The sequence below is a fragment of the Gymnoscopelus microlampas genome (assembly GCF_963454915.1).
Source record: "Gymnoscopelus microlampas genome assembly, chromosome: 21".
Classification (NCBI taxonomy): Eukaryota; Metazoa; Chordata; class Actinopteri; order Myctophiformes; family Myctophidae; genus Gymnoscopelus; species Gymnoscopelus microlampas.
Genome location: NC_139958.1, coordinates 33145470 through 33217558, shown reverse-complemented (window position 1 = coordinate 33217558; position 72089 = coordinate 33145470). Strand labels below are relative to the sequence as shown.

The 72089-nt window shown below is 42.0% G+C and overlaps 3 protein-coding genes and 1 long non-coding RNA gene across 6 annotated transcripts in view; 1 reads left to right on the top strand and 3 right to left on the bottom strand.

Moving 5' to 3' along the window:
- The window catches only part of LOC311037911 (GTPase IMAP family member 8-like), a 24016-nt gene extending 17143 nt beyond the window's left edge, over positions 1-6873 (top strand). The window contains exons 7-9 of the mRNA XM_084047207.1: positions 382-777; positions 1933-2743; positions 3252-6873. Of these exons, the coding sequence (XP_083903333.1) occupies positions 382-777; positions 1933-2743; positions 3252-3343 (1299 nt within the window). The 3' untranslated portion in view covers positions 3344-6873. The remainder of the gene's footprint in view (positions 1-381; positions 778-1932; positions 2744-3251) is intronic.
- Positions 6874-17869: 10996 nt separating this feature from the next.
- On the bottom strand, positions 17870-42680 carry akna (AT-hook transcription factor). 3 transcript variants are annotated; one of them, XM_084046577.1, is made up of 22 exons: positions 42164-42680; positions 40732-41587; positions 39745-40033; positions 38522-38596; positions 36851-36980; positions 36409-36533; positions 34840-34899; positions 34319-34437; positions 33876-34047; positions 33265-33467; positions 32256-32402; positions 30704-30947; positions 29529-29635; positions 28877-29184; positions 27586-27700; positions 26067-26210; positions 24971-25116; positions 24276-24401; positions 23901-24008; positions 23615-23719; positions 22269-22413; positions 17870-20188 (listed from the first exon to the last, which is right to left on the bottom strand). In XM_084046577.1, exons 1-22 carry the CDS (start codon positions 42582-42584, stop codon positions 19909-19911), a joined length of 4425 nt encoding a protein of 1474 aa, XP_083902703.1. In that variant the 5' UTR covers positions 42585-42680; the 3' UTR covers positions 17870-19908. The 3 variants fall into 3 exon arrangements, with proteins under 3 accessions (XP_083902703.1, XP_083902705.1, XP_083902704.1); XM_084046579.1 differs by having other exon boundaries at positions 28904-29184; XM_084046578.1 differs by having other exon boundaries at positions 36409-36530.
- Positions 42681-42794: 114 nt separating this feature from the next.
- Positions 42795-50936, bottom strand: LOC311037424. Its single transcript, XR_014599962.1, has 3 exons — positions 50744-50936; positions 49878-49989; positions 42795-43084 (listed from the first exon to the last, which is right to left on the bottom strand). It is a non-coding gene; the product is annotated as an uncharacterized lncRNA (long non-coding RNA).
- A 13233-nt stretch (positions 50937-64169) lies between these two features.
- The window catches only part of whrna (whirlin a), a gene marked incomplete at its 5' end in the record, with an annotated part of 218535 nt that continues 210615 nt past the window's right edge, over positions 64170-72089 (bottom strand). The window contains one exon of the mRNA XM_084046074.1: positions 64170-64364. Coding sequence (XP_083902200.1) covers positions 64182-64364 — 183 coding nt within the window. The 3' untranslated portion in view covers positions 64170-64181. The remainder of the gene's footprint in view (positions 64365-72089) is intronic.

The window sequence follows — 72089 nt, the reverse complement described above, 5'->3', positions numbered from 1 at the left end:
TATTATAGACCTGGGATGCATAGTGTTAGTGTTACCAAAAAAACAAATCTTAGCCCATATCCCCTCCCAACACAACAGTGGTCCCCAGGTTGAGTCTTAGTCAGGGTGGTGGTCCCTGGTTCACAATCAGTTGAAAGCCCCTGCCCTAGTTAGACACCTCACAAGTTAATTTTAGACTTTTATTTATTTCCATATTTTTAAACCCAAGCCCTCTGGGCTCCTTAACTTTGATTGGCTCTCCAGGATTTTCCACAAGGATTTGGGTTCGCATTAATTGAGAGGTGATTCTAGACACCTATAAGAACACATTGGTGAAGAAAGCTATTGGTAGTAATTTTTTTCACAGATGGTCCAAACATCTTGCTAAAATTCCCTAACTAGGAGTTTAAAACCCAGACTCAACTGACAGAATGTGTCAGACAACAAAGCCAAGGTACCGGAAGAAATGTGAGTGTGGTGAACTGTCCAGACTGGTCGACTACACCTCCAACACAGAAGATCAAAGACATCCTTCTACACGGGGTGACTCTGTGTTCTCCTGGACCTCATGCTGTCCTTCTGACTGTTTCTGTAAAATCCAGTTTCTCTGAAGATGACAGGAGATCAGTGGAGAAACACATGGAGCTGCTGGGGGACAGAGTCTGGAGACACACTCAGGTTCTGTTCACATGGGGATGGTGGCTGGGAGAGAGATGTGTTGAGGAGTACATCGAGTCTGAGGGAGAACCTCTGAGGTGGCTCCTAGAGAAATGTGGCGAGGAGTGGAGCAAGACTGGGGTCGGGCTTTGGGCTTTGCTCCCACGACACTGTCCCATCGCGGAGCGGGGACAGTGTCGTCCAGGACAGCCGCTACTTGTGATGGCACGGCGGGGCCCACGATCACCTCGGGATCAGTCCATTTCAAGGGCTGGGGAGACGGCATCGGGACACAGGGAGTCGAAGAGAAGCTCGTCATCTTTGATTTGGTGTAGAATTGTGATCCTGCCCTCCAGTTCTTCTATTCTTTGGGAAAGGGGTTATGAGGATCCCTGCGACGCTTTGCTGGATGGCTGACGCCTGTAGGCTAGGTGTCAAACTGGCCCGGCGTGGCTAACGCCGGTAGCCTTAGGCCGTGAAAAAATGAAAGAAATTGTAATCTGCACATCCGACCGCATAGGTCATTTATACTACTAAAATAAGTGCGTATTATAGCAGTAAACTAACATGACATCAAAAAATAAGGGTAAAAGATGTTTAAAAGGTGGTCGGTTTTGGAGGAGCAGCTGTCGAGGGCTTGTTGCAAGGAGTTGCGACTATAATTGCATTGGCGCGTTTTGGCTTTTAGATGCACAGTAACGTGATTTGGGGGAGGATTTATGGTACGGTTTGTGTTTCACACCCAAACCGTTGCGCTCACATTGAAAACATTGAAAACATTGGCTACACTGTGCCGTATTCGGTAATTTTCAAATATATGCACATACATACATGCATGCTTTCCGTATCTGCTCTAGACCCAGACCTGATCTGCAACCTGCAAATCGACGTGATCCCAGTCTAAGATATTATTTTAACCCCAATGAGGGTACACATTTAAGTTACTTTGGTAACTAACAAGTTACTTTTGGCAGAGAGTAATAACTAAATATTACTTTGAAAAGAGTAACGTATATGTAATATATATATATATATATATATATATATATATATATATATATATATATATATATATATATATATATACACACACACACACACACACACACACACACACACACACACACACACACACACACACACACACACACACACACATATATATATATTACTCGTTACTCTTTTCAAAGTAATATTTAGTTATTACTATGTATATATATTTTTTAAGTAACAAGCCCAACACTGGTCACATGTATTTATTATTATGACTAACATACGGTAAAACTAATTTTCCAGGAGTTTAAAACCCAGACTCAACTGACAGAATGTGTCAGACAACAGAGCCAAGGTACCGGAAGAAATGTGAGTGTGGTGAACTGTCCAGACTGGTCGACTACACCTCCAACACAGAAGATCAAAGACATCCTTCTACACGGGGTGACTCTGTGTTCTCCTGGACCTCATGCTGTCCTTCTGACTGTTTCTGTAAAATCCAGTTTCTCTGAAGATGACAGGAGATCAGTGGAGAAACACATGGAGCTGCTGGGGGACAGAGTCTGGAGACACACTCAGGTTCTGTTCACATGGGGATGGTGGCTGGGAGAGAGATGTGTTGAGGAGTACATCGAGTCTGAGGGAGAACCTCTGAGGTGGCTCCTAGAGAAATGTGGCTACAGGTACCATGTTCTAGACTCCATTTCAGAAGTAACACAACTGATGGAGAAAATAGAAGACATGGTGACGAGGAACAGAGGACACTTTGATCCTTTAGACTCAAGAGACGACAGATCTGTCAGAGACAAAGGGCACTTCTGCGTGGTAGGTAGGGCAAGACGAGTAGTGGGACCGTTTGAAAGACTGACAGGAAGGCGAATAATTAAGGCTGAAGAATTGAATAATCTAGAAGTAGAATGGAAGCAGAGAGAGGAAGAATGGAAGCAGAGAGAGGAGGAATGGGAGAGGAGAGAGGAGGAATGGGTGAGGAGAGAGGAGGAATGGAGGAGGAGAGAGGAGGAGATGGTAGGGAGGGTGGTGAAGTTTGCACGGACGGAGCCAATTACCCTGCCAGTCAGGAGAAGGAGGAGCATGGACATCAGGAATCCAAGCAGTAAGTATATCAATATAATTAATCTTTGTTCTTACAGTGACTTTTAACATTTCTTCATCAGATAAACTCAGTGACAAAAGATAATATATTCCTCTTTCAGCAATATTAATATTAATATTACTGCCATGGACGCGTTAATGCGTTCGTTGGTACTTGGTCCACAGTGCTATGGACACGTTTTTGAGTCAAAAAATCAAAAAATAATTTGTTTTAATTTTTTATTCCTCGCTCAGAACCAGGAGATAACGTGATCCAAAGATTTACTGCTCCATTCACTTCCAGGTTAAAGTATTTGGGAAATATTCTGTATCTCGGCTCCTGTGTTTTACTCTGTATTTTTGGTGAGACATGCCTTTTTTATTTCAACGGCGTATAACAAGCGAATGGGAGGTCGCGATGACATTTTTTCTTTCTTTCGCGGAAGCACAGTGAAACCCTCTGTGATTAGCAACCATCAGAGGATCGCTATCTTTGTAAATGTCTTGCTGTCTGTTGTCTTCTGTTCCAGTGAGCGGTTCTGGTCCACCATCAATACCACCATGTGAGAAGGTTGCTCAGTGGCTTCGTAAAAGAGATCGTAGCCCTCCTTCATGTTGCTAACTTTATACGATGGTGGATCAACAGTGTGGGTGGACGCCACACAAGTAACATCTGGACTTGCGAGGCACACCGTTGGTCCAATCCACTACGAACTTGGCACAAACACTATTCAGGGGTCTGCCTGAACACACACCACGGGCCATGTCAGGGGCACCTGGGGGCCACAGGTGCACAGTTGCTCCAATCTGCACCACATTTGCCATAAACACTGTTCAGGGGTCTGCCATGACAATAGTAACACCCTCAAAAACTGAATTGCACACACATGGGGCACTACAGCACTACTGCAGTGTTTAACACTTCAAATGGCCATAACTCAGTGACCATTGCTCTGATCAGCACAATATAGGCGCAATATTTTCAGCCCGATATGCAACCTTAAAATCTAGTACGTTATAATAAATGATCCACCCATCTGTCAACTCATAGAAAACACACAAAATTATACATCTGGCAAATTAAGCCTCATTCACTAACTCAGTCCTTTGGATTAAAATATCTGCTGTCCTATGTTGGGATGGGGAATGGAATTATGGACACGGTTAGATTTCATCCATAGTGTATCCTCATAAGATGTAATACTTATAGGCTATTGTGTGGTGTTCATGTGATCAAGTATTATAAATTAAAAACGCAACATTGGAGGTGTGACTGTTGTTTCCTGGAACATAAGGCATGATAGTCTATTTTAATCAATAAGTGAAATTGTGGCCACACCCACTTGCAAAAACGACAAACATGCTGAGGGACCTATAATTAAATTAAACTCTAAATGTGTCAACTGAAAAATCTATAAAAATCAGTTTGCGTTATCTAGCAATAACCTATATTGTTTAACAGACATATTTTTTCTTTTGATGTGATGACAAATGTTGGCCACATAAATATTTTATTTGAGGTTTAAGCACTATGTTGATTGTAGGCATTATGGCATTCTAAAAACAGCTATGCATGGTTTGTGTCACATAAGCAGATGTGAGTTTGAGAGTATTTACGCCCTGTTCACGTTTGTGCATAAGTATAAAATCTGTGTATACTTAGTGAATCAGATAAAACAAGTTACTGCCCCTAGAGGAGGCAGCCTCCCCAAATACTGTCACAGAGAGACATTTTCTGGATATACCAACTCAACACAATGCAGCTAAAGGGCCTAAATGTTTACTTTTTATTTTAGGCCTTTTCCTTAAGTGGAAACCATTGCATTGGGGCCTTGTTTTAATGTTCTCTTACATTTTGGCATTGCTGTTGTTTTTACTGTTTTTTTTATTTTTTATCCCACGATTTTGTAACCCATTTTTTCACCCAGTGCCAATTGTCTAGGTAATCCTGGGTGCTACACTCCCTCTGCCAGCCTAGGGAGAGCCTAGAGCCGAGCTCATGCCTCTTCATTGCATGAGAGCTAACCTTGACAGGGCGAAGGTTCCTTGGTTAGACGTAGCGTGTGGAAGGAACACATTATTCCAACCAGGGGCCTATTTCACGAAAGCAGAATTAGGGGTTAAGCCTGGATGTAACAGCTATTGATAACTTAGGAAAACCAGGTTGGTACGCTTTCAAAAAGGATTACCGTAAAAAGAAGTAACACAGAGTCAGTCTCAAATAATAATCAGGTTTACTGGATTATTTGCACAGGAGAGACAAGGTGGTACAGGCATCAAAAATATTCTCTACTGGTAATACAAAATGTTCAGCATTATAACAGACAGTTTATCTCTTATTAAGCCCACCCCACAATATAATATGAACATGAACAGGGGCAAAGGCTCATTTTGGTGGCAAGGTAACCTGTTCTAAGGCATCATAGATAAACTGTAGCCACAACTTTCATGGGTAAGAAAGAGTATAGGCCAGGGAGCAAGGACATCTTATCTTAGCAGTTACAAAACTGTCCCTTCTGAGCAAATACATCATACTTTATGCAATTATCCAAAGTGATACAATACAATAATCATACAATAATTATAATCTAATAAACTATTGATTATAAAGTATCCATCAGCTATCCTGGCTTAATTTATCCAGGATTAGCCATGAATTATTTTCATGAAAGCTGAATTATCTTGCCAGATTAGTTTAGCCAGTTCACCCTGGATAAATGTATCCATGACTCGGTTTCACGAAAGAAAATTGAAGCAATCCTACCTTAGTTACCGTGGAAATTTAGCTGTGAAGTTAGCCTGGTCCGGACCAGGCTAACTTCACCGCTCTGGTTTTGGGCTCCATGATTGGTCAAGTTCAAGGATTCTGCTATCAACTTTCATGGTCTTTTACAGGAATACGTGAAGCCTGGCTTTCCCATCCTGGCTCGACAGTCTGGTTTGACAAAGTCTAGCTCGACAAAGTAGCTCCTTCTCAGCCTGGTTTGGCGTTCGTGGAACGGAATAAACCAGGCTGTACGGAAGACTTTGTCAAACCTGGATTTGGCTTAAATCCAAGTTTATTGTCTCCGCCAGGCCGAAGGCATGGCGAGAGAGTATGTTTTACCCTCCGTCCGTCCTTCCGTATGTCGGTGTGTCCGTCCTGTCCGTGTGTTACCACCAAATCTCCGGCACCGTTGGCCCGGTCGCTGCGAAACTGTGCACACACACTCCCTGGATGCCAATTCAGAACCTCTGCCTCAAATTTTTCACATGGGCCTGTTATAGCGCCACCAGGAGGCCGATTTGTGCAAAACCCATTTTTTCACATTACTCCTACAGTTTTTAACCAAACGTCATGCAAATCGGTACACAGTATCTCTATAGTCATGTGATCACTAAGGTTGGCTTCCAAAGTTTGCAGGATTGGTCCGTTTTGAACAAACTGCATCAAACCATGGCCGAGGAAGAAATGCCACCCTTTTCACATTGGCCTGTTATAGCGCCACCAGCAGGTCTAATTTATCAAAACACATTTTTGGAACAAAATGCCTCAAATCATGAATGCTGTGTCTGATTGCCGTGAAAGACCTAAGAATAAATGGCACCATTTTCACATTGGCCTATTATAGCGCCACCAGGAGGCCAGAATAACGTACCTGACCTGGTAGAGACCTGTGCACCGAGGAGCAGTAGTAATAGTGGAGCTTTTTCTAGTTTAATTCTGCTTTCGTGAAATAGGCCCCAGTTCCTTTCCCCTCCACCAGGCGCCCCGGCTGAAAGGCAGTATAGAGACCAGGATTACTGCATGTTTTTGTGAGGGTACCTCGCTAGGACACACGAGGAGAACATGCAAACTCCACACAGAGTAGGCCCTTTTGCCAACCCCTGTTTTTACTGTTGTTAAGATATCTGTGATGTTGCTTTTTCTGATATCTGCATTTTGTACAAATGGAAGGATATTGTAGGCCTACAATGATAGTGTGTAGACTTTTACACAATTGCCTAATTGTTTTATTGTCTGTGATCACACCTCCAGCTAGAACTTCCCCCTACAGGTGGGGATGATTGTATACCCTATAAAAATGTGTATGTGTATGTGTATGTATCTCAACTTGCCTGATGAAGGCCACGCGCCGAAACGAGTCAGATTAAAGAAAATGGTTAACTGAGCTCTACATGTCGAGTAACCTTTATTTTGGAGTGCCAAATATGGAGTCATACCTCATTGATTCATCATAGATGACTTATACAGTATGTAACAGAGTAGCCATGGACGACGCTCGTCATTATATGACATAAAATCGATAGATTTCATGCCATATTAACTAACTTTGCTGGGGACCCCGCTGGAACCCCATCAAGGACCCCCCTGGATCCCACTTTGAGAACCACTGGTATTCCATTAATCTAGCTGGATGTTAGTCTTCAAAATGCAGGATTCAAACCCAGGACTTTAGGAACATGTAGAGATTAGAGAAGCATCTTAACACAGTGAGACACCATTTTCACTGTATACCACATGTTGTGAGCTTGTAGATCAAGACATTTTGAAGACATTTTGAAGAATCTTGAAAAATGTGTGTAAATTAACTAATAAACACAAAACTTTCTTATGGGGACCCCTGACGCAAAGTATTTTCAGATGGGGGTCCTCGGCCAAATACATAATTAAAGGAGACTGCCGGTCATTTTAGGTTGTGTGTTTGATGTGTCGCTAATCACTCACCAACATACAAAGGAACGTTGAATTTTTCCAGATCTGTCCCTGTTGTCCATTCTACAGACCCCTTACAGCGGCATAATGGGAGACGTGTGTAAGAGTGAAAATCGTCTAGCTGGTTGCTTGTTTTTCTCACAGAACCTGGCGTCTGTGAGAGAAACAAGCAACCAGCGTCATGTCGTTCTGCACGAACGGTAGCTCGTGCGCGACATTCAGCACATGTTTGAGTATCATGAGACTCCACGATGAGCAGTAGTAGAAAAAAATAATTGCATCGGTTATAATAGACGATTTTCACTCTTACTCTCACGTCTCCCATTATGCCGCTGTAAGGGGTCTGCAGAATGGACAACAGGGGCAGATCTGGAAATATTCAACGTTCCTTTGTATGTTGGTGAGTGATTAGCGACACATCAAACATACAACCTAAAATGACCGGCACTCTCCTTTAATTTGGGGACTTGACATAAAAAAAATATTTAAGAATCATCATATTGGCTGAAAAGCAGCCATAGCTGAATGGGTAAAGGTTTGAATCCCAGCCCTGGCAATGTGTCGAGATGTCCTTGAGTAAGACACTCAACCAAGATGAAATCGGTTTAAGTATATGTTTATTATTGTTATCATCATTATCATCCTTATCTCTGGGGCAGGCACATTATTAATTATGAATTCCACTTAAAAGACCCCTTAAATAGGAAATCGCCTCTCTGTCTCTGTGTGTCTATGTCAGGAATTGTAAACCTGGGGCCTGTTCCTCAAAAGGTGAATTAGAGCTAAAGCCTGGCTTTACCACCTATCCTGGCTTAATTTAGCCAGGATTAGGGCTGAATCGGTTACACAAAAACTGAATTATCTTGAAGATTAGTTTAGCCAGTTCACCCTGGCTAAGTTTAGCCATGACCCGATTCCACAAAAGAGAATTTAAGCAAGCCTACCTTAGTTACCATGGCAATTTAGCTGTGAAGTTAGCCTGGTCAGGAGCAGGCTAACAGCCAAGCTTACTTAATCCAGTGACTTTGTTCTTCAAGTTTGTCCACAGTTAATTCAACACATGTGTTTGTATATGGACTCATTTGAATGACCCTGCATTCAAATAAAATGAAATGAATACAATAAGATATAATCAAATTAATTATATTACTGAAATAGTGTGTGACCATGAATCATAATTGTTTCACAATGACTCATGTGATATGTCATTGTCAACAGTTAACAGTTTGTTAATAGTTCATATTGTTATTAGATGTTTGATAATATATTACAGATTTGTTTTAATATTATAAAAAATGTCTGACATTATATATATATATATATATATATATATACATTTTAATTCCATGAGCTGCTGCAGTGCTGCTGTTCAGTGTTCAGCCACAGAGAAGAAGGCCGCTCTGGTTTTAGGCTCCATGATTGGTCAAGTTCAAGGATTCTGCTATCGACTTTCATGGTCTTTTATAGAAATACGTGAAGCCTGGCTTCATTATCCTGGCTCGACACAGCCTGGCTTGACAAGGTCTAGCTCGACAAAGTCGTTCATTTTCAGCCTGGCTTGGCGTTCGTGGAACCAAATAAACCAGGCTATACGGACCCGACTTTGTCAAGCCTGGATTTGACTTAAGGCCAGGCTTATTTAATTCACCTTTTGAGGAACAGGCCCCTGGTGTCAAAAAGGTACGCAGAAAACATAATCCAGGCTTTAGCTGGCAGAGATAAATAAAAAATAAAAAATTGTCTCTCAAGGAACAATAGAAACTAAAACAACTACAAAATATTCATGAACACAAACTAAGAAAATCAACCACTGTACAAAGGTAGAAAACAATCTGGTTAGAAAAAAGGCCAAAATATTAATTTTGGAAATACAAAACAAAACAACACACTCACTTGCAATGATCAACAATAAATCAAAAAGCAAATTAGAGGAAAATAAACATTAAATCCTAGATTAAATTAGGCTCCGATGACATGCTTGATTTACTAGCTTTTGCTTTATTCATGTATAACAATTTATGTTAAATCATCTTGTAATTCAGGTTATGATTTTGTCAAAATGTAATTTATATAGTGGTTACAGAGTGAACATTTCTATTCATAGTAAGTCTAAATGGCTGGCCCAGTTAAACTGGGACAACAAAGGAGTGATTTTCAGCCAATTATACATAGTGTTGTACAATAACACTGAGTAAACTCACATTTAATTAACATTTACAACTACGTTACCAATCATTTAAAGAACAAAATCATTCTGAGGCCTGTCAGCATCGCCTCATTTCCAGCACAGCATAGCAGCGATTCTCTATTCTTTCGTTGTTTTGAAAAATCAACTGTTAAATCCAAACTGATCAACAAAACACTGTTAAAAAGCTAAGGCTTAAATCATACTTTGTTGCCTGACCCTTAAGACAAGCACTGTAAGACCGAAATGATGCATTATCAATTTTAAACGGTTGATGCGTGCAGAAGGCTAGTATGCTGACTTCAGTTCTACCACTGCAATATACAGCAGTATACACAGGTGAATATGATATCTGCTACATATGTAGAATAATCCTGAGATAAAAACAAATGAACCCATACAGATGATTCTACTTCACTGCAAGGATCCACAGATAATTGATGACAGAGTAATTCATTATTGTAACAACTGCAATACAGACAAACATAAATATAAAATTGTGTATGAGTCTACAGTGGGATATTGTTTGTTCAATACGACCTCCAAACAAAGAAAGCACATCCTGATGTTAAAAGCAATTTCACTCCTGATTTATATCGTACAATGGCGTCACATGGTTAAAATAGCCAATCTACAAGCTCACAACGCTTCACATCAGTGACGCATTGTGAGCTTGTACATCTTCTATTTTCTGTGCGAAACACCTTTCCCTAGCATGGTGGCTCCATCTCCGGCTTGAAAGTCTGATGACCTTTTCATTTAGTATAAATTATGACATTATAAAACACACATTAACCACTTTAGCCCTATTTTATACCTAGGCTACACTAACCCTTTAAATATCAACAAAAGGCCATTTAAAACTGAAAGTACCAAATGTAATATTGTATGCTATACCTGCTAGAATGTGTAAAAGGTAGAGGTTTTCTCTGTTCCTTTGTTTTATATTATTGATGTGTAATTTTATTGGCATTGGGTGGAGGAGGGATGTATAGTTTGATGTAGAAAATGTATCAGTCTGACATGCAATATATTTCATCAAAGGAAGAGGAGAACCCCATTTGAAATGTTTGTTATCAGTTGCATGCTTGGACGTTGTGTGGACTGTTCCTGTGTGTACTTGGTTGTGGATGTTCCGGAAATCACAGAATCCTTTTTATGATGATCTAGCGCTGAGACAAGCTATGCCACTATGTACAAAAAAAGAAAAAAGAAAAAAAAGAAAAGATATCAAGCTACAACCATCCCTCCTCCAGCTGCTAGAGTGGAAGTATTTAACCACCACAACATTTTTCCTTTCTCTGGAGAGATTTCACGTTTTAGTGTCAAAAGGGCCATTGCTTGCAGATATTTAGGGCCAAATTGTATTTCAGTATTGTATCCTGTCAGATTAAGTCTTCTCATTGGTTAGTAACAATGTTTAATCGGTCCATGCACTGAGTAGTGTTGTGTATGCCATATGTTGCTGTTTTAGCGTCTCACTGTTGACTGGTGATATTTCTGACTGTGAAGTAGTTTCCTTTAAATGCCAACGTGGAGCCACTGTGTTTGTGATGTTTTAGCTGTAGCTGTTAGTGATCAATCTGGGGAAAACTAAAAAATAATATCTCTATTTTGTTTGTCTGGTAGATTTCTCCTCTGCAATGTAAAAATCCAACAATGGTGAATGGCTTTGCAAAGAATTTTAATCCCACTATTTGACTTTATTATTATTATTTCATCTCTAAATCCTCTCTTCTTCCCTGGCCAAACAAGTTGTATATTGCACTATGCGTTTTCTGTGATGCAAACGCTTGATTTTATTTTATTTTTTCTATTATCATTTGCTGTTGTATAGGGTCACTCTGTCAATTAAATTGATTTATATCAAAGTTATTTATCAGAGAGAAAAATAATAATAAATGAAAACATTAGTCTGTCTTAAACCTGTTTAACTTGGGATTCTATGTTTGCGAGTGTTCAAGCACAAACAAAAGTATACTTCATGTGTACCTATGTACTAAGGCTGTCTAATAAATTGGCTTCCATTATAAGGACACTGGCTTAACTCATACTTTATTCTCATGTGTTTTTTGCCGATCTAGCAAGTAGGATTTGTATGTTGCTTTAGTTTGCAGGATTTGATTATGTTTTGTTGAAATTATAGTAGGCATTTTGGCCTAATTCAGACAGACCAGACAGGAAACTAGCCTAATCCAAGGCCTTCTATGGTTCATTACTTTTCAACTTTACATACAGAAGAATGGTTCAACAATACCAAGAGACTGCTATGAGGCACTGACATATGGTGTAGTGGTCTAAAAATCAGACTCTTAGTACAGAGATTCCATGTTCAAACCCCAGTTGTGCTTGGTTAGCACCGTTGGCATTTACCTTTGAATCATACTGTTTTAATACCAGGCTCACTGCCTGCTGATGTCAGTGTAATCTATATCTATATCTATATCTATATCTATCTATATATCTATATATACAATTTGAATCCTGCGCCATGTCGGTTGTCCGTATGCGACGCCAGTGTGACGGTGTGACGTAATCTGACATCACGATGACAACGCCAGTGTGACGTAATCTCACGACAGCATGACATCACATGACATCACATCCTACCTATAAATTCTAGGATGCCGTCAGATCGCACCAGTTCGACGGCTTCCATAGTGGGTTTTGGTCATTGGAGAGGTGATGCACGTCACCTCTTTCTGAAGTGGGTACTTTCAAAGCCTGCCGTTTAGGAGAGCACAAAACTCTCTCTCACACTGTGAGGTGCCTGTAAGGTGGCACTGCAAAGTGAACGACGCGTCACGCTAGACGTTCGGGCCGCGTAGCGGCCCGAACTTCTAGTATATACACAATTTGAATCCTGCGCCATGTCGGTTGTCAGTATGTACGTACGTTGTATGTGGCCAGTGTGACGTAATCTGACATCACGCCAGTGTGACGTAATCTGACATCACGATGAGACGGTCGTCCCGAATATGGACACAACGCCAGCAGCATGACATCACGCATGACATCACATCCTACCTATAAATTCTAGGATGCCGTCAGATCGCACCAGTTCGACGGCTTCCATAGTGGGTTTTGGTCATTGGAGAGGTGATGCACGTCACCTCTTTCTGAAGTGGGTACTTTCAAAGCCTGCCGTGGATTTAGGAGAGCACAAAACTCTCTCTCACACTGTGAGGTGCCTGTAAGGTGGCACTGCAAAGTGAACGACGCGTCACGCTAGACGTTCGGGCCGCGTAGCGGCCCGAACTTCTAGTGGTTATACAATTCAGATACATTGCCTATGTATGTATGTATGTCTTGACCACGCTGGCCGGGGGTATTTTGCTGGGGACCCCCTTGAACCCCCCCCCCCCCCAAGGACCCCCAGGGGTCCCCGGGACCCCATTCTGCTTAATGCTTTTTGAAAGTCCTTAAAAACAATACATTTTACAACAATACAATACATTTTCGTATAGCAACAATTTTGCATGTACAATATAAATATAAATATATATTGTCTGGCGGAAACCTCACTATCGCGCAACAACGGCTGATAAGTCTATTGAGAATTACCGAGCCATTTCGGGTAATTCTCTGTCTAGATTGGGCATCCAGGTGTCAATCAACTCTAGTCAACATATCAGGTTCTGACAGGGGGTGGGACTAAATAAATCAGGAAGGAAGACAGTCTGAGAGTGAGAGACATAGACATAGGGAGTGAGAAACAGGTGAAAACAGAGATGTCTGTTAAAATCTGGAAAATGAAGAGCTAGGGATTAATATCAGTGTGGATATATCAGCATGTTTGTGTGTTTGGAGCTGCTCAGTATTTCTACCATAACCACCTGACAATAATAACAAGTTGGGCTGTGGCTGGTCAACTAACACATAATAGCCTGGAGGAGAAGAGATTGTGTGAGACATTTCAACACGTTTCTGAGTGAGTATGGACGCTATCTGAGAACTGTAATGACATGGACATGTAGTTAAAGTATAGGACCTTTATAGCCCTAGAAGGCCTTCAGGACAAAAATAAATGTGGTTTGTGAAGCTAACTGTTTAAAATGTTCCTTTGGACTGGATGGGTCCTTCATGTTAGAATCATTTAGAAATGAAAGCAGAGTGATCCACAGCTTCTTTCTCTTTTTCATCTGTGATTGATTGATTGATAGGCCTGTCACAATAATGATATAATCGGCGTCATCGTTTCCATGTTGCAAAATGTTCCTATATTTTCAAACGTTTTCAAAAGTAGTGGAACTAGCTGATCTATAAGCTCACAACGCATCGCAATGCGACACGTTGTGAGCTTGTAGATCGGCTATAATCACTACTTTTTAAAAAACATAATTTTTAAGATAAAATTATTAAATATGGCCTATTTTGACCATAGTATATTACTTATTTTAATTATTGTTATCATTCATTTTGTCGTATATTTAAAGGTAGGGTAAGTGATATTTTTGGGTTAAAACAAAAAGTATTTTGTTAAAAGGTTAAAATACTATATTCTGATAGTAATCATTGCTATAGAGTCTTTTTTCAGTAACAGGAGTCTCCCTGTCTCTCCAGCTCTTTAATAAACAGAAAATATATTTTTCGGTAGGTGTCAAAATCTCAGCCAATCAGGAGAAAGTACCCATTTTTAATCTTAATGTGTATAGTGTTCCAGTTCCAATTTTGTCTGCTCATTTCTTAGTGTCATCACTTCCAATTTCACTTGTTTAATCTGTATCCTGATTGAGTTCTCTGTCCTGGTTGGATAAAATTGGAAATGAAACTGAAACTGAAACAAAAATGCATTTTCTGTTTAATAAAGAGGTGGAGAGACAAGCAGACTCCTTTTACTGAAGAAACACTCATAGCAATGAGTACTATCAGAATATAGAGCTATTTAACACTTATTTTAACCTAAGCAAATCACTTACCCTACCTTTAACTATATTGAAGAAAGTTATAATTTAGCATTTCAACTTTTAATAACTCCCCCATTCTCTCTCTCTCTCTCTCTCTCTCTCTCTCTCTCTCTCTCTCTCTCTCTCTCTCTCTCTCTCGTCGTCTCCAGGTGATGACTTCACAGCGGAGTCTGGCATACCGTCATGTGGTTCTAGAACGGCGGATGGCTCCATCTTGCCCCCCTGCCCACCCATCACCCCCCACCTGCCCGCCCATCCCCCCCCACCTGCCCGCCCATCCCCCCCAGGCCTGGAGCAGAGTGTTTGCTGTCATCCTGTACGCCGAGTTCCTGAAAGAGCTGGCGGCCATCGCCCAGGAGCACAGCGTAGTGCCGGACCACTCATCGCTTCAACCCCAAATTTCACTGTTCTGGGGGGAACGTTCACCAGAAATAGCTGATGTCCAAGCTCATGACGCGTCAAAATGTGACGCGTTGTGAGCTTGGAGATCAGCTATTTCTGACAAAGAGATTTGGTGTAGTACAGTACAGTTGCTGTACAGTTGCAACTCAGATCCGTTTCACTGTGTATATCGAGGGTTTAAGTGGTTACATGAACGTGATGGGTCATTCCACCAAATTAATTAAAGCCATTTGGCTCATGCACTTTACAAGTGGGCTTATTGTCAGCAACAGCCAAGAACACAGGAGTCTATCCCTATTACAGCACTAGACCCCAGGGAGACAGACACATGCTGATTTGCCATTTCCAGGATTTGATTTCCAGGATTTGAGTCTTGAGTCCCAAGACTCAAGACCCAAAAGAGTCTTGAGTCGAACGCATTAGATCCAAGTAGACATCAAATTTCTCTTTTGGGCCTTAAGTCCCAAGACTCAAAGGCCCAAAAGAGAAATTTGATGTCTACTTGGATCTAATGCGTTCGCAGGAGTAATTGGTTCGACTCAAGACTCTATTGGGTCTTGAGTCGAACCAATTACTTAATATTTTGGACACAGCTGGTTTCTGCCCGACAGCACAGATATACAGTACTACTGTCAGGACTTGACTGTGACAAACATATTTCCCTGTGTGATTATGAATATGTAGGGGAAGAAAACTGATTATTTGTATTGATAATTTATCATTTGTATATAAACGCAATGAGATTATTCTAATGATGCTTAATCTCTAAATATATTATTTTGTGACAGTGTGAATACCAGACTGGTACATTTTTGTATTTAACTGAATAAATTGTTCAGTTCGATTGCAAATCATATTTATAGCCTTATACAGTTTCCATACTGTTAGCTGATACATAAAGATGTTCCCTTAATTGTGTCTTGTGTCTCTTTGTGATTACAGTTGGTTGATGACCAATTATTGTATTTAGTCATGTTTAATTCTTGGTTATTACTCCATCAATTGTTCTGTTTTTGTTGCTTAATCATTTTAAATAACGGTCACCTTATTTTAACTGAAGCGTTTGTTGTTCCCTTCAGATTGTTGTCTTGACATCCGTCACATCTTAAATAAACAGCTTTTAAAAAGAAGTTTCGTGTATGTGTGTTTGGGGTATGTTTGATTGAGTGTTTAACCCTCTTTTTGGACAGACTGACTAAAAAGACTAAAAACTGCTGTTTGGACGCCATCTAGTGTCCATCAGCAGACACTACATCTGTCTGAGGATATGGGTGTAAAATGTATTTCAGATCTCCCGGTGGAAAAGTGACGCATGTGCTTACTCTATTGATTTTATCCCACTGTTAGGGTTGTTTTATATATATTTGTTTAAGACTTACAGTAGGCTGCCATGTCCCACTGGAATACAGTGACTGATATGAATTAATAATATACTGGGACCATACGTAAAATGAAGAATACCTTGTGATGTCAGTGACATTTTATTACAAATGAAAATAAAAATAAGAAACAGTGCAGTAACAATACGTTTTCGTATAGCAGCAATTTTGCATGTACAATATAAATATAAATATATTGTCTGTCGGGCGGAAACCTCATTATAGCCCAAACTGTAGGGGTGTTTTTTTGGGGACGAGCGTTCCGCAAAAAAAGATAAGCAAACTCAGAAACAGGCTAATGACTAGCCTCAGTTAACAGGCTGAACCCGCTGAGGCTGCGTAATGCTATCTACAAAGATGGTTAATTTATAAAGATACGCACTCTCCAGTTAACCTAGTGGGTAACGGCGACCCGCAGCGGTAAGGGGGGTGTTTTTGGGACGAGCGTTCCGCAAAAAAAGATAAGCAAACTCAGAAACAGGCTAATGACTAGCCTCAGTTAACAGGCTGAACCCGCTGAGGCTGCGTAATGCTATCTACAAAGATGGTTAATTTATAAAGATACGCACTCTCCAGTTAACCTAGTGGGCGGCGACCGGGGGTCGCCGTTACCCGCAGCGGTAAGGGGGGTGTTTTTGGGACGAGCGTTCCGCAAAAAAAGATAAGCAAACTCAGAAACAGGCTAATGACTAGCCTCAGTTAACAGGCTGAACCCGCTGAGGCTGCGTAATGCTATCTACAAAGATGCTTAATTTATAAAGATACGCACTCTCCAGTTAACCCGGTCGCCGTTACCCGCAGCGGTAAGGGGGGTGTTTTTGGGACGAGCGTTCCGCAAAAAAAGGAGACCGGAAGCAAGTTGGAGTCCACCTACGTCACGCAGAAACGGGAGGTAAACTGGAGATGCGTATCTTGATTTATTAACCATCTTTGCTGTTAGCATTACGCAGCCCCCCTCGGGTTCAGCATGTTAACTGAGGCTAGTCATTAGCCTGTTTCTGAGTTTGCTTATCTTTTTTTGCGGAACGCTCGTCCCAAAAACACACCCCTTACCGCTGCGGGTAACGGCGAACAGGCCTTATGTAATCAAATTTATTTACATCAGTGTGTTCATGTAGTTTATCAATGTTTAATGAGCTAATGTCATAAAAATCCACCGTAGACTTGGCATATTTTTATTGATGTAGCCTAGTATAGTGTGACATTTGCTCAATTTGTGATTTTGGGGGTCCTCTGCCAAATACATATTAATTTGGGGACTTGACATGAAAATGTTTAAGAATCATCATATTGGCTGAAAGCTGAATGGGTAAAGGTTGGAATCCCAGCCCTGACAATGTGTCGAGATGTCCTTGAGCAAGACACTCAACCAAGATGAAATCGGTTTAAGTATATTCTATCATTGTTATCATCATCATCATCCTTATCTATGGGGCAGGCACATTATTAATTATGAATTCCACTTAAAATACCCCTTAATTAGGAAATCGCCTCTCTCTCTCTGTGTCTATGTCAGGAATTGTAAACCTGGTGCCAAAAAAGTACTCAGAAAACATAATCCAGGCTTTATCTGGCAGAGATAAATACATTTTTTTTTATTTGGCTCTCAAGGAACAATAGAAACTAAAACTACAAAATATTCATGAACACAAGTGTAAGAAAATCAACCATTGTACAAAGGTAGAAAATAATCTGGTTAGGAAAAAGCCCAAAATATACATTTTGGAAATACAAAACAAAACACAACACACTCTTACATGCAATGATCAACAATAAATCAAAAAGCAAATTAGAGGAAAATAAACATTAAATCCTAGATTAAATTAATCTAATATTAGTTCAGGTTCCGATGACATGCTTGATTTATTATTTTGCTGTATTCATGTATAACAATTTATGTTAAATCATCTTGTAATTCAGGTTATGATTTTGTCAAAATGTAATTTATACGGAGTGAACATTTCGAATCATAGTAAGTCTAAATGGCGTGGCCCAGTTCAACTGGGACAACAAAGGAGTGATGTTCAGCCAATTATACCTGTAGTGTTAAAAAGAATAGTGTTGTACAATAACTAACACTGAGTAAACTCACATTTAATTAACAAAAAAAAAACATTTACAACTACGTTACCAATAATTTAAAGAACAAAATCATTCTGAGGCGTGTCAGCATCGCATCATTTCCAGCACAGCATAGCAGCGATTATCTATTCTTTCATCGTTGGTTTGAAAAATCAACTGTTAAATCCAAACTGTTCAACAAAACACTGTTAAAAAGCTAAGGCTTAAATCATACTTTGTTGCCTGACCCTTAAGACAAGCACTGTATGACAGAAATGATGCATTATCAATTTAAAACGGTTGATGCGTGCAGAAGGCTAGTATGAAGAACTGACTTCAGTTCTACCACTGCAACGTGCAGCAGTATACACAGGTGAATATAACATCTGCTACGGATGTAGAATAATAATCCTGAGATAAAAACAAATGAACCCATACAGATGATTCTACTTCACTGCAAGGATCCACAAATAAATGATGACAGAGTAATTCATTATTGTAACAACTGCAATACAGACAAACATAAATATAAAATTGTGTAAGAGTCTACAGTGGGATATTGTTTGTTCAATACGCCCTCCAAATAAAGAAAGCACATCCTGAGGTTAAAAGCAATTTCACGCCTGATTTATATCGTACAATGGCGTCACATGGTTAAAATAGCCAATCTACAAGCTCACAACGCTTCACAGATCTGTGACGCATTGTGAGCTTGTACATCTTCTATTTTCTGTGCGAAACACCTTTCCCTTGCATGGTGGCTCCATCTCCGGCTTGAAATTCTGATGACCTTTTCATTTGGCCGTACAGTAAACCTTTCTTTGAAAGAGATGCAAGTAAACATCTTTCACATGAGTGACTGGTGCAGCGCTAGGTTTCTAGACACAGAATTACAATTATTCAGACAAGCAATTACTGAAGCGGATTGGATGTTTTCCTTACATGAACAATGTTTAGAAAATGGGCACATTATTATTATGGTCCCCATCTCCAGTGCTCAGCCCCCAATTCTTTTTCATCCTAAACGCTGGACATGGCAACTCTTAGTTCTGGAACTGAAAAACTTTCTCTAGTGGCTTGTTTTAGGAACTCAAGTGTAAAGTGTAGTAAAAAATATAATTTGGTCATTAGAAATCCATTTTCAAAAATATATTTTAGCTACTGACAATATATATTCTCCCACAATATATTTTTCTTCAACTCAACTTCAGCTAAAATGTCACATCACAGGTTTGCAAGTGTAAAAAAAGTAGGTGAAATTCTTTGTCGTGCAAGCTTCCATCTGTAGGATGTTTATATTTGGCTGTTTATTTTGAAACATTCAATATATATCGTCTCTGTCGGGTGGAAACCTCATATGTCCAAAACTGTTACTTTCCAAAAATAGCACAAAAAAAAAGCTCGAAACGCGACGCAAACTTTTGATACTTTTGTGTGACGCTGTAGTATGATCAAGTAGGGCATTGATTTATGAAAAAGCACAAAAGTTAGAATATAGAGAGGTTTCTGACCAACAGCGTCAGAAACTTGTATATCGTTTGAGATGGTAACATGGGACTAGTAGATGCAGGACTGGGACAGTAGCTCCTGGTAGTGCAGTCCACTAGCTAGAGAGCGAGCCATGCGTCGTGAGGTATGCTTCATGTCTCTAGCTGCTCGGATGGCCCGGTCGAGGGAGGTGCTCAGGGACCGCCGCTGGTTGGTGGTCAGGGAACTCGTATGACCCCTCGCCTCCTTGCGGCCCCTGACACCCGAGGGTGCTCCTCCACTGCTGTTCGAGGGCACACGCAGGGCCTCTGGGTAAGAGTCCATCTTGATCACAGGACTGGGGTAAAACCTGAGTGGAAAAGGGGTTCGATGTCATGACCGGATATTAACCAAATGAACCCTAGCGTCCCTATTCTGGGCCTGTCATAATGGGCTCACTGCCCTTTTCTGTGAAAAAGGTGCAAACATTTGGCGTAAATAGGCTCACATTCTGCGAAAACTGGGTGAACGTTCTGTGAAAATACCTGATATACAAGCTTGCAGATTTTTGGTTTAAGAGCTTCTTTCGTCTTCTACAGACAGTTATTCTTGGAATATTTTATTCTGTATCTGCAAGTTTATTATTCAGACAGAACAGCTGAAAAGGTGAGCTATATTATATTCGAGGAGTAGACTTTCTACATGCCATTATCAGGGGGTGAATGTACTATATATTTGTGTGAAATTAACTGACCCAATCCTACTTAATCACATGAACCCTAGCATCCCTATTCTGCGGTGAACATTTGGTGAAAATAGTCGATCTCCAAGCTCACAATGGCCCTCATTTATCAACGCGGTGCAGCCCGAATAATGAGCGTACGGCGTAATCACCGCACCTTTCGGCATTTATCAATATATCCTGACGTGGGCTGAAATCTCACGTCTGGTCGAGACCAGTTGTTGACGTTGGCTGCGCCCGTTTACTCCATTCTAGACCTGCGGAGCACCATTGTCTGACTGTCTGACAAGCATCTGGACACATAATCCACTCCTAAATGTGTATATCTACACTAATAAATAATCGCTGTGAAAATATATCATTTTATAAAGTAATTTAAACAAACTGCTTTAACAGTCATTCAGATAAGATTGTAGATCTGTCTGTATTGAAAATAGCAGATCTACAAGCTCACAACAGGTCGCATTGCAACGCGTTGTGAGCTTGTAGATCTGCCATTTTTAGCGCAGCAGTGCTTCTGCGAGAGAATTTTCGGGAGCCCCGACCATCTTTTCACTGACAGTGAGGTCTACAAACTTACAGTAGCTTGTCCTATGTTATGGAGTTATGTCATAGAGAGTTATGTAGGCTACACAACCTGGCTGGTTTAAGGATATAAACCCGACGCTCCAATATTAACGTGGCGGCACGGAATCACTGCATTCCGCCCGAGTCTCATGTACCGCTACGCTACGGACACGGACATGAAAGACAAAGTTGGGCGGGCGCGTGTGTGTGTGTGTGTGTGTGTGTGTGAGAGAGAGAGCGAGAGAGAGCGAGAGAGAGAGGCGTGTGCGTGTGCGGCGAGGCCAGCGGGGGAAACTGTTTCTTATTGGCTTTTCATGTCTTTGGTCGTATTCTGGTTCGTCTTCATGTCGTAAAATCGGGGCGTTTTGAGAATATTTAAGGGCGTGTTATTTAAATGACGCTCGGTTTCAGCCGTCACATTTATCAACGCTGGGACCAAGTGTACGCTCGGATCAGCTGTGTAGGATGCGTTGATAAATGTGACTTCGACGTTGGTGTACGGCCGAATATATGGAAAAAATATATATATACTCCGGTTTATACGCTGCGTTGATAAATGAGGGCCCATGTGTCGAGAGGCGTGTCGTCACAAGTTCACAACGCGCCGTGTACGTTGTGAGCTTGTAGAGGGAAAAAATTATGGGAGACAATAATGTTTTTGCTATTAGTCCCTGGGAGACAGCTATTTTTAGTGCTTATGGGACTTTTAATGCACAATTAGCTCACTATGAAATGGTTGACTGTTATTAGAAATGGTCAGAAACAGTGTTCATTTCATTTATTTTTAATTTAAAAAACGTCACAAGAGCAGATAAAATACTTTTGTTACGTTTTTTTTATTTGTAAAAAGTGATGACAAATTTGGCAACATGGCAACCTACAGGTCCATTTTTGGGAAATGTTGTCACTACAACTCATTGTTACTGATTTGTTATTTTCTTTTAACTGAGCAAAAAGTTGGCTCATTCATAAAACATTCTCATGCATTAAAGTTTTGCCCCATCAGCATTTCAGAGGGTGGCCTTGTTTCTGCACTGAGGGGAGATTTCTTTAAGACTGACTTCAGAGAAAGGTTGTGGATGAAATTAATTTAATGGGTACTTTATCATGTGTCTGGGGGAGTGGGTGTGTGTTTACTCACAGAACTGTCGCCGGGCACACTGGCACACACTGCACCATCGGCACACTGCCCAGCACAGGGGGCCCGGGCACATTTCTGTGCGTGGAGTGTGATGACTGGCAGCAGCTTCGGTGGGTGGGGTCCGATTCTCTCTCACTCCTGCACGCTGTGAAACATAGAGCATGTGGTTCTCAAACTTTTTCAGGTCAAGTACCCCTAAATTAATGGGTATTTGGCAGCGGACCCCCATCTGACAATATTTTCATGTGGTGATGTGGTGTTAAAAATGTAAAAAACATTTTCAAAGAATGTCAAGATTTTTTGAAAATAACTGATGTATTTAGGGCCCTGGGGGTCCCCAGACCCCCACAACCCCTGCATTAGACCACCGAACCACCATAACTCTGAGAGTGTACAAATGGAACCAAATGGACCTGGAAGGGTCCATTTGGTTCCATTTGTTCATTCTCAAGAGTTACAGCAACATAGGGGTCCATTTGGTTCCTAACTATCCAACATTTATCTGGGTACCCCCTGGAACCCGTTCAAGGACCCCTAGGGGTCCCCGGACCCCTTGAGAACCATGGACATAGAGCATGTCCCCTAATCACTGCCCGCAAAACCAACCAACATTTAACACCTAATGGTCTTTATTGATTAGAGTCCAAAATGCTTTAATCACCAAATGCAATAAATGCACAGGGTTCTGTAGAGGTGACATTGGTGCAGAGGCATTTTTGACATCTTGGCAGAGATTTATAATGGTGCATTCTGGCACACACACACACATGGTTCAATACATGCACGGGGACAAATCAAGACGTACTCTGGACAGGATGCACAACCAACCCCTGGACTCTCTGTGTACTTCATTAGAGCTCCATTTTATTTCCTTTTTCATCATTGTACATCTATGTATACATTCCTGGAACCTGTGTGTGTGTGTGTGTGTGTGTGTGTGTGTGTGTGTTTGTCTCTCTTGGCTATAACTTGGGCACTGTCCGACCGACTGACTTTAAACTTCGCTTGTGTGTCACCGATGACCCAGGGATGTATCCCATTTATGCCCATGGCATGTAGGTCATCAACTGTCAGCAGTTTCTGATGACATCAGGGATCCCTGTATCTCCATATGTGTAGATTGGTTGTATCGTACTGTTACAACAGGTAAAACGGGTACTCAAGTTCAACAAGTACAACAGGTTTTCATAAACAGGGGGGGGGCATGCATTCCCAACTTGCATCGTTCCCGACATGCATCGTCCTTGAGTACCGTAGGCACCCGTTTATAAATAACCCATTTATTGTAATATACGTAACATACAGGGTACTCTTTTTTTTTTGGCAGGGTACTTTGCTTTACATACCTGGCTCTGTGCTGGTGTTGTTGTAAGGCTCAGGCTGCCCACACAGAGGACAGCAACGAGAATGAGACGAGGTGTGTATAGGCTTTGAGTTACCCCCCAATGGACCTTATAATAAAAAAACACACTGAAATCAATCTCTCACAGAGCGAGCGAGAGAGCGAGCGAGAGAACGCGAGAGAGAGACAAAAACAAACAGACAGACAGCAATAAAGACAGAAAGCAAAACACTATCATACAGTATGCACAACTATTATACAGACAGACAATAATAATAATAATAGCTTACGTGCTGAGTGTTCATGGTGGTGTGTTGTACACTGTGGACATACACTCCCTCTTCTATCAGGTTCATCTCCTGGTTCAGTTACCCCTGCAGAAAGGCCAGGATGTTGCCCTGTAAGTCAGAGATATGCATGGATAAGAAGTTGGAAAGAAGACAAAAGCTGGGTACATTCAACCCCTTAAAATCGCATTTAATCACGTACTACACTTTATAAAGTAATTAGGTTAGCTAACAAAGTGACCCTGCCCCATCTGCTTCAAGGTTAAACATGTCCTGAAAAAGGACCCTTTGGATGAATAGGTTGTCGTCACTCCCCAATGTGCTCTGTGCTTGGCCTTCGGCCATGCTGTAGTTTGTTGGACAGATTAATATTCTTACCGCGTTGTGCTCTGCTCCTCCTGGGCGTGTTGTAATGGCTACAGGGTCCCTGTACAGCAGGGGACACAAGGAATGGTCTGGGGAACTGGGATCGTGGCGTAGAATGGTCAAGCTCGGAATATGCAGCTGTAAATAAAACAAACAAACCGTCAATATTAACTGTTTACAGCATATTGTTAAGGCCAGGCTGCACCAATGCAACTAGTCGCAACTCCTTGCAACAAAACCGTTTTAGGGCCAGTCCACACCAATGCAACTCCTTGCAACTGCCATTGGGGACAATGGTTGCAAGTCGTTGCAAGTAGTTGCATGTTGCAAGGAGTTGCTTTGGTGTGGACTGGCCTTTAAACACACCTTGAATTATAACACGCTTGAATGTGCTCTTATGTTTAGTTTAATGTATGTTGGAGTGTGCCAGCTTGCATCAACTGATGGTGGATTATATGTGAAAATTTTGTTTAGCAACGTCCTGGAGCACTTCAGAAACTATAAGCTAATATTTTCACAAATTGTCATCAGAAAAGTATAAAAAAGAGGCTTTGTGAAATTATTTTCAAAATGTCATACACTGCTCCATTCTCTGTGCTAATTTAACTCAGAGAGTGTAACCTGTAAGGGTCCATTTGGATACATTTATTTTGTACACTCTCTGAGTTATATAAAGACTGAGGATTATACTGAGCAGGTGAACTTACGGGTGTGTGGCTCTTGTCTCTGTCTGGGTACAGAAGCTGATCTCTTCTTAGAGGTTTGTCTTGTTGTTCTCTCCCCCTTCGGCTCCTCCACCATTCTTCTCCCTCTCCTTTCCTCTCCGCCACCATCCACCCAATGCTGGCCTGACCTGAACAACAATTCCCCGTGGGCAGAGATGCAGAGGCCATATTTACAATTTAGGCATTTAGCAGACACTCTTAATCCAGAGCGATTTACAGTAAGAAACACATACATCATCAATTGCACAGAGACAGTGTAGTGCCTCAGTAACCTAGGATCACAGGTAAACCAAGATCTAGCCCTAACCAAAACCTAGCATCAGTCTAAACAGTATAACATAAAAAATAAATAATCTGTACATTGAAACTACACAAACTATAGGATGCCAGGTCAACAGAGGGACCTGGCATCTGTCTAAATAACATGCTATCTAAATTTACAATTTGCATGGTCGTCTACGGGCTAAAGTGGAGTCTGAAGAGGTGAGTCTTCAGATTACGGCGAAAAATTGGGAGTAAAGGGCCATTCAAACTGAGCACTATAACTATACAAATATAGTTTTAAAAATCGTTCAGTCGAGTGGATGGCAGAGTTCACACCGACTATAAAAAACAATACAATGGTGAACAATATAGTTATCTTTATAGTTATAGTGCTCAGTGTGAATGGCACTCGAGTCTGGAGTTCTGACTGCAATGGGGACTTTGTTCCATTTTGGGAGCCAGAAGGGATATACAGTATATAAATGGTAAATGGCGCATTTATATACGTAGCACCTTTTTTCAATCGTTATAAAACGTGCATTAATCCACTCATTCACACACACCCACAGCAGAGGCAACCATGCAAGGCACAAACCTGCTCATCGGGGGCAGCTAGGGGTTGTGAGTGTATTGCTCAAGGACACTTCGACACTAACCCGGGGGGAGGCGGGGATCGAAACAGACGGCCGCTCTACCTACTGAGCCACTGCCGCCATGTTTGGAAAGTTTTGCCTATAATTAATGACTTGACCAAAATAGGGATGCCAGGTTGAAAGTGGTTAATGGTTTCACCCCTATAAACCCAGATACCAACCTGATGCGAGGTGTAGAGGTGCCATGGTGCGTGTAATGTCTTTGTGCTGGGGGAGGGGTCACTGGGGCTGTCGCCATGGTCCTCAGACTGTCAAGTCTGTCCTTCAGCTTGGTGACCTCGGTCTGCAAGTTCCTGACAGCCTCACTACACACACACACACACACACACACACACACACACACACACACACACACACACACACACACACACACACACGTATTAACAAAAGGGATGTGTGTTTGTCTGTCCTATAATACAATTCACACAGTAGTGTAATTAATCCGACACAGGCACCTATATGAAGATTAGCTACACTTACAAGGGTTTTTTATTGTCACATGCTGTCACATGCTTAGAATACGATTGTGAAATCCTCGACAGTGTGGATACAATAACAGCAATAACTAACTGAATAACTAAATAAAACATGAATGCTCGGACTGCCGCTGTGGTTCAGACTGCATTTTCATTACACACACACACACACACACACACACACACACACACACACACACACACACACACACACACACACACACACACACACACACACACTTCAATTAATGCGTGCAAACCAAACCCATGGTGTGCATACACATGCTGGACAAAATGGTGATAAATCTTATAATGCAATATAACAATGCAGGTTCCTATTCCCTTTTCCCGACAATACATACATGCTCATTTTGAACTGTTATTTCTAAAGAGGGTGGAAGACCTGGCGAGTTGGTCTCAACAAGCCATGACCTTTGACACGATCTAAAAGTCTCAATAGAAGAGCAGGGAGACAAAATACAACCACCCCCATTGTATATGTTATATTGTATAGTAGAGTATGTTACTCTACCATACAGATTGGACAAAATTAAATTTTATTCATTAAACATTCATTAAAAAAAGTTACATAGCCCTGTTTTTAAATCCAATTAGTTCGATTAACCGCTGCACCCCTAATAATAGCATAACATAACACGCAATACGTCTCAAACCAAACTCACGCCCACTGTTTGGAATGCAATCCACATCAATATTCAAATGTCATGCAGCACACCACACCATGCAGTACCTCCTGTTTGTAACTCACTAGCTGCTTGTCTCTGCAACGCATACGGGAGGAGAATGCAATTATGTAAATAAATAAACAAAGATGATAGTGCATTTCACTGGACATAGAGTCTATTTTTAACCTATCGCAGTTGGAGACCGCACTGCGAAAACGCGTCGCGATGCGACGGGTGTGAGCTTGTAGATCGGCTATTTTCAAATAAAATCTTGCGGGTAAATTATAATAAGCAGAGCTGGCAACCCTGGCTATGGACAGTTTTTCTTCTTAACTCCTTGGGTGAGCCGGTGTGTGATTGCTGGAGCATTCTTTCTACACTGTCCCCTCCCCTCTGTCAGTTGCCTCAGTATCGCCTGCTTCCCAGCCCCCACCAGCATTATCTGTATCTTAAGAAAAGGGACACATACTGTAAATGTGGACATCGCCATTGTCTTGGCAGCCGCTAGAGAAACTCACTTGCTACTCGTCAGCTGACTGGAGCCCAGCACCCTGAGATGATCGCCATGGTGATACGGTGCAGCGGGGGAGGGGGTCGGACGGTAGCTTGCGCCGTCCTCTGACACGGCGTGAGCTGGAAACACGTGCGTTGAGGTTGTAGGTTAAAGGTGGTGTGATTATTATTATTATTATTTTGTCGTTAAAATAAATGTTAAACTATACTGCCTCCCCCTGGTCAGCCGGGGCGCCTGATGGAGGAGAAGGGAACTGGTTGGAATAACGTGTTCCTTCCACGCGCTATGTCCAACCAGGGAAACTCCCCCCTGTCGGGTGATAAGAAGCGGCCTGCTTGCTCCTCATGCATTGAAGGAGGCATGAGCTTCAGCTTGGGCTCTCCCTAGGCTGGCAGAGGGTAGGTAGTGCCCAGGATTACATAGGCAATTGGCACTGGGTGAAAAAATGTGGGTTACAAAATCGTGGGATAAAAATTAAGAAATAAAAAATAAATAAAATAAAAAATAAAATAAAAAATAAAAATAAAAAAAATAAATGTTAAACATCTCTATGTTCTGATAGTACTCATTGCTAAAGAATGTTTGTTCAGTTAACAGGGGTCTCCCTGTCTTTCGAGCTCTTTAGTAAAGAGAAAATACATTTACAGGTCAGGATACTAATTTCATCCTATCAGGGGAGAGAACTCATACAGCACGAAGGATAAACAAGTGAAATTGGAAGTGATGAAACACCTGATTGGATGAAATTGGCAACATAACAGTATTTGCTTTTTATTAAAGAGCTGGAGAGACGGGGAGACCCCACAATGTTACCAGACTTCTCAGGGTTTGCCCCAGAAATGGCTGTAAATGGCTAGTGTGAAAGAGGGTTGATGCTTAAAGGAGTAGTTCACCGCAAAAATGACTTATTGTCTATAAATTACACACCCCATGAAGCCTTGAATTCATGGAGATCTTTTTTGTCGCATTCCTGGACCAATAATTTGATGACCGGGTCAATAGGAGGCTCAGTAGGAGACTCTTTGACCGGAGACTCCGCCGGCCATCAAATTATTGGATTAGGAATGCGACAAAAACAAAAAAATATCCATGAATTCAAGGCTTCATGGGGTGAGTAATTGATATAAAATAAAGTAATTATTTGGGTGAACTACTCCTTTAACTGTTGAATTGTCACTGATCAGCCTGGCCAAACGTTTATGCTAAGATCCGGGGCAACACTTAATGTGTGCGTACGGCCGGGCCTAAACCACCCCTTATCCTGGGGCATACGTACAGAAGCAAAGAACACTCACTGCTTTCACTGTCTAACCCGAACTCACTGGTCCCACTACCAGCCCTGCGCCGGCGTGTCTGCCCGGCCCAGTTCTGACGGGAGCTGGACGCCGAGGTTCCTCTTCTCTCCCTCTCTCCTCCGGCTCTCGTGGTCGCCGGACCCCGTGTCTCTCCAGCAGCGCTGAGCCGCGATCCATCACTGTGGACCGAAGACGGGGGCCTGTGTGAGGACGAAGAGGACGATGAAGGGGAGACGGCGGGTGTTTGTCCTGAGACGGGAGCTCCTCCCTGATGTTTCCCCGGGTTCCTCTCCAGGGGGACTGATGCACTGCAGCACCGGAGACAAGAGAGACAAAGACGGGAAACACATATGTGATTACAAATGGGGGGAAACCCACTCCACTATCTGAACAGACACAGGAGGAGGGTTTAGATTCATTCATGGGGTCAGAGATCAGTGTACCATGTACTGTGTGTGTGTGTGTGTGTGTGTGTGTGTGTGTGTGTGTGTGTGTGTGTGTGTGTGTGTGTGTGTGTGTGTGTGTGTGTGTGTGTGTGTGTGTGTGTGTGTGTGTGTGTGTGTGATTAGAGGGGGGATGTGATGCTCAGAGTGATTTACAGTGCAGTAAATGCGGATGGAGAAGGGAGGGGAGCTATGTTTCGGCTTCTAACCTCGCTGACCCCCTCTGGTGGAGAGGGCTGGGAACTGCAGCAGGGGTCAGCCGGCTGGCCTCAGAGCCAACGAAACCACTGTCTGTTTCTGGAGAGATGATCCCATCCTGTTAAACACAGCATGTTATACGATATATAGATTATCAAATGACTTGTGTACAGTCCTAAAGGAAAATCACCATATAGTATGTCTTACGGCATATAACATTTCAGGGCATATTTCTTTATAAACATTACGTAAATTCACACATACTCAACAACTATATGTCATAGTCACAAATAATATTTGCATATCACTGCTGACTGTCTGTGTATCTTGAAAATAATACCTGTGTAAATGTGGCCTATATCAGGAAATGTTGTCAAACTGGGGACAGAATTGGTGTCCCCAATTGGATTTGACTGAATTTCATAGGGTTAGGTTAAAGGTCGCTAAGTAAATCTGTGTGTGTGTGTGTGTGTGTGTGTGTGTGTGTGTGTGTGTGTGTGTGTGTGTGTGTGTGTGTGTGTGTGTGTGTGTGTGTGTGCACACACCAGAGGCTTTGGTGAAATCAACATCCTCCACATTTGCAAGGACAATTAACCGAAAATATATCAAAACCTCGCTCATGCAGGTTCATCTAATTATTGAGAAGCAGGTGTTGTTGTTTTTTAAAATATATTCTTTTAACTTTCTTATATAATCAATGAATCGACACAGAACAGTTCTAATAGATTTTTTCATAATAGACTAAATCAGTTATATAGTATATAGTATAGAGGATATGCGCATGCTTAAAGTGAATGGCACATCGAGTGGCAAATCGAGTGGCAAAGAAACATGCAAAATGAGTTTAACATTGTTTAATGTTGTTTAATGCAATCAGATATGACTTTTCTGTTTGGATGCATGGGCTGTCAAGGCCAGAAAGTATTTTTTTGACACTCAGTAGTCATTCCTGCATAACTTCCGGGTTTGATGATGATGTCACACGCATATCCTCTATAGTAGATTTAGTTGTACAATGGTGGCATACAAAAATAGCCGATCTGCAAGCTCCATCGCGACAGCTTGTGGATCTGCTATTTTCACTTTTCTTTTCACGATAGTTCATTAATCGTAATCAAGGCAAAAGTTTGAAATAATCACGATACTGATTTGAAGTCCAGCCCAGCCCTATAACAGAGAAACTGACCTGAGAAAGTACCCTCCTGGTGCCAGGTTGGAGCTTGGACCCCCTCCTCTCTGACAAAATGCTCTCCCCGAGACTGGTCAGACTGCTGCTGTGAGACTTCCTGACTTCTGACCTCCTCCTGCCATGATGAGCAGGAAATGCAGGTGATTGGTTGTTGGCTCTGGGAGAGGGAGGATTTGATTTGCTGGTCCTAGGTTTGGGCGATGGAACTTTACAGGAACCTTGATGACTTGACCTGGCTGGTCTGTGGATAGAGACGAGAGAAAACTTTTCAAATCTGATTGCATTGTAATTAATTCAACCAGTGGTTCCCAAACAATGGGCCAGGATCCATTTATGGGTCACACAACCGTTATTATGGCTCACAAGTTTTTGAATAAGAAACAAATGAAGAAATTACAGAAAAACAAACCAAAAACCATACAAAAAAACAGTATACTGTAGCTAATTTTCACTATATTTTAAATAAGTTATTAATTCATAGTATATTTTTGTAAGCTTGGGTCCAGGGAGAGACACATTCCCACAGACACATTCATCTTTTGGGTCTTGAGCTGAAACGTTTGGGAACCCCTGAACTATACTGTGGCAGCCTTCCACAGTTTAGTCTCTTTTTAATGCTTCATTACTGCATTCCATATCTGCAAACAGTACATTGTGTGAACAGTCTGCATGGCCACTACTTTCACAACAAATGCTAAACTGGCTCTACTGGAGTTCTGCACGTTGTAATAGGCTAGTTGGATGTCAAACAGCCACTGACATGGGTTAATATAAGAAACCGTTGATTAAACATTTAACTAGCATTCCTATTCTGGGTCCAACATTCGGCAAAGATCTGCAAGCCCATGACATGCATTTGCGACATGTTTGCGAGCTTGTAATCTCTCAAGAACAGATTCTGCACTGCGTGAGAGAATCTGTCCTGAAGCTTCGTCCTAACGTGTACACATTGGGTGGGAGTGGGCGTGCCTTCAGATCAGGAAGCAGGCTGCGCTTTACCCAATCAAATGTAGTGGGCGGTATTCACGTGTCCGTCGATCTTTCCCTACTGGAAACTACCGGAAACTAATTTAACAATAGCGTCCGCGGAGCAGACAAAACCACGGAAAGATATTCACATTTGAACTTACTCTTTCATCATAGAAACAAGTGGGCTTATAACCAAAACGATCCATGTTCTCTGGGAGAAGTGGTGTTAGTGTTCCGTGTAGAAATATTGTCAGTGGGAATGAAATCATAGTCGCACCACCCGGAAGTGGAGCGCTGAAGGCAGACTTAAACCCCGTTTCCGTGCGCACGGGTCCCACATTAGCATTGGCCCAGAGTCAACTGAGGAGGGACAAACAGAGGTCGCTGTTTTTCCTTTTTCAGTTGAATCTGGGTTCCGAGATTGGCGAGCTTGTAGATCGGCTATATGCGCTAAAGATATTTACTGGAGGGAAGATCCCTGGGAGAATCTTTAGGGTACAGGTGAGTCTTGATGCGGTTATGAAATTGAATATTTACAACTTAGCTAATATCTTGGGTTACATTGGTCCTATTGCCTAACCTCAGTGAGTGGACTTCCACATCTCCCGTTCTTTGCCGTTGTTCTTCTCTCCCTGCTCCTGTTGGCTGTACATCAGCTCCTAAACCAGGTGAGACTGTGACACCCTCCCTGAGATTCTGATCCGTGAGTTCCTTGAAGCTTTGGTTACTGGAGAGGACGAAGAGAACCGTTAGATGTGATGTGATAAATATTGTCCACAGGTGTAAACCTGCTTTTTGCTTCATACTGTCAGGTCTAGAGAAACCCAACAGTTACTATACATACACAAAATAGCTACTATAGATACTGTACACTATAAGGACAAGATAACTTCACAGAACTTCCCGTATGTACTCCAGTCTACCTACATACATCTTATTTGTAAAGTAATTATAGGCAACTGCTAGGCATTTAGCTGAACGTAACCTTTAGATCTCCTTTTACCAACAGTGGAACAAATAGTAAAACATGTATCTAAAACGTGGTTGTCATAAGGCCTCCCTGTCCAAACTTTAGCTATTGATAGTACGTTACTATGTGTGTAGTTTGTGAATTAAGCCACACATATCACAATGTGGTGTTCAGTGGTTCACTATATAGACTGACTGCTTGTCTGCAAGCCCTCGTGTGGTGATGGTACAGTATACACCTCCTTTAGGTCAATGGAAATAATGATCTTTATAAACACTTCACCAATAAGAACAAAAGTGCTTCACAAGAATGTTGGTCTCAACTATGAGCTTTTCTTCTTTTACATGCACAGTTTGTGTGTTTTGATTTCACCTGTAAACAGCTATAGAAATTATGAAAATAAAAGGAAATAATATAGTCTGTGTCTGTGTGTGTGTGTGTGTGTGTGTGTGTGTGTGTGTGTGTGTGTGTGTGTGTGTGTGTGTGTGTGTGTGTGTGTGTGTGTGTGTGTGTGTGTGTGTGTGTGTGTGTGCGTGCGTGCGTGTGTATGTATGTATGTATGTATGTATATATATAAAAACATTTGTATACGCTGCATTTAAAAAAGGAAATATCTCACTGGTCAAATAGTGTGTCAAAGTCTTGCTCAGCAAGTCTGTTCTCGCGGTCGAGCGGCCTGAGGAAGAAATGAGGCGGTGCCGCCTCCTCCTCCTCTTCCTCATCTCCCACCATTCCTCCATCCTCTCCATCACTCTCTCCGCTGGCTGAGCTCACCTCCACCCCCACCACCCCAGCCTCCCCGGGCACAGGCCACACTGGGGTCTGGAAAAACAGGAGGGAGGGAGAAAGTTCGCAGATTGGCTATTTTGTACAATACGGCACAACGCGTCGCATTGTGAGCTCATTTTCTGGGGACCCCTGAAGGACCCATCAATTTAAGGTAATAAATGCTGGCATGGGGATAAAAAAATATGTTTTAATCTCAGGCAGTCAATGTGTTAAGGCTAATTCTACAAATGCCTTCTAAATCAGTAGTTTCGAGATTTTTCAAAAGTGTTCAAAAATAGCAGGTGTACAAGCTCGCAGTGTGAGCTGTTAGCTTGTATATCTGCTATTTTTTTAATAGCCGGCGCTAAAATCTAAAATGACTCGGATGCTTTCCCGGTTTTAAGGGGTTAAACACACACCTGAAGCAGGGATGTAAGATATAATAACAATGATCCGTGGTACCTCTGGTTGTGGCATGGGTTCTCGGGCCGTGGTGGGCGTGGGCAGAGGCGTTGGCTGAGGAGGAGGAGAGGGAGGTGCCTGGGAGACGGGCTGGTCCTGTCCCACTTGCTCCAGCTGCTCCTTAAAGTCCTCCACACGCATCCCACACTGGAAGATAAAGCCCTCCAACTCCCTGAGACACACACACACACACATCGAAAGATGATGAATCCACTGAAATCAATCAAAGCATGAACTCAAATCAGCCGCATTGAAAGTGCATCCCGTGCTATAGTCTTGCGTAGCCAGGCGATCAGAGATCTCCACCTAATGAAATTCCACTGCTTTGAAAACCCTATTCATTTCATTTAAATGTCATCAGATGCATCAGTAGGCAGAGATCTCTGATTGTCTGACTGACTGTGCGAGATTACCCATCCTATGACCGTGGTAATCAGTCTCACCTATTTGGGTCAAAGGAGCCCATCTCAGCCCCTCTACACCGGAGGAGCCTGTGTTCATCTCTAGCTGCCAGGTAACCTCTCTCCAAAGAGTTGAGTCCCTCGAACAGTTGGGAGAGATGCTGGAGGGTAGAAGATAAGGTTGCTTTGGTTAGTTCACCCAACATTGATTAGTCACCCCATGGAGACTTGAATTCATGGATATTGTTTTGTTTTCGTCGCATTCCTAAGCCAATAATTTGATGACCAGCGGACCGGTAGGCATCGGTTCCGGTAGGAGACACAAAGGAGACTCATCAGATTATTGGCTTACAAAAACAAAAAAATATCCATGAATTCAAGTCTCCATGGGGTGACTAATCGATAGAAAAAAGTAATCTTGGGGGTGAACTATAATAAGGGGAGGCACCTCCTGCTCACAATAACCGAACCACAAGCTCACAACGCACCACGATGTGAGCTTGTAGATGAGCTATTTACGAAAGGATTAAAGACTTCGTCTTGAGTGACTAGGGTATCATTACCGTCATTTGTTCAAAGGGTTTGCCTTTCCCACTCTTCAGGAGGTCCTCAAATGCCTGCACCTGAACAAGAAACACAAAAAAACTTCATTCCTGGTTGCTAATCTTCAAAATAAGTGAAATCATCAAAACCAAAAGTTAAACCTTTAAAATATTTTTTGGTGTGGCTCACGAGACCAATAAGGATTTTTTTCTGTAGAAATACAGTAGTGGCCCTCATTTATCAACGCGGTGCAGCCGAATAATGAGCGTACGGCGTAATCACCGCACCTTTCGGCATTTATCAATATATCCTGACGTGGGCTTCATCCATAATAAATAATCCCTGTGAAAATATAACTTTTTATAAAGTAATTTAAACAAACTGCTTTAACAGTCATTCGGTTAAGCTTGCAGATCTGCATGGCTGCGTTGGCTATTTGAAAATAGCAGATCTACAAGCTCACAACAGGTCCCATCGCGACGCGTTGTGAGCTTGTAGATCTGCTATTTTCAGCGCAGCAGCGATTCTGCGAGATAATTTTCGGGAGCCCCGACCATCTTTTCACTGACAGTGAGGTCTACAAACTTACAGTAGCTTGTCCTATGTTATGGAGTTATGTCATAGAGAGTTATGTAGGCTACACAACCTGGCTGGTTTAAGGATATAAACCCGACGCTCCAATATTAACGTGGCGGCACGGAATCACTGCATTCCGCCCGAGTCTCATGTACCGCTACGCTACGGAAAGACGAAGTTGGGCGGGCGCGTGTGTGTGTGTGTGTGTGTGTGTGTGTGTGTGTGTGTGTGAGAGAGAGAGAGAGGGGCGTGTGTGGCGAGGCGAAGCGAAGCGATTCTTATTGGCTTTTCATGTCTTTGGTCGTATTCTGGTTCGTCTTCATGTCGTAAAATCGGGGCGTTTTGAGAATATTTAAAGGGCGTGTTATTTAAATTCAGCCGTGACATTTATCAACGCTGGGACCAAGTGTACGCTCGGATCAGCTGTGTAGGATGCGTTGATAAATGTGACTTCGACGTTGGTGTACGGCCGAATATATGGAAAAATATGCGCCGGTTTATATGCTGCGTTGATAAATGAGGGCCAATGTGCACAATACACACACATGCACAGTGGCACACACACTATTTATGTTTCTCTACCTATGTTACAGGTCGTCACTGCCCGCCAGAAACCTTTAATCTCCATGCTTCATCTTTTTACGTTTTTTAATACATTAATACGCTATTTTATACAACATATGACAAAAGTAGCGAAAACATGTACAAGCTCACAACACTGCTATTTTCGCTATTTTGTATCTATTTATTTTTTGACATGCCCAAAATAGAGGCGCCAAGTTGAAACTAAGTGGTTAAGTCTGTCTGTGGGTTTTATAAATATTTAACAAATGAAAAGTACAAACTAGAGCTTGTGACTACATAATATCTACATTGGATCCACCGGAACACAGGTTCCTTTTTTCCTGAGATTTAACCATTTTGGACATAAAAGGTTTCTGCCGCAGACCGACAGCAACAATATTCTAGTTATTATACCGTTCCAACATAGGATATTGTAAGTTACCACTTACCTTCTGGAGAAACGTGTCAGCCTGTTTGATGAGAGTCCTGGTGGGGTGCTGTCCCACCTGAGAGGCCAAGCTTCTTCTGGAGGAGGTAGAGGTTGCAGAGGAGGGGCGAGCAGGGGACAGTCCTGCTAAATGAGCAGAGAGAATGAACATGCTTAGGAAATAACAATGGTGGGCTTCATCTCAGATGTAAGATATACTGTAAAAACAAATGCATGGCTTAAAAGATAATCAAGGTCAATTCGATCCCAAGTATGTTTGATGTCATATTTGTCACAACAAAAACCCCAATGCATTTCACACAGTGTTAGTGTTATAATTATATTGTAAACTGTAATGCATTCCTGTTGAAAATAATTAACTGATTACACATGTAAATACAATTGATTACAAAGACAATGAATCCATCAAGGCCTAATGTACTTTGATGATTCCCAGAGCTTACCGAGTTGATTGGGGCCGACCTCAGCTCTCTGTGCCAGGGGGATGTTCAGCGTCATAACCTTAGACCCCTCCTGGATCAGTCCTGATTGGACCAAGTGGCTGGGTTTTGGAGGGTCAGAGTAAAGGTTCACCTAGAGGAAGCAAACAAAAGCAAACAAAAAAAAAGATCTGAATGAGACCCTGAAAACAAAAAGTGCGCTCCTCTGAGCGGCGATCTCCAAGGGCTGTGTCAGTCATGGGGTGCAGCTGTGAGTACCCGAGTTTATTAGAATTAGAAAAGTGTGCTCCGCCTCATAGCACAGATCTCCCCCAGGCTGGGTTGCCTACCCAGGGCTGTGTCAGTCATGGGGTGCAGCCATCGGGCCACGTGGATGAACTACTCTCTTATCCACTCTATCCCAGCAACCCCCCCCCGGCCACAATAAATGTTCTGTTTGTTAGTCCCACTTACTTGCCGTTTGTGCATGAGAATTTATGTTTTTGAGGAGGAATGTTAACTATTTTTCTTTTGGTTGTACTGTATAAGGGCAAAAATAAAATCTATAATACTTTCATATAAATTCTAATACACAAACATTGCAATGATTAATACAAAAATACAATGAATTCTTATGGTAATTTATTCCTAATTGAGCAGCCTCAACTTCCTTGAATCCCATACAGGTTGCATTTGCATCCAAGTACTTTTTACAAACACTGCCACAACACAAGATGAGAGTGCCTGTCATCTGCCACAACACAGACAGTCTCCCTTCAGAACCAGCTGCACGTTGACCTCAATTCTGCTATTTTTGCAGAACTGAGCTCAACGCATTGTATTGAGATGCTTTGTGAGCTTGTAAATTAGTTTTTGATTATTTTTATAAAATGTAAAAGAAAACTGATTGTCATATTATTGTCACAATATTGATTGAGGTATTTGGTCAAAACCATTTTATTTTGTCCATATTGCCCTGCCCTACTACACAAACATTACAGCTGAGTGTAATGAACTTGTTAGATTTGTATCTCCATTTGCTTTTGGAGGTTAACAAATGGAATCCATAATGTATCTTCAGGTGTGACTGCATTGCCTGGACCCCACATCACGTTTTTAGTGTTTCCATAGGATGCCTTGTTGGCTACAATCTCTCACACACACACACACACACACACACACACACACACACACACACACACACACACACACACACACACACACACACACACACACACACACACACACACACACACACACACACACACACACACACACACACACACACACACACACACACACACAGCGCATAGGGGAGAGCTGGAGATTAATGCCTGATGTATGCTCGGTTGCTCGCTGTATCGTGCACCGAACATAACAGCACGATCTACAAGCTCACAGCACGACGCGTTGTCGGCTTGTAGATCGCCTATTGTCGCTCTGACCAGCACACAACTAAGTATCTTGCTCCGGGGCTCCTAACCAGGTGACACAAAGCCTGGAGGAGGCAAGGATCGAATCGGGGAACCATCTCATTCCAGACAGCCACTCTACCTCCTGAGCTACTGCCGCCCAGTAGATGAGAACCTATTGTCTTGAAAGAATGATGCAGCAGCACCAACGATCATTTCTTTATTTATTCTTCATGGAAACCAACCCTGTAACACATCATTGATTGGCCAAATTGAATAATACCTTTGCTTCTAGCCGCAGGCGATCAATGGTGTTCTCTGCCTCCGCAAACTTAGTCAGCAGTCTGTTGTAGTCCTCCTACAAGGGGAGGAGAGAGCGGAGGGAGAGAGACAGGAACGTACAGAAGAAAGAATGGAGGGGAGAGAGTTGAATGTGTGTGTGTGTGTGTGTGTGTGTGTGTGTGTGTGTGTGTGTGACCAGAAAAGGAAAGGATCAAGGGAAGGAGGAGATACAAGAGAAAGGAAAAGTGATGAGATATGAGCGAAAGAAAAGTAAAACTCATTACGGTAGTAATGTCAAAAGGTTCATAAAATGGATCTCAATATCAACCTTTTATTAACAACTTACATCCTGGCATCCCTGTTATAGGGACCTGTCATAGGTGAAAATTGTGAAGTTTCTTGTGAAGTGTAATTGGGTATTTTCTCTATTCGTCACACGACAAGGGCTTCGGTGGTTAACTCACTGCACCAAAGCACAGTGCTGCCTGTCACAGTGTCACACAGACTAATTCATACTTTGGCTTGCCCAAAATAAGTGTAATTTATGCTTGCACACCCTTTGGATAAACACAAAGGTCATGTAATTTGGGGCTGAGCCGTGAAGGGACATTCCATGCATATTTGTAAAAACCTAATTACAGGTTTATGTCCGTATCTCCAGAACACTTTTACACTATCTGGCCAACTTTCTAATCCTGCTTTGTGAAATACCAATTATAGCCATCTCACTTCTATAAACTGCTAGTTTGTACTACGCATGAAGGCCTATCTTACGTCCTTCAACTCATGTAATGTATGCTTATATCACAAAAGTATATTGTTCCCATAACTCTACAAGCAATGTTATAAATTAACCCATTAAGACCGTGTCATTTTAGATTTGAACCACTTTGAAATATTATTTTATAATTATTTGGCTATTCAAAAATAGCAGATCTACATAGCGCGGCACCGAGAGCCGCGCTATGAGCTTGTAGATCTGCTAGAAACTTTACTCAAATCTTTGCTTCTGGGGGGTATCTGGAACACATTCCTTTTTTTTTGTTCAAAGATGTGCACATATTTTCACGATTTAAAAAAAAATAGCAGATCTACAAGCTGTGTGTGTAGCAGATCTACAAGCTCGTAGCTATTTTTGAATAGCCAAAGAAATCTAAAAATTACACCCGATTATTTCCCGGTATAAATGGGTTACGGGTGAATGATCCTTTTCTCTACTAGTACCTGTAGCTGCTGTACCAGCGTGGTGGCTTGCTGAGGGCATCTAAAGTCGTGCGGCACAGTGGAGTTGGGGGCACCGATCATATCCGGGGGTTGTGGTTCATCAGGGCTGCTAAACAGGACTTCTTTCGCAATGTCAGCAGGGGACTTGAAAACTAGGGGGCGCTCCAATGGCAGGGATCTCTTCTCGGGAGAATTCCTGCTCTTGGGGGGCGTGTAGCCACTTTTGGGGAAATGGACCTTGGGTTCCACCTTGGAGAAATCTGGTGTACGGTAATTCAAAGGCGTTCTCCTGTTGCAATGCAATGACATTTGGGTTTAGTGCATTTATAGGAAAAAAGCTAACACACTGTGACACAATGTGTGTTACATTCACCTATTCACACACAGACGACGGAGGAAACCATGCATAGCAGCGACCTGCTCATAGGTAACAGTTATGGGTTTAAGTGTCTCACTCAAGAATACCTCGACACAAGACCAGGAGGAGCTGGGGATAGAACTGGAAACATTACGATTCCAAGACGTCCGCCCCACCCTCCTGAGCCATTAAATCTAAACTAAACCGTAAAACTCCAATGTACAGTATCAAGCATGCATATCAGGACCGGACATAGACAATGTTTCGATCCTGTATCTTTACTTAACAGGATTAACTGACAACGATCCTTAACAGGATTGAAACGTTGTCTATTAACCCATTAAGGCCTGAGGTTCTGATTCTACAAAATGTCTTCTAAATCCTTTTTTTCTGAAAAACGTATGTTACTACATCAGTGGTCCTCAAACCTTTTCATCTCAAGGACCCCCAAAATTATATGTATTTGGTCACCAACCCCATCTGAAAATATTTCGTACCAGGAACCCCCAGAAGCAAAGATTTGAGTTAGAAATGTTTGCTTTAAAAATATATACATATTAATTTACATAGTGCAGTTTTCTATTTTTCCAGTCCAGCATGTGCGTGTGATCATGTGTACGCAACCTTACCTGGAATCATATAGATCAGGGGTACTGATCTGGGTCCTGATGGGAGTCGTCAGACCTCTGTCTGGGCTCGTGTGATATTTGGCCTCAGTGGAGGAGGTTACCCAGGCTTTGTTAGGGGAAGGAATCCGTGACGGCGCGGCTTCGAAAGAGCGCTGCCTCGCCTTCCTTGGCGAGGGAGTGGGCCGTTTACAATTCGTTTGGAATCCTCCCACAGGCCCTCTCCCGGCCATGTTCTGATGACGCGCCATCCCTAGTTCGGGCGAGACGGCCGCTGACCCCGCCTCCGGTCCATGTGGCCAATGGGGCTTGGGGGCGTGGCTCACGCGGCTGCTACAGGACTCGGGAAGGCTTTCGGTGAAACCTGCGTCCGGGAACAGCTCGGCTTCGATGCCCCCCGCCTCGGCTAGCTCATCGGCGGAAAAGTGCAGGAGATGGGGAAGAGTGGTTGTGCGGTTGCCAGATTGAGGCGCAATTGCGTTTCGTGATTTACTTTTACGATTTTGTTTGATGGGTCCATCATTTGCCTCCAAGTTTAACTGGTCAGAGGGAGAACTTCCTCTGGAGCTGAACCTCCAACTGTTGCCGCTGTCGAAACTGTGTTCAGTGAAGCCGTTGCTACTCTCAAGCTCAGTTGCGCTTGAGCCAGATATTCGAGTGTGTTCATCTTTCTTCCCCGTCTCCTCCTGCCTCTCATCTCCTTCATTCTCTTCCTCCGTCATATCCAGCTGTTTGTCTCTCTCCGGTAGGTGTTCCATGCTCTGTCTATGGATGAGGAATCTCCGTTCGTCTTCTTCCTGCATCTGTCGCAGCTCTTCATCTTCTGTCCACACCTCCATGCCACCTGCCACATCGTCATCTGCAACAGAAATTAATGGACGAAAATCAAGGAAAATGGCAAGTTCACATACCTGTACATTTAGCCATGTCCCATTGGCTAAAAGGTTTTTTTTTTTACCACTTTACAACATATTACTAATAAGATCTACACGGCATTTAAAAAAATCATAACAATACAATACAACAATAAAAAACCTTGTTAAGTATAACATGGGGTGCATGAACACAGAAATGTTCACAAACGACGGCCCAATCATTGAGTTTTCTCAACACTTCAAAACATGTTTGTGAGGCACGCCTGGCCCGAGCAAGCCAGTAGGAGAGTGAGTGCCCATGCAGAGTGAACTAGCTACATAATGCAGTGCTTCCCAAACTGGGGCCCAGGCCCTCCTTGGGTCATTTATATTGTCAAAAGTGGATTATTGGCAAAGACTGTGTTGGCACAGTGAAACAAATAGCCACCTCTGATCACCTGAGGGCCAAAACTGTATGATGTCAAAGGCTATCAAGAAAGACTAAAGAAACAACATAAAATAACCTACAAAAACATGGTAATAATGTTGCAAATAAAAAATATATATAATTGAAAACTCACACATTGAATGTGTTAGTGTGTCGTCCCCTAGTGGCTCAGTGTGGGACAGCGTCTCAGAGTCCTGCAGGTCATTCGGGTCATAGGTTGCCCTCTCCAGGGGCATACTGGACCCATCTTCCCCACCAGGAGAGCCTGGACTGTGGCCTCCGGCAGACCAGGGTGTCCCACATCCTCCGTTCACATCCCCTTCATCATAATCGCCGGCCAGTTCCGTGTCCTCCAATACCTCCCCGAGTCCTATGATGCCGTTCTCGTCCATCTGGCTTTGAAAGTCCTCGTCTTTCTCTGCGCTCGCCTCTTCGTCCTCCTCATCCTCCCAGTCCTCCTCCTCGGATCCGAGAGAGCTGGTGGGCGAGATGCGCCGTGGCGCAGGGGTCCAGTACACGACTCCCGCCGTAGTGTTGTTCCCTCCAGTCTCCATCTTCTCTCTCTATTGTCCTTCTCAGATTAAAACCCTTTAAGAGCTGAGTCGATTCTTAAAAATGTTTTCTAAATCCTAACAGTTTTTTGAAAAAAATCTATTTTTTCCCCCCAAGATTTTTCAAAAATAGCAGATCTACAAGCTCATAGCGCGGCACTCGGTGCCGCGCTATGAGCTTGTATATCTGCTATTTTTGAATAGCCAAAGAAATCTAAAGTGACACAGATGCGTTCCAGGTCTGAATGGGTTAATGTCACACCCCAGTCCTCGCCTGTTTTAGCCGGGTACAGACACTGTCGGCGTCTGGCCCGACTGTTTTGGCCCTCCACTTAGGCCTAACAGCAACGCCATGGCTCAAATGTTTATACGCAGCAGGGGCATGATAGCCGGCCAGTAATTGGTAAGCAATGTAGATGAGTGAATTAATGCAGAATGCATTGCTTGGTCCTCAGTCTTGGGGGAGAACCAGTCAGCTCCTCAGAGATCTCTGGATACAGTTTCTGGAATAAAAGAAAAGCCATTAGTATTAGTGCCCTACTGAACAGTGAACAGAACACTGCTATGTTATATTCACATAGGTTATTTGAATTGTAGATTTAAAATATATGCTATTTGGAAATTTACACTATACTGTAAATTAAAATGTAGGTCTGTTTTACTCCAATGTTTACAAACCAATAATAACCCTATTGCTGAAAATACATTTAAGAAATAATGTATCTGTTGGCTATAGCGTTAGTCCTATCAAAAGCAGAGTCAATCAATAAAAACATGTCTCCGGAGATGGAGGTGGAACAACAAATTGTCATAAGGCAAGACCATGCCTGATAACAATCTCATCTGATAACAAATCCTCCCCTCATACTAGGGCTGGTAAACAAATATTCCATTCCATGTTATACATATATTTATATATATATATATATTTGTTTAATGTTTATTTGACAGGAACAATACAAAAAACTATGTATCAAGTTATAAAAACAAACAAAATATATGTTTTATTGGATCCAAGCACTTGAAACATTGTTTTTTGTATTGTCCCTGTCAAATAAACATGATACAATTTAATTGAATTTATTATTATTTTTTAATAATAATAATAATCAAATATATTCAAATATCTGCCAATTTTGAAGACCAATATTATAATATCATTTCTGAGGAATGTTACCAGCCCTACCTCATACCAATAATTTAGGTATTTATACCTCAATAGATCATTTAAAAATGTACAAATGACTGAAACCATACAATACCATAGAGAAACGGCACAAAAAACACGACGAAAAACAAACGAGCATTAACAGACATTGGAGGCGGCTCTGCTGAATTAATGGAGCTGAGTGAAGCTCTAATGGTAATGGAGTAATAAATAAAGTACAAAGGAAATGATCCAGCCTGTCTCCTACGGTACTCACACACAGCTGTTCTCCTCTGCTAACGTGTGCAGCGTGCACACTAAATAAATCCTATCACAACCATGTGTCCCAAAGCACACTTAATGTCGCATTAATAATACGTTCATAAATTTCCCAACAAGAGGAATGTGAATTGAATTCCTTAACAATGTTCATCAATTTTTGTACAAGAGGTGAAAACGAGAGGAATTAGAAGTCCTTACGGAGCTCTTAGAAGGATTAATTGCTGCTGCAGGCAAGAATCAACTAATCTCCTACTAGTTATTCCAAGGCCATGCTTATCAATCAAAACGCTGAGGTAAAAACCAAGTTGCCTCCGTTTCCTGAACAGCCTTTAGTCTATCTTGTTGTTATAACAAGGGCAAAAAGAAGAGTGTACATACACACATACTATACATACGTGTGTATATGTATAACTTTGACCTTCTATGTATCCGTATTAACGGTGCTGCAAAACGTTTTTTTTTGTTTTGTTTGTTTCTTCAAGTTAAAGCTCTATATTCTGACAGTAATCATTGCTATACCTGTAGATTGTTTGTTCAGTAACAGTGTTCTCCCTGTCTCTCCAATTCGTTGGTAAACAGAAAATACATTTTCAGGTGTTTTTCCATCAACTGAGCATACATGCTCCACTTTTCACTCATTCACTCACTCACAGTTAATTAATACCTACTGTACCTAGGCTACTGGCCATTACAACACAGTCTGCAGCTGTTGGCCACAGAGCATGTCAATTTAACTTGAGCAATCGATGGTTATGTGGCTTGTTCAAGGGCAACAAAATACTAATAGTCTCTGAAAGGGGAAGGAAATGGCCTGCTGAGATTTATCTATAGCAAACCTGAGATTCAAACTGCCGATCTTCAAGTCAAAAGCTAGTTTCTCTAACCTCTGGGCTACAATACGTGGTGGAAAGTAACTTAAGTAAAACATCTATTATTCCACCACTGGCTTCAGTGGCTACCATAACAACAGTTCAACACAACATGCTCCAACCCAACCCTGGCCTGTACAATAAAACACCTCCTAGCTCAAACCAGTCACGGCTAGACTTTCTTGGTCACTGTAAATCTCCAGATTTGCCTAATTTCTACAATCCACTTAGTAATCCAGATTCCTGCTATCCCTAAAGTCAAAGCAATCACTGAATGACTCCTCATAAATTAAAAACAAGTCCATAATGCCACCAAAATGTGTGCCTAAAGTCTTAAACTACAGACAATCAACAGAGGACTGACATTATGAAACCATGGAATAACTTGTATTACCATACGTAGATTTATTGTGTGATATATTATTATTATTATTTGTAGTAGTAGCAGTAGTAGTAGTAGTGGTATACAATTATTGTTACCATAAAATCCACCTTTATTCCCTTTAGGTCCACTGAAGTCGGTCACAGAGTAGTAGAATCAATGAATTATATTCCTTGATTCATGTTCACCTTCTAATCTTAAAACAATTAGGATCAAACCTTTTAAGCAATTGGATGTGAGGGTGAAAGCGATAAGCTGTGCAGCTACAGCATGCTGGAAAAGAATATTCCCAGCAGAAAGGAGAACAGCCTTTTGTTTTGAACCAACCAGTCACAATGATGATCTGATGTGAAGTAGTAGTGAGTATTTTTTGCATTGCATATCTCTCTTGACACACACACCCACACCCACACCCACACACACACACACACACACACACACACACACACACAAAAGCGCAACTCTGCCTTGCTCATGGGCACTGTGGCAGAATTGGCGATGCACAGTAAAGCATCAGCCACCCTCCAGTCACAAGTTCACAGCTGAAATACACACTAACTAACCCGTACGATTCCAGGGATCAAACCTTTGACTTGAGCCTCCCTACATCAAGGTCAGCCTGCCACACCATTGTAATTAGTTCCATATCTGGTTAAGGACTTTGATTTGGTTCAATGGAAAAAAGGCCTTTGAATGAAAAAGACCTGTAGAGGGTCCATTTGGTTACATTTTGTACACTCTCAGAGGTTCAAACAACGCTGAGGAAAGTAACAGAGCTGGCACAGCACTGATGTTAATTAAGGAGAGTAGTTACCGGTTATCTTTGCTACTCTCATCATATATATATCCCTGATTAACACGAGGAGATTATAAGCTACGGCTTACAGTAGAGCACTGTTTTCTCACTGTAGGGTCCAAGAACCCCCAGGGATAACTTGGGGGGGATTCCAGGGGGTCCACTCCACAGCTAAATGATGTATAGTGAGGAACCAAAATTGACCCTTACTGGTCTCTAACTCCAAGAGTGTACATTACAAATGGAACCAATAACATGTAAAAGTAAATACACTCTCAGAGGTATTGGGGTCCTATAGGGATTTAAAAACAAATAGTACCAATTGGGGGTCCATGGCCTATGCATATCAAACTGGGGGGGGGTCCTTATAGGTTGAGAATGGACAGTGTAGTTCTTCCACGGCACTGCAGTTCTTTTGAAATGTAACACACACACACGTGGACGTAATAACACCCACATGCAGAGAGAGATACGGGAACAAACAGATCCCTCAGTGGTTCTCACAAGCGACACGCTCTTTCATACAAGGGAGAGAGAGAGAGAGAGAGAGAGAGAGAGAGAGAGTTTTGTAGATGTTTTGTTGTGGTTGGAACAAACAGAACCCTTAAGAGAATGGGACGAGCAACACGCTCACGCTCCCCCTGCAAAACCTTTCATAAGCAAATCTGTGTGGGTTCTCCATTAAAGCTAGGTAGACGGCAGTGGCGGAAGAAGTACTCAGATATTTTACTTTTTACTAAAGCAGCAATATCACAATATAAAAATACTCTGTTACAAGTAAAAGCCCTGAGTTCAAAATGTTACTTGAGTAAAAGTACCAAAAGTAAAAGTACTGAAATGTTTGAAAATAACAGATCTACAAGCTCACAACGCATGTGGCTAATGTATGTTCTATAACTACGTGCCCAAAATATGGATGCCAGGTTGAAAGTGACCAACTGTTGTAGCCCTATTGGACCATTTATGCCACTGTAAATGGGGGAGAAAAAAAAAAAAAAGAAAAAAAAATATTTTATTAAAATGGATTTTATATTTTATAATCGATTAAATAAATGTGTCTGATAAACTGTTGCACCCCTAGTCCTTAGGGTCAATACATGGACTGCTCAATGATGTATCAGGATTTGATTTGGTAGACTACACAACCGTGTATGTGTTTACACTACATGGTTATTGCTTTAAAGATGACTAGATCATCATCCACAAATAGAAGCCGAAACCTTCCGACCATCTGGGACTTCCCTGAACACATCTCTACTCCACTATGTTTAAGAACACATTTAAGAATAATATATATCTCACCTGTCGCTTTCATTTGTCCTGCACCTTCAAACTCTAGAGGAACTCTGAGGATTTGTCTTAGCAGAGAGATTGGGGGGGTTACGCTACCCTAAGCCCCTTTGGGAAGGGGGGCTTCACACACACACACACACACACACACACACACACACACACACACACACACTGTAAACAGACAGCGATCATTACTGTGCATCCGGTGCAGTAGGATAGTAGCAGAGCCCCATCACTACAAGAGCTCCACAGACGAGACAGCAGGCGGAGCACATAATCCTCAGGCAAGCTAGCACTGTGTCTCTGGAGCCGACAGGTGGGATGGGGTTCGGAGGGTAGAGAGAGAGAGAGAGACATAAAGACAGCTAGATAAGAAGGGTAAGACAGAGAGAAAGGATGATGAAAGGCACTGGGGGGGAGGAGTAGGCCAGTCACAATTATTACATAATCGCCTAATACCAATTATTTGAGATAATCGCAGTTATTTTTTGCATAATCGTCATAATCATTTCCATGTTAAAATTTTTCATATATTAAAAAAATATATTACAAAACTAGTGGAAATATTTCCACTATTAATGTTTGATTAATAGTGTAATTCATTCAATATGTGTTATTTGTCATATCTGCCTTGTGCAACCTTTGTTCACGAATGCTAAAAGCCAAACAGAAATGTGATTTTTATTCATAATGTTCCAATGGTGTTCAACGACAGAAACACAATTAAATCGTTTAATCGCAATTATTTGTGTGACAATTAATTGTCAACTTAAATTTGTAATCGTGACAGCCCTAGGAGGAGATGGGGGGGCATAGATGAGACAGAGAGAGTGGAAAGTTATAGTGTGTGTGTGTGTGTGTGTGTGTGTGAGAGTGATCAAACATTTCTGACAGGCTCTCCCGTCAGGTCCATATACCCTGCCACGGAATCTGTCTGTCTGAGCACACATCAGCCCTGCCATGAGGGACACTGTACTGTACCTTTTCTCACAGTCTGACACCCGTTTTGAGATCAAGCGGAGCTGAATAATCCCATGCAGGCAGCACACGCAGAGCCAGTGAGGACTGTTTTAAGATGGCCTCCCTGGCTCCCTACTAGTGGCTGAGCAATGGCAGGTAATCTTCTTAGGAGGTAAAGCATGACGATAGGTTAGGGCATGCACAGGCCGTGTCCCATGTGCTGCCTGAGAATAATGATTCAAGTGAATTGGGGGGAAAAAAAGAAATTGTAACGTAGGCTGCTGCCCATGTATTAACCCATTAAGACCTGGAACGCATCAGTGTCACTTTTTGATTTGAGCTAAAAAAAAACATTCTTTTACACTTTGGCTATGCAGAAATCATGAAAATGTGTGCAAATCTTTGAATATATTGTTTTAAAGCGAACATTTTTTTACTCAAATCTTTGCTTCTGGGGGTCCTGGAACAACATATTTGAGATGGGGGTCGGCGGCCAAATACATATAATTTTGGGGGTCCTTGACTTGAAAAAGGTTTGAGCACCACTGATATAGAAACATACGTTTTTGTTCAGAATACTGTTGGGATTTAGAAGACATTTGTAGAGTCAGCCTCAGGTCATGGCGGTTAATAAACTAATTAGGATATATTTGTTATCAATTTTGCCATTGCTGACAAGTTATTTACTCCATTCCAATGCCATGTAATTAAAATTATTTGGGGAGAAAGTCCTCTGTTCATTTTGGTATTTGCCAGCTCCTGTGGCCAGTAGACAAAGAAGCTGGTATGGAAAGTAATAGTTACTTTTGTTATCAATCAAGTCAAGTAAGCACCCACCCCCCTCCCTCTGCCTTTACTACACTGTGTCAAACAGGAATTCCAGCTTTGTTTGAAACAATGCCAAATTTGAATAGGCTGCTATTACACAACTCATGCAAAGACTTGCTTAACAACAAGGAAAGCAAGTAGAGAACTGCACTGGTGTCAGAGAACAGGGAAAATATGAGGAACAATTTACTATTAGAATTTATCAAGACGGCAGGCGTGCACACACACCACCACACACACACACACACACAGACACAGACACAGACACACACACACACACACACACACACACACACACACACACACACACACACACACACACACACACACACGCACACACACACACACACACACACACACAGTACTATTGTTTTACTTAAGTAAAAGTATCAATACTGCAATGTAGAAATATACAAAGTAACTAGAGTTTTTAAATAATTGTAGTGGAGTAAAAGTAAAATATCTGCCTCTGAGATGTAGTGGAGTAGAAGTAAAAGTACTGGAAATTAGAAATACTATAGAATAGTAAAACTACCTCTAAATTGTACTGAATAAATGTACGTAGTTACTTTACACCACTGCACGCACACACACACACACACACACACACACACACACACACACACACACACACACACACACACACACACACACACACACACACAAAATACCACTTAGGCTTTAATGTACTGCTTCCTTCCCACCACTTCTCATTTCTTAGCAATGCCAACGAACTCACCTTGTTCAGGGACATTTTCTCTAAAGCAGGATCTGTAAGGACACTGAGAGTGCAAACACGGATCATCAGACCTCAATCACTGCAGACTTCAATGGAGCAGCTCCCTGGTTGCCTTGAGAACCGCATTACAAACCATTAACCAACAGAGGACCCACCCCAAGCATTAAGTCACCAGGGCGACCCTGCCTGTCCCTGGCTGGCATGCATGCATGCATGCAACAGGAACACTATAGCAGTGGTTTTCAACCTTTTTCATGCCATGATCAAGGACCCCTAAATTAATATATATTTGGCCACGGACCCCCATCTGAAAACGTTTTGTGCCACTGCCAGGGGACCCCCATGAAGCAAAGATTTGAGTTAAAAATGTTCGCTTTAACAGATGCATACCTACATTCAAAGATATGCACACATGTTCAAGATTCTTCAAAAATAGCAGATCTACAAGCTCATAGCTCGCTATGAGCTTGTATATCTACTATTTTTGAATAGCCAAAGCTAAGTGGTTAAAATTATGGTGAACTAATTTAGCTGGGGACCCCCTGCACCCCCTCCAAGGACCACTGGTGGTCCCCGGACCGCAGTCTGGTTGAGAACCACTGTTACATCCCTCTCAAGAGTTACAAGGGGATACATTATAACACTGAGGATTTTACTGTGTGCATGATAAAACCAACATCAACAAAGGTTTGCTGAACTTTCTGACTACTGCAGAGAACTAACTAACTAACTAAATAAACTGATCTATGATGCTAGAGAATTACTGACTGTGTTCTAACTGTTCTATATTCGATCTAAACCTGGTGGAGATAATAACAGCATTGGGAGTCAAATAAATGTCAAGGAATAGTACAATCATTTCTTACATGGCAGAAGTCTCCATCACTTCAGTAGTGCAGACATCAGTTTAGCACAAAGTAAGCCAACCTTCGGCCCGTTGGTAACTATAACGTGGCAGTGGTTCATGTAGCATGTTTTTTTTACACGGATCGGGTCGGTTCTCTTCTTGATCGTAATACCGTATATAATGCTAATTAATTAGCATTCTTTCTAAAAAAAAAAGCGTGGCACAGATTTTAGCTGGCGGAGGAGTTGCCTGAAACAAAACAAATGCCCGATGACGCCGAGGGAGGACCGCCTGATGATTGGTTCATGTCAGCGGTTTGGGGGAGGGATTTAGCTCGGAGTGACACTTCTTTAAACATATTTATTTACCTATGTATGTATTTATTTATTTATTTATGTTCTGAACAGGACACTGCAATACACACGCATTTTGAACTTGTGAAAAGGGACATTATGCACATTGAGTATTTAACATTTGTATTTTAATATATATTTTGATACCAATACTTTTGTACTTTTACTCAATTAAATTTTGAATTCACTTGTAACAGAGTATTTCTACTCTGCAGTATTGATACTTTTACTTAGTGAAAAATGTGAGTACTTTTTCCACCACTGCTTGTAAATGACAACATTATTTGTACTTGGTATAAGATAAGGACTGTTAATAAACGGCCAGACAAATCACACTGGTCATGACGACATGTCCCCACGTGGGGGCAGCATGTCCACACTTTTCTTCTGTAGCCGAGTCTCTGCTCTGCTCCTTCTGTGGTAGTGTGTGTGTGTATATTATTTAACGCTGGGTGGCACTGTTTGACTAAGCAGGGCAACGAAACACACTTACTATACTGTAAAAGAAATGGAATATTCTATTGTATTCCTTTTTCTTTGAGAAGTAGAGAGGTATTATAATGAGAGAGAGAGAGAGAGAGAGAGAGAGAGAGAGAGAGAGAGAGAGAGAGAGAGAGAGAGAGAGAGATTACCTCACTCCACAGTAAAAAACAACACCTTGGTTAAGTGGGCCACATAGTGTGTTATTTGCCTCAATGAATGGCAAAAAAATAAAATTAATTAATTAAAATTTTAAAACTCATTACGTGTTCTCTTTGACAGTAACCAGACACATTGTTAAATGTTCTTCCCTCCTCCGCAAATTGGATTCATTGCCTAGAACAATATCTACTAAAGTTCTCTTATTCATCTTTTTGAAGATATAGCTATATTTTGGCAAGCACATTTTCTTTTTACTACAGTCGAGCACCCAGTTTATCTCCTGCACTTAGGAGAATATAAAAAACAATATGTTTTTTTTTTTTTACCATGAGATCCAGCAGGTTGTTTGGTGCCAAACAGACACCTATGCTGATTACCATAAAGAAGCGCCCAGACGTCTGAAGAAGTGCCCCATGAGCATTTTTTCTAAGTAAACTCCCATCTTAAACTAGATTGCATTTTGGCACCAGATAAAAAGTTCACACACACAGTGGCAATCTGTCTGGACGCTGGCGCTGATCCAGAGTATTGTCTGAACAGACTGAATGTACAGACTCAAATAAAGCTTGTCAGGAGGCTATAAACAGGCTGTCACAGGGTCCCCAGGAAGGACAGAGTAAGCCCTCTACCCTTGAGGAGTGGTAAAACATTAACCACGTTTTTTTTTTACTTAAGTAAAAGACCACAATGTAGAAATACTCTTGTTACGAGTAAAAGTCAGGTGTTCAAAATGTACTTGAGAAAGAGTACAAAAGTATTGGCATCAAAATATACCTAAAGTACCAAAGGCAAAAGTAGGTATGGTAGTATGCAGTATGTCCCATTTCACATGTTCGTCATGTATAAAAAGCTTTTGAAAATAGCAGATCTAAAAGCTCACAATGCGACGCGTTGTGAGCTTGTAGATCGTCTATTTTCAAATAGCCAAAGTTTAAATATGGCTGAAGTGGTTAATGTGTGTTTTGTAATAATAATCAAAATCTACAAAGTAACTTTTAACTAAAGTTTTCAAATAATTGTTGTGGAGTAAAAGTACAATATTTGCCTCTGAGATGTACCCCTTCTTCATCAGGATGTTCAATCCCTACCATCTGGCATGCTCTAAAGATTCCTTTCATTCAAGACAAACAGATACAAACTCTCATTCATCCATTCCCCTCATTACCATCCTCAATGCAGGGAAAAGGAGGTAGCTTGACCATCATTAGCAGGTAGGCCTATGTAGGATATGCTGGATATGGATATGCTGATTTGATTTCGGTTTATGGTTTATGTATTTGTAATTTATTAACTTTTTTATTGTCATGCTATGCTGGTCACACGTTATGTAGGGGGGATACCAGGTTGGTCATCATTGTATTGTTCTATTGTCATTCTGTTGATTTATGATTTGTCATTTTGTTGATTATGCTTGTTCATTGTTGCAGTGCTTGCTGAGTCTGGGGTACTCACTATGTTATTTCAAAGAGTTTGTCTGTTTTGTATACTGGGCTCAAGTTGCACTTCAACTTAATTTGTCCCCGAAGGGCAATTGGTTTTGCAGCATAGTGACTATCTGCTGCAAAACCAATTGTCCTTCTGGGACAAATAAAGTTGAAGTTGAAGTAGAGATACCTATCACTGTGGAAGATGCAAAGAGGTAGTGAAAATGAGATTCTTTTCCTAGCATTAATACAAAAGTTCCCATTTCATGCATCCGAGAGTCAATAAACATTCAATCTAATATGTGACACCCTACCTACAACAACCCGAAGAGCATCCAGTGGAAATATGTAACTAACAAGCCATAATATTTAATAATCAATATCATTTAAAAGCCATAGTTACAGAACCGTAATGAGTACGCCTTTTCAGCTAAACTGCAACCTCTGATTTCTTTACATAATCGTTAATTTGATTTGATTAATTATCTTGACTGATTTCTTTCTTTCTTTCTTTCTTGATACTGCAGTATATTTATTTTGGGAATGTCAGAGAATCATAACATGTCAACTTGTTGATTCAAATTAAGAGAGAAATAGAGAACAACGTGCGTGCATGTGTGTGTATGCATGTGCACCTGCGTGTGCGTGTGCGTGTGCTGCTGTGTGTATGTGTTGTTGCTGTTGTCACTAGTGTCTTTCACAGGAGTAGGCTGCATGTCTACTGTTCTATGTGTTCTACTGTGTTATGGGTCCAGGCATTTGGTTCCATTTGCACACTCCCCGTTCATTTAACACTAACACATTTTACAGTGTATATTCAGTATTTCGGTCTTGAGAAATTATGCCTCTGGGTTTGTAATCTTTCACAGCAGCCCTTGCCTATCTGGGCACAAAGGCTCTGTAATAAATGATGACAGACTGCCAGTTTTTGTGCAGTTATCTTTATTGGAAAATTAAACACCCTTTCTGTATAAATAACAAGTCATTTTACAACACTCCTCATTGAAATGTGCAGCAAGCCCGCAAAAAAACAAACAAAAGACAAGGGGGGGTGACTTAAGCCTGGTATATACTGCGCCGTACGATGAGTCACGTTCCGAAAATAGCAGATTCGATGTGATGCAACATGTGAGCTGTAGATCAGCTATTTTCGGCATAAGTCAAAAAGAAGTAAGTCAAAAAAGAGGCTGGAATAGAATGTCACAGCAGGGCAGAAAGGAACATCGACAAAATCAGCCTCCTGTGCAGCCTAATGGTGAGGGAGGCACAGTCAGTGAAATATAAATAAACATAAACGATTACCAATAGAGTGCCAACCGGTAGCAGGGTCTGCAAAACCTTCGAGAAGATAGCCAGGGAATGGATAGAGGGTGTGTGTGTGTGTGTGTGTGTGTGTGTGTGTGTGTGTGTGTGTGTGTGTGTGTGTGTGTGTGTGTGTGTGTGTGTGTGTGTGTGTGTGTGTGTGTGTGTGTGTGTGTGATGGGGGGCTTTGCGAGCAAAGCGCCATCGATGTAACAGCAATGAGTCAATTTGATCCATGTCTTATATGCCACATGCAGTCAAGGCCAACCTCTCTGTCCTGTCGTGTGATTAATGGGCTGTCACGGGACGCCACCGATTCCCTTCATCATATCCCCCCCCCCCTGGTTGGCCCCAATACTGGGTCAAATCGGAGGCTAACACATCGATCGACATGTGTCCTGCAAGGCTCGTTTATGATTCCACTTGAAGAAATAGTTTCTGAAACTTTCCCGGAGAGCTGTAATACATTTAGGGTTAAAGGTGATGATTAGAGGGAGATGATTTAAATAATTTGGTCTCCAGATGGGTGGAAACATGAAAGTGGGCTGTTTTAATGATTAGACTCTAATCATTAAAACAGCCCACTTTCAAGCTTTCTTGTTCGAACGAGATGCCATTACTGCAATGCCATCTTATGAGAACAAAACTCTCTGATCATTAGAGGGGTTTGTTCTCATAAGATGCCATTTGTCTGTTGGAGAGCTATTCGAAGTTAAAGTTCAGCACAATTATCGGATCTTTTCTCCCTCTGAGACGTGTGCATAATACAGTAGGCTATGAATGTAAGCTAAAGGCAGATAGTGGTTCAGTGCCTTGCTTAAGTACACTTCAATGGGGATAGACAGTAGATACATAGGCCAGTGTAGGGATCAAACTGGCAACAAGTAACTGTTATAGGATGTTCTTTGTGACCACGAATCCACTTTGCAAGTCAGTATAAAGTCAACTTGTCAATATAATTCTTTGAGAATCCACCCAAAAATGTCAATGTTTACACATCCAGAGTTAAATGAACACAGGATTTTACAGTGCAAATTACATATAATTTGGTCACTGTCTGACTCAGTGCCAGCTGCTTTAACTAACTACATACAGTAGAGTGAATGTAGTGTTTGATCTCTGCTTCCTCCTCTGCACTTTAAGTGACAATATGGAAGAATTGTAAAGCGATCACATACACTCTTGTTCCCCTCCCCTTTCTTTCGGTCTGTCCTTGTCTTCCACCTTTTCTGTCTGTCTTCCCTCTCTTTTTCCTTGCACTGTCAATGACACACACGCACGCACGCACGCACGCACACACGCACACACACACACACACACACACACACACACACACACACACACACACACACACACACACACACACACACACACACACACAACACGTACATACAAACACGTACAGATAACTACTCACAGCCTGAAGTATATTAAATGTCAGGAATAAGGACATCATCTTTCTCAGTTACTGCATGTAGTCTATCATGTTCTTTTGAGCGTGCGTATACTGTAGAATTGCATTTCTCCAAATCAAATTAAGGGATGCACTCAAGAACCTCACATGTAACTGAGACATATAGACAGACAGTGACACAGACAGTGAGACAGACAGACAGACAGACAGACAGACAGACAGACAGACAGACAGACAGACAGACGCTGGCTCGGAGCCATTCCCTTTTTTTTCATCAAAGAGGAGCTGGACACGTGTTTGCTCTTCAGTGTTGTGCCTCCAAGCAATAACTTTGTTGAGTGACAGGCTATTTCACATGGCTGCTGTGTGACCAAGTTTACACACAGGCTCGAAATTCATTAACAGAAATTCATTAACAGCACACACATTTATGGGGAGACCTTTGTTAATTCCGTGGGGGGGGGGGGGGGTCAGTTTCAGCTTCACCCAGCTGATGGCGGCTCAGGTGGTCACTCAGATGAGCGCTCAGGGGGGGAGCTGTTTGGGGCTAAGTGCTTTGCTCAGGGGTAACCTTGCGTGGCCAGACTATATATCACTGCGTGGATATGAGCCTGGTGCTTCTATGAGGACATTTTTTTTCCCAAGGGGCGGGATCAAAAGAATGGCTCTGCACGCAATTGGTTAGACCTACAACCAACTACAGTCTCCCATATTTGAATACTGGGCCCTGATTGGTTACCCCAGACTTCGGGAGCAGGAAATGGATTCACAACGGAGCGGTGCCAGACCCAAATCGCAGAGGGCAATTTTTTTTTGCACTGGTCGATTCGTCTGGTCTCAGGCTAGCTCAGGGACACTTTGACACAATGACCAGGACAGGGAGGTGAACTGGTGACCCTCTGCTTACCAGACAGCCTCTCTACCAAATAACCCAATAAGCTACGACTTATATACTGTACTGTATGTATTTATGTATGTACGTACGTACATACAGTACATCTAGTATCCATCTACCGTCTCCTCAGACGTAGACCAATCATATCGCAAAACAGAGTAACTCCCTGGTGAAGTGGAATTCTGAAAATAACTGCATGTAAAAACACTTTTGAGAGATAATTACGCTAACATCGTTCCAATGTAATGAGGCACTTCTATCACTAGAACGTGTGAGCCCTTGTAACTTCATTACTTGACGTATGGCATATAGTATGTTTTTAATCTCTGTTGACAGGTTACATTGTCCTTTTCGGGCTGAATAGGTTTCATTACCCTCAGGCCCATAAAACTTTGAAAGTAATGATACAGTATGGGGTCGATATTGTATTGATTAAAAAAAACAATTAACTATTAATTTTGTACATCACTTTAATATATATACAGTAAGTGGTCTTTTGAATAGAGTGTATGACAAGCAAAATCATTGGTTGTTCCCTTCAGCCAAATTTGCTGGGGGGGAAGGGGGGGGGGGGAATCCATGCCTCTGCTATTGATATCCCCTTATTTTGTCATTAATGTTTATGGCCGGTGGGGATGTCCGTTATCCCTGCTTCTAAATACATGCATTTCCTTTTGTCAAGTTCAGACGCATTGTGAGCTTGTAGATCGGCTATTTTCGTTTTTTTGTCATATCGTCTCTGTCGGGTGGAAAAAAACTGTTACTTTCCAGGATTCAAATTCAAAAGTAGCAGATCTACAAGCTCATTTAAGAAATAACACAAAAAGAGAATATGGAGATAAGAGGTTTCTGCCCCAACAGCAAAGATAAACCTGTAGGGCTTAAGTGGTTAAGAATGTCCCAACTCTTTTTTGTATAATTGTTTTTACAAATGCAGTGTTAATTTTGTCGACTAAGACTAAGACTAAAAGACTAAGGTTTTGATATTTAGACTAGACTAAGACTAAACAATTTCAGAAGACTAAAATAGGATTAAAACTAAATGGTGCGTTATTCAAAGGACTAAGACTAATTGTCTTCATCACTGAAAATAACGTACATGTAAACAGATATAAAACTGCTGACATGTGCAGTTGGGGTGAAGAAACACAACCATTTCACTCCTAATAATACCTATTTGATTTGACATCCTGCTGTGGTTGAGGCCTGAACCTGTTACCTGCGGCTCAATAGTCAGTGACTCTATCCATTCACCTACAGCTGTTTCCTTGTAATCTGTGGTTCTAAAACGTTTTGTTGTCAACCCCCCAAATTGACATGTATTTGGGCAGTGGACCCCAATGTGAAAAGATGTAGTGTCAGGGCCCCCCATGAAAAAGATTTATATTTATGCTGTAACACATTTTTTTTAAAAGTTATTTGTCTTGTTTGTTGTTCAAGTCAAAGCTCCAGGAAGGCTGTACTTGTCAGCCATCTGTTAGCTCAATGGGTTGAGACGCAGTATTAATGATCCAGAGGCCATGAGTTCAAATCCCATTGATGTCTTTCCTATGAATCTTCCCTTTGCAGACTGGCTTCCAGAAGATCAACTGAAAACCACCAGGAAGGCTGTATTTGTCATCCAACTGTTAGCTCAATGGGTTGAAACGCAGCATACATGATCCAGAGGCCATGAGTTCAAATCCCACTGGTGTCTTTACTCTGATGCTTTCCTTTGCAGACTAACTTCTAGAAAAACAAGTTAAAAGCACCAAGAAACCTGTAACTCTCAGCCAACAGCTTAGCTCGACTGGTAGAGCGTCTGTCCAATAACATGACTTGACTTGACTTGAGTGGGTTCGATTCCCACTCGAGTCAAGTGTCCCCGGTAACTTGGGGCAACGGATAAATTGACTGATATCCTTAGTGATGCTTTCCTTTGCAGACTAACTTCTAGAAAAACAAGTTAAAACCACCAGGAAACCTGTAACTCTCAGCCAACAGCATAGCTCAACTGGTAGAGCGTCTGTCCAATAACATGACTTGACTTGACTGGAGTGGGCTTGATTCCCACTCGAGTCAAGTGTCCCCGGTAACTTGGGGCAACGGATAAATTGACTGATATCCTTAGGGATGCTTTCCTTTGCAGACTAACTTCTAGAAAAACAAGTTAAAACCACCAGGAAACCTGTAACTCTGAGCCAACAGCATAGCTCAACTGGTAGAGCGTCTGTCCAATAACATGACTTGACTTGACTGGAGTGGGTTCGATTCCCACTCGAGTCAAGTGTCCCCGGTAACTTGGGGCAACGGATAAATTGACTGATATCCTTAGTGATGCTTTCCTTTGCAGACTAACTTCTAGAAAAACAAGTTAAAACCACCAGGAAACCTGTAACTCTCAGCCAACAGCGTAGCTCAACTGGTAGAGCGTCTGTCCAATAACATGACTTGACTTGACTGGAGTGGGTTCGATTCCCACTCGAGTCAAGTGTCCCCGGTAACTTGGGGCAACGGATAAATTGACTGATATCCTTAGTGATGCTTTCCTTTGCAGACTAACTTCTAGATAAACAAGTTAAAACCACCAGGAAACCTGTAACTCTCAGCCAACAGCATAGCCGGGGACACTTGACTCGAGTGGGAATCGAACCCACTCCAGTCAAGTCAAGTCATGTTATTGGACAGACGCTCTACCAGTTGAGCTAAGCTGTTGGCTGAGAGTTACAGGTTTCCTGGTGGTTTTAACTTGTTTTTCTAGAAGTTAGTCTGCAAAGGAAAGCATCACTAAGGATATCAGTCAATTTATCCATTGCCCCAAGTTACCGGGGACACTTGACTCGAGTGGGAATCGAACCCACTCAAGTCAAGTCAAGTCATGTTATTGGACAGACGCTCTACCAGTCGAGCTAAGCTGTTGGCTGAGAGTTACAGGTTTCCTGGTGCTTTTAACTTGTTTTTCTAGAAGTTAGTCTGCAAAGGAAAGCATCAGAGTAAAGACACCAGTGGAATTTGAACTCATGGCCTCTGGATCATGTATACTGCGTTTCAACCCATTGAGCTAACAGTTGGATGACAAATACAGCCTTCCTGGTTGTTTTCAGTTGATCTTCTGGAAGCCAGTCTGCAAAGGGAAGATTCATAGGAAAGACATCAATGGGATTTGAACTCATGGCCTCTGGATCATTAATACTGCGTCTCAACCCATTGAGCTAACAGATGGCTGACAAGTACAGCCTTCCTGGTGCTTTGACTTGAACAACAAACAAGACAAATAACTTTAAAAAAATGTGTTACAGCATAAATATAAATCTTTTTCATGGGGGGCCCTGACACTACATCTTTTCACATTGGGGTCCACTGCCCAAATACATGTCAATTTGGGGGGTTGACAACAAAACGTTTTAGAACCACAGATTACAAGGAAAGACTAGTCGACTAAAGGCCATTGCACACAGGATGCGATTATTTTAATTATTGCGATTATTAGGTTGGCTCAGACAGGGTGCGTTTTTCCCGTGCGAATAATCGCATCCTGTGTGCAATGGCCTTTAGACTAGTCGACTAAGACTAGACTAAGACTAAACAATTTAAGAAGACTAAAATAGGACTAAAACGAAATAGTGTGTTATTCAAAAGACTAAGACTAAATCAAAATCTGCTGTCAAAATTAACACTGTACAAATGCAACCCTTCTGATACTGTACCTCTGCCAGTAATACACAGTGACAAGTGATGTTATAAACATACACCCATTATAACTCATTCTTTATGGGTTTTCAGGTTTATACTCACAACCTATTATATGACAATTCTGTGTCAACAAATTAGCAGTTACTTATAAAACGGATTCCAGTCCTCGATTGATTGGCCGAGCCGTGCAGGAAGCCGTTGTAAAACACTCTATAAAGGCAACTATCAGAATGACTGTGCCAACTGCATGTTTACAATACTGACCATTTGGGACCTTTCATGCATTTGCATAGCAACGTCCTTGTTTGTGCTGACATTTGGGGACTTGTAGAAATTATTCTTGTTGTGAAATTGTTATTAAAGCTGTTTTAATTGGGACATGTGTATGATGTTCATGTTGCCATTTTGTTAATCAATTGGTAAGCAATAAACCATGCCAGGCCGTAGTTTACAATTATTTTAGAACAGCCAAGGGGAACGGTTCTACTGTATTAAAATCACTATAAACCGGGGCGCCGATGGGCTAGTGGTTAAGGCGCATACCACGATATAGGCTCAAATGCAGCCTAACAGCGAGTCGCGGGTTCGGTTCCTGAGCGTGACGGCCTTTGCTGTGTGTCACTCCCTATCACTCTCCACTATACTATTGAAATGAAGGCAGAAAAGCCCCAGAATATTATTTAAAAAAAATCACTGTAAACTACACCCTCTTGGGGCATGGAGTTAAATTGCTGAGCAATTACTTTAGATAAGTTACCATTTTGTAGATCCACAGCATTCCTCTCAGAGCAGATATGTGACTTGTACAAATGAAATGTATTTTTATATGTGAGTGAGGCGCTCACTGTAGGTCTTATTGGAGATTGTGTTTGATGGCGTGCAATCATTTGGTTGAGTTCCTGGCATTCCTTATATAACCCAGAGTGTCTGTTCATCATTCTCTGACAGTCTGTCACACACATCCTATGTCTGCAACATGTCCATTTGTCTTTATTTAAAAGACACTTTGCTGTCTCCTTTCTAGCTCTTCACGGGAAGACACAGGCAGGCAGGCAGGCAGGCAGACACACACACATACACACACACACACACACACACACACACACACACACACACACATGACATATTTAAGCGAATATTTAAGCGAATATTTAAGCGAACGAGTGCATACACAAACGGACATATTAATAATAACCCCAATCACCTCGTATTATTTGAGCTTGTCGATCTGCTACTTTTGCTATTTTTTATTTGAATCCTAAAAGGTAACCGTTTTTGACATCTTTGGTTGCTCTCTCTCCCTATTTATCTCTGTCTTCATCTCTCGTTGTATCTCAGCTTTCTTTATCTCTCTCACGGTCTCCCCTTTTCATCCTACCCTTTACCTAATTGGCTTATATCTCTTAATTGGTGTTAACTGATAAAATGCCCATGTCTGTGCATAAATATGTGCACATGATGCGTGTGTGGCAGCTGGAGTGTGTGTGTGTGTGTGTGTGTGTGTGTGTGTGTGTGTGTGTGTGTGTGTGTGTGTGTGTGTGTGTGTGTGTGTGTGTGTGTGTGTGTGTGTGTGTGTGTGCGTGCTCGTGCATAAGAACACTCACCACTGTGAGTATTTGTTGTATCTTTGGCAGTAATGTCCTCTAAAAGTCTCCTTGCTACCTCTTCAGGTTAATTGCTGCATGATGCATGGCTATGGCAAGCCCTCTCCGGACAACAGAAAATTAACACGGGGGAAATGAAATTAGAAATCTATTGATCCGCACCAGAGATTCAGCACAGGAAAAAACTGAACATTTACGGTATTTTTTATCTCATATGAACAGTAGGAATGTACATGGGGAAGCAGGAAAAATAGCAAAAGCTAGCAGGATACATACTAGTAAATACCAATGCCAGCCACGTTTTCAGATCAGTGACCAGTGAGGCAGACCTAAGGATTTAAGTTTGTTTTTTGTTAGCGTCCATGACTTTCACTATTTAAATGTTTGTGATTTGGCTCTTTCTGCTCTTGACAGTAAATCATATTTAACAAGCATTAAGTGAAGTGATAACAATAGCATCAATAGCAAGTTTGATGTACCCCGTAACAAATGTCTATGTCAATGTGTATCAATGTCTTTAAAATATATCATATGTTTGGGATGTAACATATTGGGTTTCATAATCCATATATAATATCTAAGCATCTTTAGGTATGCAGTATATATATATATATATATATGTATATATATATATTTGTATCTACATTCGTTCAATTGTACATACACACAAAAACAAGGTGTGTAATTGGAAAGTTAATTTCACAAGCCACATTGTCCTCTGCTGTGTTGAGTTTGTACAGATGTGCAGTTTTTCCCCCAACAGGACCATAATGTTTATACACACAATTTAAACACGCGCGCAGTGCGGCGTGACACGTTGCGAGCTTGTAGATCGGCTCTTTTCAGTGCGTGACACTTGCAAGTACAACCCAGGCTTTAGATAGAAACCGTCCACAGGGATGGGGCTTCCAATGGTTTTCCAGTTGTTCCGTCCACATCAGGTCCAAAAGTAGGAGCAGTGAGAAAAATAACTTGGATTTAGGGTTGCCTTGGATACATTTTGTTTGTTCCTTACAGTGCAGAAATGGCCAATGTGTAGTGTACACCAGATGCATATGATGTATGTGGTCCCCGTACGGAAGCTCTACGCATCCCATTCAAGTACATTATGCTGTGTTCACGCTACCAGTGACAAGGCTACAAGCCATATTCATATATATCGTTGCTGTCGGGCAGAAACCTCTCATCTCCATATCCTTGAGCTTGTCGATCTGCTACTTTTGCTATATTTGAATCCTGAATAGTAACCGTTTTGGATATACAAGGTTTCCACCCGACAAGAGATGATATACAAACTGACGGCCGAGCTACTTATTTCAGCGCTCCAATGACGCAGTGAAACATCAGTCAATGTTTTGGTTTAACCGTTTCCACTACCCTTCTCTCCCCATTGCAATTCCTGCTTGCAATGGGGGGAACGCTTGGTTCTTTTGTCGCTGCTAGAGTGAACGAACGCCAGAGACAAGCCGATCCGGCGAACAAATATGCCGCTGGTCTGTTTTTGCCAGATCCGCTTGTGCCTGATGCGCTTGTACAGTATGGGGATGCGGCTTCGGTATGGCTTCCGTACCGGAGCCGCTCAGCATCGTAAAGCATCTGGTGTACATTGGCCTTTAAGGGCTCAAAACGGGGTAGTGAAGAAAAATAGTCTTTAATGGTAAAAGTCCACATTGGAAGCAACACCTTGCACCCTCTGAGTGACATCGCGAGTATCTGGATTGTGGCCCAACTTATGGGTATGCGCGCTCCATTAGGTTTACATCTTTGACTCCTATCTAATATGGTTGTGCCATTCTTTTCACCAAAGTTTCAGCTGCTCCCTGTTAGAATGTCCAGTTATTTTGTTTCTTTCTTTGTAGTAGATAGATGGTTGCGGTTCGGCTATTTATACCAAAAATATAGTTCTTGAGTGGATCTGCGATGCAGTCTTTTGTGATTTTTTTCCCCCTTTGACTTCAGACAGTCCTCTTGGTATTGCCATTATGATCCTCCTCCCTCCTCGTCTGTGAGCTAAGCCCGATTAATACTACGCCGCACGACGGTGTCGCGAGCTGAAAATAGCAGACCTACAAGCACAACGCGTCGCTTGTGCTTGTAGGTCTGCTATTTTCGGCACGCGACACTGTCGTGCGGCGGAGCATAAATTAGGCTTTATAGTGCCACGTTGAACTCTGTCACCAGGAAGTCCACGTGGTCTCTCTCTTTGGTCTTAAAGGCCTCTGCGATGATGCGGGCCGCGTCCCTGTGCTCTCGGCCTCTCAGGGAAACCCCGTTCACCTCCAGTATCACCTGACCCACCTTCAGCTGGCCGCAGTTATGAGCTGAACCGCCCCTCTGAGAGAGACAGAGAGAACAAAAAAAAAGGGGAAATATTTCATTTCGAATATTTTCTACAATATATTTCTTTCCATTAGAAGATAAGTAACAATAATCTCCACAATCAAACTGCAAGATGAATTCTATATATGCCAGCGACCAGAGGGGAAAGAAAACTTAAATTAAGCTCCATTGATATCTATCACTCAGATAAACCTCATGCGGTACAGTACATCAGCAAAGACATATATCAATGTCTTAGCTTATAAAGAGATCATTCCTACCCAGTGATTTCCCACGGCCAGTTCAAGCTGTATCCGCTCTTCTTTAAAGGAACATAGCGTTTAGATTGTTCCTGCTCTTCTAAGCTGTCAGTTTAGCCCTGTGCACCAGCCCTGGAAACTCGGCAGCAAACCCCTCTTATCCTGCTCAAGCTCTCCCTTTTTAGAATCAAGGCATGCCACATGTCTGTTGTCCAATCCCTCTGTATACACTCCATTGTAGGTCAGCATCAATAAGATTCTCTGTGAAGGCTTTGTAGCAGGGTTTAGTCCTCCAACCATGTTATTATGCTGTCTTTCTAACTACCATCCACCCACCCACTGAGCAAAGAGCGCGGATTGTGTTCTATAACCACTTAAACCCTGGTGTCACATTTTTTGAGCATTTCATTACTGGTGAAAAATATATATACTGTATATAAATTGTGAAAGACCATACTGCACTGCTGGATTAGTCTCAGCTGTGAGAGCCTCCTGCAGACATTAAACAGGCTCTGCCACAGTTGATGAAGGCAGCGCATCTTCCTCACCTTCAACGGTCATATTTAAGTGGCGGTCACTTTGCTCTTGTATCGTACCCATCCCCCCACATCCCACAGTATGACACGAGCAAAATGGCTGCCGTGTGAAAATGGTCAATTAAGTCATTCCACCTGCAGTTAACTTATCGGTGTACCACCTTCTCTTAGAAAAAGTTTGGGATTTCATCCTGCGATGAGATGGGATGAAACGGGGGGGCACCTTGTTAAAACTGTTTAAACTGCATTCGTTGTGAATGTTTCACATCAAAGATTCTGTCAGGTTCCGCTGACATCACCCTCTACAATGATCTGATCAGTCCTTTACACATGGGCAAACTGGTGTATTTCATTAGTTTAACTGGTTGGCAACAAGTTGTAGAACAAAAGCTGAAGCAACGTCCCTCGGCTGGCAGCATGTAAAAGTGAAGGCCTTGTTCCGCTACAGCTACACTGTTAGAACATAAAGACTGCCCACTAAGTAATCAGCCAGAATCCACCAGGTGGATGACACAACACCCCGTAACAGAACTCAGTGGAACAGGTGTCCTGACCACCTTCTTTTTAAGTCCAGCAGTTCCTGGTGTCCACCTCTTGGACTGGAAAATAGGCTCTGCATTGCAGCCATATTGGAAAGAAATTGGGCCAGTTCCTTACTTCCTTCACAGGTGTTACCAATTATACTAATTAAGGCTCTGTTCCATTTAGTGTAGCACAGTGGTGGTTTTCATTTTATGACTCTGAGAGCGTACAAATGGAACCAAATGGACCCTAACAGGTCCATTTGGTTCCATTTGTACACCCCCTCAAGGAACCATGAGGGTACCTGGACCCCACTTTGAGACTCACTGGTGTAGCATAGTGTTTCCAGTGAGCCAACATGCACACTATCAGCACCCTGACTCTGTCTGACCAGAATGGAACAGAGCCTTCATTAGAATCATTGGTAACACAGGCCCAATTTCTTTCCAATATGGTTGCTGCTGTGCATATAGAGCCTGTTGCACTGCAGCTCTTGTCCAATGCGGGCCTGAACATAACATCCACTGACTTTCTCCTCAGAATTAACAGCAGATGTCACGGGTCCTTCACACACAGTTGGGTGCCAGTTTTGAGGCAGCCAGGTTGATGGCAGATCGGACTCTCCACTGAGGCAACCCTGTTGGCAACACCCAGTGCCTTTCAGAAAAGTTGGCAGACACCCAGAACTCTCTAAATGTCTGTTGTTGACTACATTGGCTCATCCGAGATACCCCTGACCTCGTAACAGCCTTCTCCTCCTCCACCACCACAAGTCGTCTGATATCCTCTGGTATGATATCTTCTGTCATGCTACTCCTACAGAAGATTAGCATGGGTGAAAAGGCTCTGTTATACCTCACCAGTGCTAAACATAAAATGTTAACATCAAGCCCAATGAGCAACATAGGTGGCAATGTCAACAGCATAGGCAGTGTTGCTATGCTCATTTGGGATGTGCTTGCACTGTATTTTAATGACGTGACGCGCACATCGCTTAACACCTACACTACAGGTCACACAATGGACAATTGATATGCATCTAGGCTCATTCCTATGTTAATTCACCTGGTGTGAGTCGGGAGCCTTTGTAAACTTTGTTGAGGTGTGAATTTAAAGTCGTTTTAAATCTATGCGTGTGCCTGCGCGTGCTCCTGGTCAAATAGGTTCCTGCACGCCGTGCAAGGCCGTCCCATGAGCATTACACCCCTGAGCATAGGGAAATAAAAATGACCACACACGTACACACACACACACACACACGTACACACGTACACACACACACACACACACACACACACACACACACACACACACACACACACACACACACACACACACACACACACACACACACACACACACACACACACACACACACACACACACACAATCCATCATTGACCTTCCTGGTAAAAGAAAAACTTTGTTTCCCACGTATCAGCAAGTGTGGAAATAAATCCTCAGCCTATCCATTTGCTATGTGGACAGCCTCTTAAAATCCACGCTCAAAAGTGCCACTGGTCCCCGTTGCCCGAAGAGTTTTATGGACCGTCCACACCGAGAACGATAAATATAACTATAAACATATCGTTTTTAAAAATCATTCATACTCAAGTGGATGGCAGAATCCACACGGCAACTGTAACGAAAAAATGACAGCTAGCGCTGGCACCCGTATTGTAAAATTGCACCTAGCACCTGAGGCCTCTCTCCACTCTGGTCTCATTGTCACTAATACTACTCCTATACACAAACCCGTGTAGAAACTCAGTCAGTTCCATTCATCCACGCCAAAGGCCATGTCCCCGAGGAAAGCTGTTCTTCTTTTGTTGCAAGATCCACCACTTGAGGCTGAGCCTGCTGGCATGCAATATATTATGCTACAAGAGTCCTCACAACCTTGTCCAAAACGAACAATCCATCCTCACAGCGGGCGACTCTCGGGCGATCGCCGGGCGACGTCATTATATGTCTATGTGAGCCGGCACCTACTGGCGATAGGGCGAAGTGGGCGGGGGGGCGTTGAAAGATGGATTTTCTTTATCTTTTGGACGATGTCGCCCGGCGATCGCCCGAGAGTCGCCCGCTATTGAAACGTACTGTCAGCCCTTTTTCAATTCAGAATGTCACTCGCCCCACATATGTTTTGGGTCCATTTTGACGAACAATTCTCAATGTCTGTTATGCCCCGTTCCAGTTTGGAAATACCAGAGGACCTCCGCATTAGTGTTAGTATTATGTTACAGAATAACTGGAGGGGAGAAAAAAAAGAAATGAAGGGAGCTAGGAACACTGATTAAAGTGTTCCCATCTCCTATAATTGCTTTCTCACAGTTCTTAGGGTCTCCCTGCTGACCCTCCATTTACCACAGAATCAAATTCAACCAATTGTCAAGCAAGTTGATCTTGACAGCTGTTATGGTGTTCAGAACTGAAAATAATACAATTTACTCAAACATATATATTTTTTAAACTGACACAAAATGTTGAGTATATAGAACGTTCACACCATTCAAAGTAATAGGGCGACAGAACATAACACGGTGGCCCACGTCCATTGAGTTCAATGGAGAAGTGGCGCCATGTTATGAAACTCTCCTGCATTTACCACAATGCTTTTCCACAATGCTTTTCTGTGAGTGGTCTTCAGACCACTCACAGTGCTTTACGACACCTATTCACCTATTCACACAGACATTCACACACAGACAGACATGCAAGGCACCAACCTGCTCATGCGGAGCAGTCAGGGGTTCAGTATTTCGCTCGAGGACACTTAGAACCTTCCAATTCCCAGACAGCTACTTCTGAGCTGCTGCCACCGTACCTGATAAAAAGGTCGCTACTAAAACTCACAGTAACTGACTGACTTGTACCTCTGCACATTTCAAAGATGTTTTCAACAAAGAACACAGGAAAATCTTCAGTATTAATTGGACTCTATGACAGTCCCTCTTTACACTTTCAAAGTTAACCACTTAAAGGGAAATAGTTCACCCCCAAAATGGCTTTTTTTTCTATCGATGAGTCACCCCATGGAGACTTGTCTTGAATTCATGGATATTTTTTTGTTTTTGTCACATTCCTAAGCCAATAATTTGATGACCGGCAGCGGTTCCGGTAGGACACACAAAGGAGACTTTTTGTGTCTCCTACCCCTCCCCTTTTTTTGTACATACTTTTTATTTTATTTTATAATGCTTTTTTTGTATATAATTTTTATTTTCTCATGCCTTTTTTGTACATAATGGTATATATCTTTTCCTCTGTATTCTTATGTTGATTTTGAACTGTTTGGATGCTACTATATATGATCTACAAGCTCACAACGCGTTGTGAGCTTGTAGATCGGCTATTTTCAAATAGCCTAGGTATAAAATAGGGCTTAAGTGGTTAATGTATGTTTTATAATGTAATATAAAATGTAGTGGAGATGTAGTGGAGTAGAAGTAAAAGTATTGAAAATTGGAAATACTCCAGTAAAGTAAAAGTACCTCAAAATTGTACTTAAGTACAGTACTTGAGTAAATGTACTTTGTTACTTTTCACCACTGAGCATCAGTATGAGGAGATGGCAGTGATAGGTGATAGAACAGCAGAGGATTGGGTGGGTGGATGATAAGAGCATAAGTCTGAGCTTATGCTTGATTCAGCGATTCTCAAACCTGTGGGCCGTCAGCATATTGCAAATGAGTCCCCAAATAATAAAATACATACGATGTATTGATAATATAACGTTAATATTAAAAACTGAATGTAAAAAAAAAAAAAAATCATGGTATGTGTTCTTTTAAAAATCTTGAGTTATCATTGTGAAGTGATAGGAACAATAGGAACTTAAAAGTATATACAACGTTAGTTCCATTCCATCGGCTGCTTGTCTTGGGCACTCACTTGCCTGGCGGCTCATTCGACGGCGAGGCCTTCAGTCTCACGAGGAGCACAGTCTGCCTTGTTTTAAAATTATTTTAAAAGAAATGCATTCGTTGTAAAACCGTGCGCATACGCGGGACGTCCAGTGAACCAAAACGGGATTCTAAGTGTAAGTGAACCAAAATGAGGGCTCCGATCCGACAGCAATCCTAGGAAATAAATATGAACTTCTGAATGTGTCAGTGTCAGGCAGGGAAAGGGATGAATGTAATGGATTTTTCTTGGCTCGTTTTTGAAAACAGAATAAAAGAAAAACTATTTATTTAGTGTCGAGTAGAAGTGATGTATAGTGGAATGACATGGATTACTTTCCTTGCTCAAAGCGTCTAATAACATTGAGTTAGTGATGCAGCCCAATCCTCAGGATACAAAGAAAAACTTTTCAGGTGTGCATTTCAACCCCGAGAATTGGAAATAGGACTCAGTCTATACTCGGTCTCTCTCTGTCTCTGTCATCTGTGTGTGTGTGTGTGTGTGTGTGTGTGTGTGTGTGTGTGTGTGTGTGTGTGTGTGTGTGTGTGTGTGTCTCTCTCTCTCCCTCGTCTCTGGTTCTGCGACCTCAGGCTCTTGCGTTATGAATGTCTCTACAGTAAATATGTTCAGAGTGGTATAGCGTTATTGCTCGGGGGAGCAGTGTGTGATATGAAACACAGCCCGTGTCTGACATACAACATGATTGATCATCAGGTGTGCAGCTTGGCAATGGTAACCCACAGAGTGGCTGAATTTCACCCAAATCAACCACATGAACCCCCGCGTCCATATTCTGGCAATGTCACAATAGGCAGACATGAATGTTCGGCTATTATGACACGCGATTTGACGCCTCTGCTATTTTTGCAGAATGTTCATTCGAGCAAAAGGTTGTGAGCTTGTGGAATGGCTATTCTCGGGCGAAGAGGGAAAAAGGAGGGGGCCATGGATAGACCCCTGGGGGACACCGGTCAACAAAACGTATAGGATTTAAGTGGTGAAACTACCGCAACACACAAACAAATTAAACTAGATGCCTGCAACCGTCTGGCAATGCCATTAAGGCCTTATTAGCAGGCAAGAAATCAGCAGAGCCAGAGGCTCTGGCAAAAGCCAGGACCAGACGACCTGCCAGGCAATTACCATGCTGATGAGGTCGTGTCTGTAGTGACTGATTGGCTGGTTAGGGCATTGGGCAAGCAAACAGCACCATATTAAAATATGCCTTGCTGTACACTTTGCCTCCTGCCCCAAAAGAACACATAATTAAGATGAAACGATACGGTGTGTGTGTGCGTGTGCCTGTGTGTGCGTGTGTGTGAGTGTGTGGTATCATCCTGTCCTCTGCCTTTTTATCTAGTTGTCATATAGGCACTTAAGTCACTGGCTGGGGAATTAACCACTTAAACCCTATATACTTTGTTTACCAGGGTTCCCCCAGGGATCTATACCTGGCCCCCTCCTTTTTTCCCCCCTCAACACCAAATCTCTTCACTGAAAATAGCCGATCTACAAGCTCACAACGGGGACACACTTGTAGATCTACCACTTTTGCCTTACGACAAGCGGCTATTTTCGCCAAATGTTCGCCTATTATGACATGTCCAGAATAGGGATGCTAGGGTTAATGTGGTTAAATTACATGCCTTTCTGTTAGTTTCAGTACCCCCCCCCCCCCCCCACCCCACCATCACCACCACATAACCCCAACCAACCACAAACCTCCGTTTGCAGTGGTGGTCATTGTATATATATAGAAGTATTCAAAAGTACAATTTACAAAGTACATTTTCAGAACTGTAGTGGAGTGGAATTTCTATTTAAAATGCAGCAGAGTGAAAGCTTGTAAAAAACAAAAACAAATGCCTCAAAAATGTACTTAAGTACAGTACTCAAGTAAATTGTATTTAGTTACTGTCCACTACTGCGTATCTCCTCTTTCATTTCTGCCTCTTTATCTTCTTCTTCTGCATTCCTCAACCAACGGCCCTTTCTCATTTCCATTTATAGTCCTTGATTTAATCAGCACCTTATTTATCTTTTAACATCCTCTCATAACAAGCATTCTCTTTGGAGTACCAGGCTTGGAGAGAGCTTTGAGGTCACAGGCGTGCACGTGTGTGTGTGTGTGTGTGTGTGTGTGTGTGTGTGTGTGTGTGTGTGTGTGTGTGTGTGTGTGTGTGTGTGTGTGTGTGTGTTTTTGTGCGGTACTAGCTCTCTGCTCTGTGCTCATACATTGCTCCGTGAAACAGACAACCCTGAGTTGACCCAAGGCTGTCTGGATTCAGCACAGCTGATTTCCATGCACAGCTCAGCTACAAGGATGGCCTTCCTCCAAAATATTAAAGTCCTAATTTCCTCTGTTCATCAATGGTTGGACTACGCACTATACTCAAGGCATGCATATGAAGTGCCTGTCTTTTACAAGGTGAATAAAGTCAGTTGATAAGTACCATGCAATTCAATCTAACTCACCTGAGTCATTGAACTCAAATTTCACCAAGTTGAACTGCGGC

Excerpts from the sequence above, each read along its gene's own strand:
- akna (XM_084046577.1), bottom strand. The coding sequence starts at position 42,584 with ATGGAGACTGGAGGGAACAACACTACGGCGGGAGTCGTGTACTGGACC. Across the intron at positions 36,534-36,850 it reads GGTCGGCCCCAATCAACTCG|CAGGACTGTCCCCTGCTCGC; the intron begins GTAAGCTCTGGG and ends CTGCTCATTTAG. Across the intron at positions 27,701-28,876 it reads CGGGTTAGACAGTGAAAGCA|CTCACGCCGTGTCAGAGGAC; the intron begins GTGAGTGTTCTT and ends ACGTGTTTCCAG.